The following is a 72,089-nucleotide window of genomic DNA, read 5'->3' as shown; positions in this document are numbered from 1 at the left end:
AATTTGTTGATGATGATGGTGCTCAAACTCTCATATCGTGATTTTTTTCCTCCATAAAATCGGCCAAAAATGGAAATCTATTACTTTATTATGGTTTCCGGTGATTATTTTACTTTGTATTTTATGGTATATGTTTATATATAAATTATTTATGGTAATTATAGAAATAGTTTTACTTAAATATATTTAAATTCTTTAATTTACAATAAGAATACAAATTTTAAAAAAACAAACAATCAAATAAAGTATATATATATATTAATTTTAATTCTTCATAAATAAAAGATATATTTTATATAATAATAAAGGATATGATTATAGTTTTATTCAAAAGAAAAGGCAAAATGTGAATTGTATTATTTTAATGTTTAAAAACTAGTGAAATAGTGTTAGTTTTGAAAATTGTAAAAATATTTTAAAAAATTATAATATTGTGTGGTAAAATAATTCTTTCTTATTTTCAAAAATTATATAATATAATATAATATAATTTTAGTGAGAGATATAAAAAAATTATCAGAGAATTCGATAATGTGTAAAATAACAAATCTATAAATATATAATGAGTATTGTAAAGTTAGTATATGAATAATAAATAGGAATATCAATTATTGTTAATCATTATTATATATATATATATATCTATTAATAATGTATATATGTATTATGGAAATCTATTAGATGTATGTATTGTTCATGTGTATATATAGTAAGAAAGATTCGAATGAAGAAATTGAAATGATTGATTTGATCTTGATGCTATGTAATTGATAATGTGTGTGTGTTTGTAGCTATATGAGAATATAATATATGTGTATATTAAATAGTGACTGGGTGATTGAGGTTAAGAGAGAATTTACCAATATGCAGGCTCTTGATTAATTATAATGCATCAATATTTACATATATAAGATTTTTCAAGGCTAAGAAATCATCCAATACATATAGCCACTAAATGTATCTTTACATTGGTACTACGTCAAACGCTACAAGTTCTAACACTCCCTCTTAGATATTTTTATAAAGAATGTGGTTCATTAAAACTTTATTAGGAAAAAAATCATGTGAAAAAAATCACAATGAACAAAAAAGAGTACACAATTCTTAATCTTACTTGATCTCCATGATTTGGATTTTATTTAAGATCTTTAAGCAGACGTATTTTAATATATATATATTTTTTTATCAATTTGTTGAATGTTGCTATTGATAGAGTCTTCGTTAATAAATTCGTAAAATTATTATATGATCGAATTTGTTGTACATCGATTTCAAAATTCTTTTGAAGGTCATGAGTAAAGAAGAATTTTGGTGATTATGTTCTCCCCCTAATGAGGAAAATTTATTTCGTCAAAATGATAGTCTGAAAATCACACAGTAAACAAATCAACCGTTAATGGATTTAGGTGTATAATTATCGAGGGTGATTTGTACTCGAAATAAATTCCCAAACGACATTGAGAATCTATTTTGTATGTTGAGATAGTGCAATCGGCATGTAAACAGCGTATCCAAAACTCTTCAACCGAGATATGTTGAACTATTGTCCAAATACTAATTGTGTATGGGAGTATTTCTGGTAGCTTATCAGTTTAATTTGCAGAAGTTCTACTGCATGTAATATTCCATCTCCCTAAGCGAAAATGGGAAATTTGATTTCATCAATAATTGTCTGAAAATTAATTGCAGTCTTTTGATAAAGTATTCCGCCATATCATTTTGGGTATGAACATAAGGAATAAGACATCCAACAATTATTCTCAAAATCATGTAATATTCGCCAAATACTTGTGATGAATATTCACTAATATTATCGAATGAGTTTTCTTTATTGAATAATCAAAAAATTGTGCTTATAATTTAATTCTCTATGTAAATAACTTTGCGAACGCTTAATTACGCATAGATAGCAAGCATATGTAGGACCATCTTTTTAATGAATCAATGAATATCATAAAAGATTTAAATAAACAACATGGTGGATCTACAGGTCCAAATATATCACTATGGATCTTTCCAGAAATAATAGAGATTCATCCCAACTTTGGTTCGTGACGACTTAACTATCAATTTTTCTTATAAGCATGCAGCACACGCGAATTCATTTAAATTCTAGATATTTCGATCTTAATGAATGGCTAATTGAGTATTTTATTATTCACTTCATTATAGTATTTCCAAGATGCCTGTTAAAATTGCATACTTCTTTCTATTGATGATTTTGTAATCATCAAATATTTATTATTTGCATCATCCATTGTCTCAATGTGATATTCGTTTCTAAGAATATCTATGAAACTCAGCATATTTCTTCGAATTTTGCTCGAGAACAAGACATTTTATATTCCAAGTCTGATTCCTTCAAGAAAACATATAAGAGCCCTTCCAGAGCCTTCAATCAATTCGCACTTCCACTTATTATGCTGACTTTTTTTTTTCAGTTTCAAGTGGGAGAAATATATTTTGTATTTTTATATCGTGTACAAAGTCATATTGTCAAATAGGCATATTGTCATCTTTATGATGTGTATTTCAACATATGACATCCATATTCTTTTCAAAATTAAACAAATAAAAAGATCATATATTAATATAGCTGATGAAATACAAAATTAATACAAAATGAGGGATTATAAAAAGTAGAGAGAGTACAAAAATTAATAAAATAGTAAAATACATAATCACTTGTCACCTTCAAGGTGCTCAAGGAAACCTATTGCATTAAGATACATAATATCGCTATTTAAGACATCATCATTCTGTTCAGCGAGATTTACATCAAGAGATGTATTTTTCCCTTTGATCGAGGCATGGTACAACTCAACAAGGTGTTTAGGTGTTCTGCAGATGCATGACCAATGTTCTTTTGTGCCACACTTGTGACACTTATCTTCATAATTTTTTTTTTCTGCTCACCATTTTGCCACTCCAGGCTCTTACATGGTTCTTGCCATTATTTTGACGAGGCTAGGGATAGTCACGTCTTTGGCCTCTACCTTATTTATGACCCATGTTGTTTCCACAGCCTGGATTTACAGATTGAACCACATTCGCTTCAGGTAATGGACTAAAACCTATTGGCCTTGATTTATGATTTTTTAACAATAATTCATTATTTTATTCTGCCAACATAAGACAAGCAATAAGATTTGAATATATTTTGAACCCTCTCTCGAAATTGTTGCTATAAAAGTATATTTTAAGTGTGAAATATGGAGAATGTTTTCTCCATCATATCACTGCCATTTATATTCTCGTCATATGGATTCAACTTTGAAGTTATCCTGAACAGATTGATTTAAAGTCTTGCAACCTCAAATTTTGTCATTATTACGGGCTTTTGGCAGTATGATCAACTTCAAGTGATCGTATATTATTTTATTCCACAGGTCAAAAGGATTCTTGACTGTGAGATATTCTATTTTCTGACCTCTATCGATGTGAATGTCGAAGGAATACCACGAACATGTCAGACTCTTTGGTTCATTTTTCAAGACGAGTTGAATTGGGAGCCTGTTAGTCAGCATCGGGAGCGCTCAGTTTCAAACGCACGTCTAAGGGCGCATATTGTCCGCGATGATCGGGGAGGCGCATTCTGCAGGCATGTTGATTGCCCGGACTTCGGTCACCATTTCAATCCACGATGGTCCGCGTCCCGAGTCGATCAGCGTATTGGCTTTTGCCATTCCGCATCCGGTTGGGACACATCGCAGGCCTCAATTACCTTTCTTCCCAATAATTTTTTATTGATGGCATTATTGCCTCTCACAATTGTTTCACCTAGGCCTATTGATTTTAGATGCATTTTAACATCCATGGCCCATGAAAAATGACACAAATTTTTGGTTTGCAATGTTAGTAACCATAATAATACTGAAATATATCTAACTTATAGAAAAAGTCAATCGTATTGATAACGTGTTATAAATTTACTATATAAATATAAATAAAAATACTAATTATCCTTCATGTTGATCGATATTATATATATTAATAAGGTATATATATATGTATTGTCATATGTGTGTATATATATAGTAAGAGAAATTTTGAGTGGAGAAATTGAAATGATTGATTTGGTGTTGATGTTGATGCTATGTAATCGATGGTGTGTGTGTTTGTAGATATATTAGTATGTAATATATATATGTATATGAAAGACTGACAGAGAAATTGAGGTTGAGAGAAAATTTATCGATATGCATCTCTTCATTAATGATAACGCATCAATATTTATAGATACAAGATTCTTCAAGGCTAAGCGTAAAGATAATGGCCTTATATGAAATAGGCCTCAAAAGAATAATGTGTCTAAGTCCACTGGATGTGGTTGATGGATGGATGTAAAATGTTATGCAATGACTTTTCTTGTGTGAACAGAGAGAATAAGAGAGAGAGAAATTTTTTTCCCCAATTGAGAAATTGCACAAACAACAGTGGTCTTTCTCCTCCGGTGACAGTGGCCTTTTCTTCTCCGGCAACAACAACGAACTTCGGTTAGTAGCAGTGTCCAACAGTCCCATAATGACTTCTTTTCCAGTGAGTGCTTGTTTCCTATTTCTCCATGTTGGCTTGTTTCCTTCTATTTGGGTATATGCTGAGGGAGGAGGACAAGAAGAATGAGGAGAGTGGATCAGGGGCAATGGAAATGGAGATGGATTCAAAGAAGAAAAGAAGACGAGAGCGCAGAGAGAGAGGTGCAATGGAGAAATAGAGAAAGAAAGATAGTAGACACTCGATTGTTCCTCGACTGCAAGAGGCACACTCAATTTTCAATAGAAAATTACACCACTATGAATGAGTTTTTTGGATGGGTAATACAAAAGTCGTAGAAAATATGGAGAGGGGGCTTCTCCTGTGTGTGCTCTAAGAAATCCTCCACACTAAGTAAATAAATAAATAAATAACACATTTGTAATAGAAATTAGGGACGAATCACGTTAGCTACATAAAATTTAGAAATAAAATTTAATAAATTCCGTCCTTGATATCAATAGTAACAAAAAAAAACAGTCGATTTAGGGATGAAAAAATTCGTTATAAAAATACTACTTATAGTGTCAATACATGTAGCCAATGTATGTATGATAGCTATAAATCGCATGCGTTAAATATTCATAATATTTGCGATATTTGGTTGATTTTGATTAGATTCTACCTGATTTGGGTATATATTATTGATTTATGATTTGCAAAAAAAAAATAATAAAATTGATAGAATTAGAGGGAAAAGAGAAAAAAAGGCCCAAAGCACAATTATTACAAAATTATGGCAAATACAAAGGAAAGAAAGAAGGGGATACGCCACTTTATGCCACTTGCCGAGGAGAACACCGTGCAGAACAGTCACAGGGAGAAACCGTGCAAGGGCAAGAAGAAGAAAGATTCTTCCAAAAAGATTTCGAGTTCTACCCCTACCAACATCATTCTCAGGCGATGTTTCTCTTTGCTTTATTTTTTCTTACTCCTATGATTAGCGAGTAGTTTACTTTTCTAGTCTAAGAGTGGAAAACAACTTGGTATGGATTTGGGAGATTAGACTTGTTTTGATTTATGATATTTCTTTAGTTCCTAAGTCTTTATGTGGTTTCTGATTTCTTTGAGTTATAATCTTTTATTTGGTTGGATATTGTGGCCAGGTATTTCAATTGGATTAAGGATTAATTGTTAAACTAAATTAGGCGTCCGTAATTGCATTTTAATTTGGTTCAAGTAGCAATTAGTGCCGGACACCATTAGGAAATCACATAATCAATTTTAAACAATTCTGCATAGTTAATTGTTAAATTGAATTAGACTCTTCTAGTTCGCAAGTCGGTTAGGCTAGTAAATTCTTTGTGGCGTCACTAGGGTTCTATTCTAACTAAGGAAGCAGTTGACGGGCATACCTAGACTGTCAAGAAATTAAGGAAGAGTTGGTTATTAGACGTGTGTCGGTAACTATAACTAATTTATTTAGAAACCAATAAAATTAAATATTTATCGATGATCAAATCCGCTACCCAAGTTGTCAATTTTATTCCTAGATTGGAAGCTTGTTTTTATTGAATTTATCTTTTAGTCGTAGAGCTTTTAGTTCGTTATTTTATTTTTATTTCCTACATCCAAAATCCCCCATTTTATTATATTTATGAATCACACAATCGAAAATAAAATCTTTTTAATTCCCTGAGGAGATGACCCTACTTCATCTATACTACGTTATTTTTATTGTAGAAATAGGTTTATTTTATTTTAAATTTTGCAGCGTGTGACGAACACCTGTCAATGTATCTTCACATAGGTACTATGTCGACGCTACGTGCTCTAACAAAGAGTTTTTTTTTATTATTACTTTTCTATCTTCATAATTTTCAATATTTCTTTAATTCAAAACTTTTAATAAAAATACTTTCTTTTTAAATATAAAAAATAATAAAAATTATTTTATTCAAACAACATCACTATTTATGGGTTTGTTTATATAAAAAGGTTTAGAGTAACTGCCTTGAGATGTATTCACTTTGTACTTTTGAATTGACGGAGAATCATATTTTTAATATGAGAAATAATATTTTGTATGAAATTATTGATTTTTTAAAATAATATCACATATATTATATATCTTTTTTAATATTAATTGAAAATCGTTCAAAGAAATTGGATGAATAAACCAGTAGTTTTTAGAAAAATATATAACAAAATATGTAAATTTGTTTAGTTTAAATTGGAAATTAAAATTTTTATTTGAATTTGAATTTAAATATATTTTGAGGTAATTTTATGAAAAAAGTAATATATTTTTATTGATAACAAACGAAAAAAATTGATTTATGTGTAAAACATAAAACATAACCCAAATACACTTTGTAACTTTCAATTGTTTACATAGAAAAAATAACTTATTTACATTATTGAGAATTGTATTACTCAAAAAAATATTGAGTGAATTTTTAAAAAAATATATAATAGTAAAAATTAAAATTTATTTTTTGTATTATTTAATAAAAAAAAATATGTAAAAATAATGTCAATAATTTTAAATTTGTTTTTATGAACAAAAATATGTGAGTTTGTTTAGTTTTTATTTGAAAATGAATTTTTTATTTGAATTTTCATTAATCATATTTTGATGTGAATTATATAACTAGTAGGTTTTTTATTTAACTTTTGTACCTAGATTGAGTTAAATTAATATTTTATAGATATATAATGTAATAAAATAGCATAATGTGTATTTTACTCTTGATATTAAAGTAAAAGTAACATGATAAGTACAATATAGTGATATTTTAAAATTTAATTGAAAGTTACTTTTACTAACTAAAAATAAATAATTTTTTTTTTATTTGGACGTACAAAAATAGTAAAATAAGTTTATTATTGGATGAAGGAAATATAATTTTATTATTGATAAGCATAAGTATTTAATTTCTATGCAAAACATAAACCAAACACACCCTGTAATTAGAGTTAGACAAATAAAGTAGTTTGTGAACTTGACTAAGTTTGGCTCATATTCACAAGCGTAATGAGTCAAGTGGAACAATATAAATAGACTCATTTTATTAAGGAACAGTGTCCAAACTTTCTTCCCGAATGTTCGTAATAATATACCCAGTCCCGATCCTAAGTATTTTTTGAGTTTCTTAGTAGATTAAAATAATACTACCTCCATCCGACTATAAAGTAAACATTTACTTTTGACGCGAAAGAATAGTTAAAAGTAGTGTAATAACATTTTTGTCTTGGTTTTCTAGTGTAAAAATAATGATGTGGTGTAAAGTAAGGACATTTGTGGAAAAAAAAAAAGGGTATTTAATTAAATGGTTAATTTGTAATTGGATAACTCAAAATAGAAATATGTATACTTTTTGCTGGACGGATGGAGTAATATTTTATTGAACAATATAAAATATTTTTGACATTTTTGTCATACTTATTTATAAATTAATTTTACTATAATGATATGTTTCTAATTTTTAGTATAAAAAATAAATATCTTTATTATTAATTTTTGATAACTTTACTATAACATACTCCCTCCATCCCACATAATTTGTTCATATTTTCTATTTTCGTTAGTCCCGTGTAATTTGTCATTTCTTTTTTTGAAATATGCTTATACACTTTAATCACATTTTGAATTTTATAATTTTTTTAATCTTAATTAAACTATTTAGTTATCTTAATTTTTAATCTATAATTATTTTTACTAATACACTTCTTAATTTTTTGTTAATTATATTTTACTTAAATTCTTGTATCTACGGTAATAGACTCAAATTATATGGAAGGGGGGAGTACCAATATATACTTTGGAACGAAATGAAAACATTGATAAAAATATATTTTTAATTGGGACATAATAAGAATATGAAATTATTACTTAAGAAATAAAACAAAATATTATATACTCCCTCCATCCTAATTCAAAATACTTTTTATATTATTTTTGTTCGTCTCATTTCAAAGTATCTTTTTTCTATTTTACAAAATATAATAATACTTTAATACAAAAATATCCAACTTTTACTTAAATTACAAACATACCACTAAGCATACAATTACTTTATAAAAAAAAAATCAAATGACAAATATATCAAAATCTCTTACACATTTTTAGTAATCAATAAAATAATATTATTTCTTAATTTCCTAAAAAAAAAAAAACCCAAAAAACCCTTTTTCGGAAGGGGCGAAGTATATAATAAAAAATAAAATAATGTTATATAATAAATAATATATAAGTATGATATATATATATATATGTAGATGTTGTGTCGTGTATGTATTTATGTATTGTTATGTATCTATATATATAAAGTGCAAGAGAAAATTGCAAAAAAATTTCCACACTTATATCATATTATCACTTTTGTTCTGTATTTATCTTCCTGGTAAAATATATCTCACATATTTACAAATTTCGCTATTTATGTCATTTGTCCGTGTGTGACATTCACACCACGTGCTTTTACATACAATCACGCGCGGCCAAAGGATAGAAATAGCGACTTTTGCAAACATGTGGAATATATTTTACCGGCGAGATTAATATAGGACAAAAGTGATAATGGGGTATACGTGTGAGATATTTTTTGCAATTGTGCAATGTAATAAATGAAAGGATTGTGGCAGAGGGTCTAGTGGATGTTGGGTGGCGCCCAGTGAACACTCAACCCATCCTGCCGACACGTGTCTTATTTATTATTATTATTATTTATTTATTTAAAATAAATTTCCTTTAATTAATTAATTTTTTTTTCTTTTCCCATATTTCAATTTCATTCCTTTTTTTTCTTCTGCAGCATCGTCGTCTCTCCCGTAGAACAGTCTCCACACAACCAAGTAAAACAGTTTTGCGTCGTCCGTCGTCTCCTCCTCTTCTTCCTCCTTGTCGGTCACCATACTCGCAATTTATTTGGGTACTCTTGTTGCTTGTTAGTTTTTCAATTGAGTCACACCATATGCATAGCTTTGTTTCTGTATAAATAAAGATCTTCTTAATAATTTTCAATATTTGTTCAATCATTTGATGTATCTTTCTTGTTGAGTGTTCTTGCAAAAAAAAGTTTTTCAATTTTCGGATAATACAAAAGGATTTTGTTCCGACAGGTGTTTTGTGTATTTTTAGTTTTTGTCTAATCGAATTCTGAACTTCTTTTGCACCTATTATGTGTTTCGCTATGTCTGTCTTGCACTTACGTCGGTGCTTCTATGTTTCAATCCAATTATTATGTTTGTTCTTACTTCAGTGTCTCAATTTTTGGATCAGATTGATTGAATTTGTTAGCTTTTTCTAAGGCTTCTTTATTGGTGGCTTTATTATTCTTTTCTCTCGATGTTCTATTACTTTTATTGCGTTATCATCTTCCAAGTTGGTCTGATTTTGGGGAGTTCATGCTATTGTTCCTTTAGGAATGTATATTATCATAAGTTGGATTTCCATTAATACGAAATGGTGAAACAATTAATTAAAAAATGAATAACTTTGTATCTTGTTGAGAAAAAATGTCGGAAATTGGATATATATGGAACGATCAACGATGCCTCTACCGACTATTAGGAATATTCAAAGATATGATGTGTTTTTTACATATAATCTGCATCAGGGAAAACTCCTTCCAAGAATGTTTATTTTTTATAAGCAGTGTGCAATTTGACCATGACTATTTTAATTTATTTTTTATTTTTTTTCCGTTAAGATTTAAGAAGATTGTGATCAATGGTGTTTGGGATTAAGAATGACCTGTAGTTTGGAGTTCCTCTTGCATCAACTCTTGATTATGTGTTCGTTGTTTATAGTGCGCAAAGTTCCCAAGTTCGTGCAAGAAATGGTAACGGAATTAATTAATCTAATAAGTTCATCTCTCCTTCCAATATTTTGAATGTATTGTCAACACTAGTTAGAATATTGTCTGTTATATTATCTAATATGTCTTGTATATATATAATTAGTGTATATAATATTCACTTTATGATTCTACTATCATATTTTTCAAAGGGTATACCAGATGATGACACTAAGGGTGTAGACTTTCTTCTCTTTGAAGAATTCAATCAGAACCAACTTATTTTACTTGAGCACTTTATATATTTTGTATCTTTTTTTTAAAATTTTATGGAAAGAACATTGGTTGTTTTTGTTATGTTATAACAACTTGATGATGAATTATGATATTACAAATTTTATGTAATGTCCATTTGGTAGTTCAATAGTTATTATTGGCCGTTTGGTAGTTCAAGTACATAGAACTGCCTTGTCTGCCACTATATATATTTGGAGGATTTTGCGCTCGGGAATTTTTCTTGAGATTGATTTAGGCAGCAGTAGACAAGTTCATTGTCGCCTGGAGTGTTTTGGTGATTGGTTTTTGGACATGTTGTGATTGCTTATGTTGCAATAGGCCTGGATTTTGGAGCTATTGTTGGAATCATGTCTTTTTTTGTTGCTCGAAATGCTCTGCCAGTTCGCATCGGAGTTTGATTTATGACAGTCATCTGCTTGATTTTGTTTGTAAGCATATGCTTGGTTAGGACTGTTTTAGATTGGTCATGTGCATAATTTATGTTGTTTTCATCATTATGGCATGTTTGACATTTTCTTAGCAAAGTGCTCTTCCAGTATTAATTGAAATACGCTTTCAGATATGATTGAGTTGAACATTCTCAATGGTGCACTATGTTTATGTTTTTTTTTTCAAATTGTAAATTCAAAATTTTCTCAAATTTTTGTTATTTGGAAATAATGTTTATATTATTTTCGCAGAGTGATGTTTTACAGTAAATGATATGCCTATAGTTTGAGATGTAGCATCAACAATTGTGTTCAAATAGATATTTGAATCATTTTCTAATATAAGTGGAGTTATAAATTTAGATTATTCTAAAGTTCTATTTGTTTTTTATATGCAACATGTTGTAAGGATCTCTGGTGTTAGGAAAAGAGTGACAATGCTAAATACAATTTTGAAGTCCATACAATGTTGAATAGACAATTTTGACCAAATGATGTGAATATTACTGATTTAGTATTATGTAGTCAAACATGATGGCTAATAGTTTGAGGAAATTATATTTATTGTGGTACAAGTGAAATATTCACCATTAATCAGTAACTCCAAAAATAAATATACAACTAGCTAAGATCATATCATATATATATATACATATATATATCTTAAGCCACAATATGCTTTAGACATCATTTATACTAAACACAAATCATTCCCATCCTTCACAATCCAAACTTTCTCTTTTCTAGCCATCACTTTCTCAAATAAAAAAATAAAAAAATATATATATAATGCCAATAATAATAATAATAATATAAAAAAGACCAAACTTATGCAGCGTTCAACAGTCTATATGCAATATTAGTCCTGCCTCTATTGTCATATCCATGACTGTCCGCAGCAGCCAAGGTTGGGAAATCATTTATGCCATTCCCTACCATGGCAACGATACCACCAACTTTCTAAAATGTCTGATAACATCAGCTTTTCCTGGAGGGATTGCTTGTGCTCTAATATCTTCAATTCTAACCTTTACATACAAACAATTGACTAAGGACAAGTACCAAAAAATAAAAAACACACATGCGAAGATTAAACCAGGAGACAACACTTGCACGAGTGATTATGTAATTACTAATGAAGGTAAACTAATTAGTAGAGAAAGTATCAATAACATAAGGACAAAAACATACAAAACAACTCTAAAAAAAAAAAAAAAAAAAAACCATCGCAGTTCCCATAATTAAATGAAACTTAAAGTTATTTATATCAAAACATTTTACCTCTGTTGAAGCTACTAGTGTAAGGAATTCACCAAGATTTGTACCTGAAAAGACTTTGGCAATAGTAATTGTGGTTTTTCCCTGTATCAATGTTCCTATCTTGTCAAATACAATATGCTTGATATATTGTGCTTTTTCCAATACATTACCTTCCATAATAAGCACGCCATTGCTAGCCCCAACCTTAGTTGCAACCATGACAACGGTTACGGTGGCTAATCCAAGAGCACACGGGCATGCATTACAATAATATGATATTGCAAGCATAAAGGGAAATACAAAATAATTGTCATTTACTGGCAGCCGCACCAATGGTAGCCTTAAAAAATTTTAGTTAGGTACCTACAAAATAGTCAAAAATTTGTTAGTAAGAAATGTGAAAGTTACTAAAACAGCTAGTTGTATGTCTTCCATAATCAATTTTACAAATGATATATAATAATATCAACACTTTTGAGGTAGCAATATTAAGCATTCCATTCTATTAATGTCAGATTTCCTAAAGAGCTCATTACAGGAATAGAAAGCTTGCAACCTAAGGTTGAAAACATAAAAAACGAAAACTATTTAACAATAATAACAAACAAAAGACCACTTACATAGCAGCAAACTTTTGAATGAGTACTTTAGACATTTGTGCCATCTTAACTAGAGAAATTATTTGGCTTACTTGATGTGATTTGACAAAAAGTTTGTACTTCAGACAAAATAACTCAACTTGAAAAAAAAAAAAGAAATTAAAACAAATTGTAGATGTAAAGAAACATAAAAAAATTTTTCTGCTTAAGATAACTCGACAAAAGTTCAATAAAAATGTAACACACAGGAAAACTATGATAAGCCAAAAAAATACATACCTAACATTATTAACCAAATTTTCTAAAATAAAACTAAGGATCATTTTCAGGATTAAGTTCAACCATTTCAACATCAGAATTTCTTTGAGACAAATTTGTGTTGCAAGACGACAAGTTTTGACTAGTTTCTGCCCCTTTAACCACCATTCCTACAATAATAAAAATAACATAAAAATTAATATAATGAATCAAAATATTGAATACATATTTGAGTAATAAAACTAACTTGATGTGCCAATTTTTCCTTTCCTTTATTTTACTTTTGTCATCCCAATATCGTTTGTGGATATTAACAGTTGATCCTCGCCCTCTTAAAATTGGCGGATCGCGTACAAGAATTTCAGTTTGACTATTGGCTATATTGTCTGAAAAGTTTGCATCACTCAAATTCACATCTCTAAACCAAACTTGTAGCTTTTCTTCAATGTCTTTCATACCATCAATCATAATTGATCTGGCCTCAACATGAGCTTTGCTTTGCATGGCAACATCATATACCTTCTTTGTTGTAAGATTTTAAAATGCCAATTCAAAAAGTGGACTGCTACTATTATTTGTACTTGAGACACCAAGTGGTTTCACAAATATTTGAGCTTTTGCATTCTTGGTCCAACGCTTAAAAATATATTTATCGGATATGCTTGTTTGACAAGTATAAGCATACACACTCAAAACATGTTTACATAACATACCGGTAGTCTCAAACTTATGACATGTGTATTGAACTTCAGCTATTTGGCTATCAAGCCGAACAATTTGACCATTTGTGTTACCGCTAAGAGGTTTTACTTTCAAAATCCTCAAGGAAGAATTTGAATGTCGAGGTTCTTCAATGCATTCAATTGACAATTGTCCTTGCATCTCGCTATCAAATATTTTGAAACTTTGATGTGTATACACCATAGCAGGTTGTTTCAGCAATGGATTGTGTGGACTGAAAAGTGGAGGCTTCTTATGACGAGATTCAATATCATTTGTCTTCTTTTTTTCCCCTCCAATGCTTTAAATCTGTTTCATAGCTATGAACACAATGTAGTAAGATGAATGTGTTATTTCCAATCTCAATTTTCAATGTTGTGTTAGTGCCTTCGCTTCTAGATGTTTCCATGAGTCCCGCAAAAAATATATCAAGACTAAAAGCCCCAGACCATTTTTGCCTTATTTTATGTATCATAGAAAATCAATCCTTCTTTCCAACACCATAATCATCCACAAGTAATTTCCATGTTGTTTCAAACTCATCTTCACATTTACAGAAATTCATGCATTTTTCCACAAGGATTTGAATTTCATATCATTGTTTAGATTCCCAAAGTGTGAAGGAGCATTATGTCCAATATGCCATTGGCATAATCTATGAAAAGCATCGGAAAACTTACAATATATTGCATTCATCATTGTTTGACTTTGATCAGTGAATATCATCCTAGGTTGTTGATTTCCCATTGACTTCAGAAATGCCTGAAATAGCCATTCAAATGATCTTTGTGTCTCATCTGCCAAAAATGCAAAATCAAATATGATATTCTTATTATGATGATTAATACAAACAAAAGGGGCACACATCAATCCATATTTATTTGTACGGTATGTGGTGTCAAAAGTAATGACATCTCTAAAGCAAGAGTAATCACCCAAACATGATATTCTTATTATGATGATTAATACAAACAAAAGGGGCACACATCAATCCATATTTATTTGTACGGTATGTGGTGTCAAAAGTAATGACATCTCTAAAGCAAGAGTAATCACCCAAACACTGAAAATCTCTAAAAAAAAAACAACAAATTTAACATAGTAATGTCATCATCATCTACGTCCATATTCCAATAAAAATCTGACTCTTGAATTTATTTTTTCCTAAAATATTGAACCACTGAAATTGCATCACCACCATCAATTTTCTATTTTTCCTCTTTTCCAGTGTATATTCATCGATTGCATCTCTTTCAGTAAATCCAATATTGTTTTCTCCATCAGCTATTGCCTTCATTAACTTGTAAGCTTTCATGGGTTGCATACCGGCATTTAATAAAGTACTATACACAATTCTATATTTTTCTGTCAATCCACATTGTAAACGCAACAAATGAACCTCATTAGGATTATATAAAGCATGATTATGCTCTTGATTAAAGATTGCAATTCTCCATACATTTCCCTCAGTTCGAGAAATCTTTAATTTTGCATTACATCCACACCGAGAACTTGTCTTTTCATAATTGCTTACTTTTTTTTGTTGATGCTTTATTGTCCTTTACATCTTCACAAGAACAATAGTACTATTTCCCAATTAATAAATCGGATTGCTTTCTGCTATAAACATTTCTTCACTTTCTCACGCTAAATCCTTTCATACGAGCATATTCTGAATATAATGCATAAGCTGTAGCATCATCTTCTACAATTTCTCCGGGAAAAAGTTTATGCTCTATTTCTTCGATTGAAAAACATTCTGCTTCTATATTCTTTATAATATCAACATCCTCATTATCTAAATTCAACTCAGCATCAACTTCACTTGTAATATTTAAGTTCATATCCATTTATAAAAATAAAAGTGCAAACAATGCAGTAACCTCTAATCAATTCCAGTCGAGAAGCATATATGATCTAATATGTCTGAAAGCTTCCTTAAGCATTGGAAAAAAATTAGCGAAGTGATTAGAATTCTTTGAATTTAATTTTCTGCATTAGCTTGAAAACCATAAAGAAAATTTCAAGAACAAAAAAGAGAAAAAGGAAACTATCAACCTTAAGAATAATAGGGCAGTATAGTCGATTCTTGTTCAACTTCAGCCAGTAGAAACTAATTTCTTCTTTGATAACTTCTTGCGTTGTTTCTATCGATGGAAATGAACACAAATCCACTAAACCCAAGAGCAAATCAAGAACGATAAATTGAATGACGAATTGGGTGAGATTGGAGCAAGAAAGGGCGAAAATAAATTACGCAGAGGAATAAACAAGAAAAAGTGTTTGAGAAATATATGTTAACATTAAATACTACCTCCGTTCTTTAAGAAGAGTGCAATGGCTTTTTGCATATTGATTTTGAATATTAATATTATATTAATACGTAGTATAAATTAAGAAAAAAATACAAAAAAATGCTTATTAATCTCTTATAATACAAATACAATAACATTTGTGGAGTAAATTAGTCTCTTAGAATATTTTTAATGTTAATCACAATAACGCAAAACTCAAACGGTACCCTTTTTATGGGACAGAGGTAGTATAATTTTTATTAATATAAAAAATATAAAATATATATACATATTAAGATTTATATTTGGACCGGACGATGGATCGGTTTAACTCATATCCTATAATTTAAAATATTATTAAATATATTTAATATATATTGCCAGATGTCATAATCGGGGTGTGCGTGTGCAATGGTTGCGCACCCTAGTCCACTAAACCAGCAGAGAGTGAATGAATGGATGTAAGAGAGCAGTGATAAGATTGATAAGAAATTGGTATCATCTCTTAATGAATTAATACACATATATATATCTCCATCCATACAAAAACATCCACAAGACACTTACACAACACATACATAGGCTTGTGTGTATATAATAAATAATATATTATCACAAAAGTTCAGATAATAAAATTGTTTAACAAACTTAGCTCTGTTGCAAAAAGTTGTAATGTTTAGGGCAACTTCCACATATCTTCCTAATTCTATATTCATATTGGTATTTACTCCCTATACATTAATTTTATGTTCTTTACTCCCTATTTTTTCAAATTTATTCTTTTTCACTCCCTATTAATGTAAAAACCCTATAGTACCCTTATTTAATTTTTTTTTATCATTTTTCTTCTATTTTTTCAACTACATTGTAATTTTTATAATTTATTTCTATTTTTTATTAATTTAAATATAAAAAAAAATGACAACAACAAAAATAATAATTGCCAAGAAATAATAATAATAATAATAAAATATATAATATAAAAGTACTCACAACTCTTACATTATAATTATATAAAATATTTATAAGAAAAATATTGATTTCAATTATATATAAGTATGAGTGACATAATAAATAAGCTGAAAATAATGAATTTTTATTTGAAAAAATATTTTTCTATTATAAAAATTAATATATTGTAATAAATCCTCCAAAAATTATTGAGTCATAAGTACATAGATTCTATATACAAAAAATTATTTATATAAAATAAATAGATTTGTTCCATAGATAAACAAATAATATAATTAAATATTATTTACCTAAGGGTTTTGGATTATATTTGGTGGATAAAAATATAAATAAAATGTTATTTAGAGGGTAAAATGAGTAAAAATGTGTAATAATTACAAACATGAAATAATGTGGAATAAATATGGAGCTAAATAAAAAATTATATGAATAGAAATTTATAAAAAAAATAATTTAAAAATTGAGGATTTGAGCAGAATTAACCCTAATGCTAACCAACGAACACAAAACTTATTTGATTCAGCTGGTTAATTACTTGCATGTAATTTTCATTCATTTACATAAATCGCTTTTATTTCTCGTAACACAACCGCCAAAGTAGTTTCCCGAATACCAGAAACATCCATAGGACAGGAATTGCACGAAGCACGCATGCCTGCCTGGGAGTGGGAGTAGCCACAGAATCTGATCACATCTAATCGCCTTCTTTCTCACTCTCCCCACTTCATCGATATCGCTTGCTCTGCTCTGCTCTTCTTCCCACTTTCCCAACCTCGATTGAGATGGGATGCAAGATTTTCTAGAAAACAGGAATCTATTATCAGCTGCACTGCACTTCTTCTCCATCGCCATTTTCTTCCCAAACTAACTTCGTCTTGGTGGTGGGGTGGCCTTCTTCCTCTCCTCTCTGTCTTCGCCTTCTTCTTTCTCGTCCATGGAAATCCTCACTAAAGATACGTAGAAAGGGAAACCACACACTCCAAAGTAGGGGCAAGTTCAACAGCATACTAAATAGGCTAGATTTGGGTGTTCTACAATTCTACCTCAACCAAACCCACCCACCCCGAGATTATCTGCGGCTTCAGAATGCAAGTCCTGGCTTTTCAGAGGCCTCAGGTTTTAGGGACGTCGGAAAAGGGCGCCATGACTAACACTTCCCCAGTTTCTGCTTTGATTTCTTCTCTGCCCTTCTCTCCTCTCTCGCCCAGAAGAGTTTTTGCACCATTTTCGTCTTCGCGTGAGTTCTTTAATTATGCTGTTTGTTGACTCTTCTTTGGAAGCTTATTGCGATGCTGGATGAAATAATTGCATTTTTCTTGTTTTGAAAAGATTTAGGGTTTAATTTCCATCTTGCGATTCTTTCGGAGTTTATTCGATATGTTACTGCACGATATTTGTTCTGTTATTTTGCATTTAGCTTGGCATATTTTTGTAGGAAGCATTTGAATCTTGATGATGAGAAGACTGCAATGCATATTGTTTTATTTGCTTTAACTGCAATTTAGGCTTCTCTGACGAGCTGACAATCAATCAATGGGTTGGGGTATTCTTCTTTGGACTGCATTCAAATGAGAAAAGAAGGAAGTGATGTGGACATGTATTGATAATGTTTTGTGATGTTCCCTTCTCATGGAGTGTTTTCTACACAATATGACCAATATTGAGCGGGTTGAATTTGATTAAAGATCATCTCACATCTTTGTACTTCAAAATACATGTTTGTATTCGCCTATTAATACACTCACTCGAGAGGCAGGTGTAATGGTTTTTCAGCAGTTGGAAGTGAAATTTGCCCTATGTCTAACACTAGGCATTTGGCTTTTTATTTTTGTTTATTGGGTTCATATATAGCTCTTTGGATGGAGGGATTGGAGGGAAGAGAAAGCTTATAGGAAAGTTTCTTGGGTTTGATATTTTTAAATGGGAAGAAGATGATAGGTTTGGTTCTTCCTTGTCTTGTAACAACACTTTCTACCCAGTTTTCCAAAAGAAAGTACTTTCGGTTTCAATGTGAAAGTACCAATGTGAATGTTTTATTTCATTTGCTTGGTGACACTCATGTTACCTATGAATGGAAATATACCTTCCCGGTTTCCTTTGTTTCTATTCCTAGCCTGGCAAGCTGAAATATAAATGACGATACCTTTTGTTTTAGCTATACCACATTTTGTTATAATTGATCTTTTTAGGGCAAAGGTGATGACAATTTGGTTGTACTCATCAGGATGCAAGAAAACATCCATGTTGAGTATGCACAGAAGAAAAATCAAAGCAAATGCGTCTAACATTGGCACAGGATCTGGTGGGTATGATGAAAGACATGAAAATGAGAGTCAGAGTTTCTCTCTCAATGAACAGCACAGTGATGCTTCTTTAAAAAGGTTACATTGAAAGATATGCTTAATACAATGTATGTATAGTTTTTTGAAATACATGCTTTATAAAGCATTGAGCTTTAACAGTTGGATGCATCCTTTGTGTGGTACTTGGCATAAGGATACAAATTGATATGGATTTTCTGTGGTGATTCATCAATTATCAGTACCAAATCTAGGAAAAGACTTTAAAAAAAGCAGTTTAAAGTCTACGTGACTATGGTAGGAAATGTGTGTAAAATTGCAAATGCATAGACACAGTGCCATCTTCAACTTTTTAAAGACAGTATTCTTATCAAATTGATTAGACTACCATTTGATTGCAGGGAATAGTTTCATAATATACTTTTCTCCTATTATTTTAGTAACACATCAGAATCTTCTTTTTACCTATTATTTTAGTTACACATCACAACATTTTCTTGCTATTTTCTCCTCCATATGGAATTCATATTGTAGAGTTTAATCTTTGCTCTTACCTGTTTTGTAGTGTGCAATTAGTCTCAGATTAGTGTATCTTTTCATATAGTGTCTTATCTTTGTCCATCATGCTTGAAAGGTTATAATATATCATCTATGGAGTGAAGCATTTTCTGTACCATACCCACCTCAGCCAACTGACCCCCAAACCCCTCTTCATCCCCCGAGGAAAAAGAAAAGAAAAGAAACAAGTTATTAACTACAAGAGTCCAAACCTAAGATATCGGTTTAAATTTTATTTGGCATTGTTTTAAGGTAATATAAAAAAATTTGAACTGAAATTTAACCATCTGAGATTCTGATAGGTATACCTTTCTTCTTATTTTTGGAATGTGCAGTAGCACCTTATATTTTCTCGCACATGTCTCAGTTTTTCAAAGATGGCAAGATTATGTGTGCTGGGCTCTCCCTGACTCATTATTTCACTTCTCATGGCAGTGACTCTGAGCGATCTCCTAATCGAATTCCTTATCCTTTCTCTATAGTTCTTGTGCTGGGTGCATGTGCTTTGACATGTTTATTGGTAATCATCATCAAAGGGCCTTCATCACTCTTGCCTGCACTTGCAAAATCGGGGTTCACTGCTGCATTCTCTTTGATATTTGTTTCTGAAATCGGAGACAAGGTAAGATATCTTGGAAAATGGCTTGTAAAATGTTTATTAGCATTTGCATACTTGCACCCAAGTTGATGGATATTTTTTTGATCTTTAATTTAAGAGTCCAACAATTATCTTCTTCGAACCATATTCTTAGTTGCTTTGGAACTGGATTTAAGTTACACAATCCTTGCAGTCACAATCTGAAACTTTCCATAAAGATTTCTTTGATTATCAATTTATTCTGTTTAACCAAGCCATTATGGAGCTATCTGGAAAATATAAATGGCAAGGAAATCATAGTATATTCTTCTTATTAACTAGTTATCATTGTGCAAACCAATGAAATCTTGCAGCTGTTTTGAGTCTAGGACCCTGTCTACATGGGTCTATAACAAGACAGAAAAGTTACTCACATTTTCTCATCTGTAAAGAACCTTAACTGCATTGTAACCTGAATGCTGTGTCTCAAACTAATCATGTTTCTCGAAGTTGATTCACTGGATCATCACTATCCAAGAGCCTTTCAGAATATGCACACGAATGCTTATGCTCTTCTAAATAAAGTATGCAAGTGTGATATTATATTCATGCATTTTAGTTTCTAGCTTGTGATTTAAGTTTTTCCCAACTTTAAAATTAGCTAAAGTATTCTGTTAATTTAACAGACTTTCTTCATTGCTGCGCTCTTGGCAATGCAATACGATAAACTGCTGGTATGATCTCTCTCCACTGGCTTGATGTGTGTGTTTTGTTGCATGGATTATAAGTTTATTCTTCTCTTGGTTAATCTTCAAGTTTTTGCTTCTGCCACTTTGGTAGATAATTTATATATCAATGAAGGGCCATGCGTAGTTTGATCTGGAGAATGATCTTTTTGCACTCTACTATGATCAGTAATAAGAATGAATGCATATGCTGTGAATTGAAGAGATGATGATTTGCTAATGAGTGGGAAATTTGACTAATATAAAGAAGTGACAAGAATGACTTAGAAATATGCTTGATAGTTGCTGTATCAACCAAATTCAAATATCAAATGAAGATCCTTGGATCCATCTTTGGATAAGTTTCTTGAAAACTCTGATCAACTAGTTCAGTAAGAATTTAAGATGCACGATATGATGTAAACTTGATGTAGGGATGTGAACTATGAAAAGAATCGAATGTGAATAATCACCTACTCATGATCACTGTCAAGAGAATTTGATTTTCTCAGTCAACTGTTACTCACCTCTAAAAAATAAGTGAACCAGAAATATTAGCAGCTCACATTTTAATTTCTAGTGTATCGCATTTATCAAAGTCTACCAGTGATGATGTGAGCTGGATTATGATGTCGATCCTATCTTTTTTATTTTAATGGTTAGTGAATTATAATACCAAATTGTTAAAAAGTGCATTAGCACTTATAAATGAGCTGGATTGCATCAATAAAAATTGGGCAAAAGTGAACAAATAGAGGAATTAATATATTAAAAATATATAATGATCTCATACCCACTAAACATTTTAGGTTTAATTCAACTTGGTATTGAAGGAGGTATCTCGTGTTCAAATATCGACTGTTGCTCATTTGTGAAAAACTGTTTCACGCAAAGTTATGAGGTTCATCACAGGATGGTGGCAAATGGAAAGAATTGATCTGTAAATAAATTGAAAACAGTACACACACACACACCCCTCAACAAATTTAAACTTTTGCATTAAGAAATCATTCAACAATGATGGCTGAAGATAAATCAAGTATGATAAGATAATCTTAAATTTTGTACATTCAACTGACAAGTTATACATGAAGTATCACTTGTTAAGGTTGCAGTAACTTATCCTTGTCTTTCTCAACCTTCGTAATTTTTATTTTTTAGTAGTTTGCAACTTATCGGATCAGTTTGGTTATGTTATATGTCACAAGATTCACTCTTATTTCCATGATGCCCCTTTTCTTTATGTCACTGGTTTTACGCCAATATCAGAAGTTATTTTGATGTCAACAAATGGGAAATGCTCTTACTTTTGCTTCTCATGGACAGGTACTTTTGGGATCAATGGCTGCCCTATCTCTCATGACAGTCCTTTCTGTTGTAATTGGTCTAATATTTCATTCTGTCCCTTCTCAATTTCAAACAAGTAATCGACAATTCATTTAACGATTTTCATATGCTTGATTTATTTATTTATTTATTTTGAACAGTCTTAAATTCTACACTACAAAACTCTCTTTTTAGCTAAACTAGTTCTCTATCCTCTTTATTTGTAAATTCTGTGGCAGCTTTGCCTATTGGAGAATATGCAGCTGTTACCCTTCTCATGTTCTTTGGTCTTAAATCAATAAAAGATGCATGGGACCTTCCATCAACAGCTGCTAAAGGCGGCTCTATGACCAACCGTGAATCTGATGAATTTGCTGAAGCTGAGGAACTTGTAAAGGAAAAGGTCATCATTTTCAAAAGCGTTATGCTAACGTTTTGTTATCAATGAGCTTTTCCCTTTAATTTGCTGAAGCTGAGGAACTTGTAAAGGAAAAGGTCATCATTTTCAAAAGCGTTATGCTAACGTTTTGTTATCAATGAGCTTTTCCCTTTAATTTTCATTTTTCTATCCACATTTGTATTTTTACCTGTTATCATCTTTTATTGGGTGTAAACATTGGATTTTAATTATCAATGCTCTCACAGGTGTCTAAACGGCTTTCAAATCCGCTCGAAGTTATTTGGAAGTCATTCAGCCTCGTATTTTTTGCTGTAAGTTTTTCTTATGTTGGTATTTATGTTACAACTTATTTATAGAGTAAATTATAAATTACTCATGAAATGTGAAATATGAAATATTTAGAGAAACCTTCCTTTGAGAAAAAGCCCCGCTGAGAAGCCTCATTGGGGAGATAGATGTACTCCCTGTCTGGGCTTTTTATGCCACATTGCTTGGACATAAATATTAGGAAATAATAGTATTTTAATGTAAAAGTGGGGTACGTAAAAAGTAAAGTGGGGTATTACAGGAAATTTATTAATAAATTAATAAAGAGAAGTGTGGGATAAGTAGTAAAAGTAGTGATAAATTGGTTATTATTTGTTAAGTAGGGCTAATGAAATTGTGGATGTATAAAGTTTAAAGGAATTATACATAAGTTTGGACAACTAAAAAGACGAAATATGGCTTAATTATCCTGGACGAAGAGAGTATTATTTTATGAAAAACAATGGCGTGTTCTATAGAGCTTGGAGGCTCTTTTTAAGAGCAAGAGGAGAAAAGGAGAAAAAGGGGGGAAAATCACAGCTATGCGTACGATTCTCATTTTCTCATCAATTTGAAAAGTGTTGTGTGAAGGTAAAGATTACACATCGACTATGCAAGAATATTTGCACAAAGATTAGACAAGATGAAAAGGCACAAAGATCAAGAGGCATTCTGTACACTCCAAAAAATTAACCGGGCCGGCCCAAGATGGCGCAGCCCAAAGTCCCGAGAGGGCCCAGCCTAGAGAAAAGCCCAGATCAATAGACAAGCCCGCGGTCAATAAGTAAACGGATAAGGCATATTTTGAAAATAAGATGAGGTTAGAGAGGTTGGAGAAAAATAAGGGATAAGAATCTTATCCAAACAAGATTAGGGAAATAAAAGCGGAAGGAGCTAAAGGACGCTAGGGATCATCAATCATCGTCTTCTGCATTAATTTTTCCTCTTTTTAATTCCTGCATTCTTTTTGAGATTGTTACAGTTTTCTCCTGCTAATTCTAATTCAATTTCCAATGTTCATCCTTCTCTTACCTTCTTTCTTCGTCAATTTTTTTCGGTTATCGCGAGATAGCCTGGATCATTTCTTAAGGAGGCTGGGGAACCTTACGATTAAATCAATTCCGACAGGCTTTTTCGATTAAGCCGTTGGTGATGATTTTTTTATGACAACAGATTGGCACGCCTGGTGGGACACCAACGTCTCGCAACTTTTGCATGCAACTTCGAAAGAGAAAACTGACGCCGCCGACGACCATAGAGATGTCAGAAAAAAAAAGAAACCGTCGGCGATTCGTCATCGCATCCAGCGCAAGAGGCTGCTCCACGAGATGAAGCCTCTGTAGCAGCTGGGAGGTCCGATCCCATCATCAGCCTCCCGACCAATGTTCTCCGTGAACAAATTCGCAAAGAAATTCAATCTTCTCTCCACGAATCCGCTCTGGAACTGTTCAAATATATTACTGACGTACTCAAGCCAGCCATACGAATGGAATTCGCACTGCTCAGGAAGAAGGAAACTCGAAAAGGCAAGGCTCCCGTGATTGGCCTCAATCTGCCCGAAATCTGGCTGAATCCCATCATACTCGGCTAACTCTGGGGCAGCTTCTCAGGCGCTCAGCTATGGTCACGTCACGATCCTTGGCAAGAACGGATCTAGAGAGCCTCCAGCCACCGTCCGGAATCTCGGAGAATTCAGCGCAACGACGGCAGACCTTTGCCGGGCCGTCCCAAGCAGGAGGGTTTGGCATGACTTTCGGGTCGGTACCATCTGCCCCGTCTAGGCACCCGTGTTCTTCGTCGACTGGATTTTTGTTGAACGCTTCGCCTCCCGCTCCGACACTCCAGGGATATCCAGCGGCTAGACAGGGAACCGGTAACCTCGGGGGGGGGGGGGGGGCAGGGCTGCCAGCGATCCCAGCGCCTTCGTTTGCTCCAGCCTTTTCGAGGACAGCCTGAGGGTTAGGGGAGATTGCCCCGGCCGCATCCCATTGCGCTGGGAGGCAGGTTCGCACCGTAGAAAGTCCGTTTGTCGCTGGTTCCGGGACGCAGCGAAATTTCGAATTCGCTGCCCAGGCAGCCCCCGGTAATCTCCCGGCACAGCAGACTCCGGCGGTAAGAGAAGCCGTGGAAGCCCCTAGATTTCGCCTCCCGCCACGGGAACCGATCTTCCAGGCTCCTCCGCAGCCGACGATCTGGAATCCGCCACCCATCCAAGCACCTCCAGAGTAGCTTGGGGGGCAGGCAGAAGTAATGCCGCCGCCGCTCCTGAACCCTCAGACGATCGAGGATGTAATACGGAGGATTTACGGTGGTCCTATCCGGTTACTGCCCAGGCCTCATTACCAACGGCTTTTTCCAGGATATATCTCTTTGGATCACCCGTTACCTCGCAACGCTTGAATCCCCGAGTTTGCATTGTCTTTAGAGGAGGATTTCCGCTCCACGATCGAGCACATTAGCCGATTTACGACTCAATGCGGAGCAGAGTACGGGAATAACGACCGGTACAAACTTTTCAATTTTTCTCTGTCCCTTACAGGCCCTGCATTTTCCTGGTATACCTCATTACCCCCGAATTCTATCCGCACTTGGGCGGATATGGAAAGAGCCTTTCACGAGCAATTTTTCAGTCCGTTTCCAGAAGTGACCGTCTCGGACTTGACCAACTTACGTCAGCGGAGTCAAACAAAGGCTCATCCAGAGCCCTCGTTCGATCGTACATCTCCATTCTCCGAGCAGTCCTGGAATCAAGACTCGTAGCCACCCTTGCCAACTCCGGTGGGATCTCTCTCAGTCGCTCCTCAATTCTGCTCAATTCGGCCCGTAGAGCTTCTTCTTCGGCGCAAAGGCCCTCTATATACGTTGTCTCATCTTCGGCGCGCTGCTTCTCATATAGAAAGTTTTGAGCGCAGACCGGCTCTTCTGCTTCCAAGGCCGCCTTTTCTGCTTCCAAGACCGCCAATTCTTTGAGTTTGCTGTCATTCGTATTGCGGACACCCTGCAACATCTTTAGGCGCCCAGAAGTTTCACCCAAGTGGTCCGCAAGATCCTCTAACTGTTTACGACAAGGTAGGCCAAACGAAAAGGAGGCAGCCACGGTCAGAAAAGACGCCTGCAGGTTGTCCAAGACATTTGAATTCTCTGGCAAGGCGGACTGATAGGCTGGAAGGGACAGAGGCATCACTAACAAGGCCTTAGGCGAAATATGCCTCCACGTCGGCAGGGACTACCTTTGGGACCGAATGAGCGATTGGAGAGGTGGACGTCTAGACATTCTCGGGCCTGATCGAGACAGGGGAGTGAATCCGGGCCGAGTGAACCGCCTCTTCCGGAGTCGTAGGTCCGTGCGAAACCTACATGCTTACACCAGATTAGAACAGTTCACAGAAGCAAACCTGTGTCTACCTTTAAGTGCTTACCTGGAAGGACGATGGAGAGGAGACAGATCGCTCCGCCGACTTGACGGCGGCTTTAGAGCCTATTCCCACGTGGAAAACCTACCAAGCGAAACCTATCAGGACGCTTCCCATACATAAGCACAAAACAAAAAAAAAAAAAAGGAGAGATGAAGCATACCAGAGCAGGAGACGCCCAGGAAGGTGATTCTGCCGTCGGGGCGATAGAAGATACGGGTGTGGCCCTCTTGGGAGGAACCTGTAAAATTTTAGCGATGATAAGAACCTCTTTTCGTAAGGAAAACTTGTTTTCAAAATACCTGAGAGGAAGGTGGCGACGGAGCTGGCCGTTTGGCAGGACGCTTCGGCTGCGAGTTAGGCACGGCCGGTTTTGAGATTAGCCTTCGAGAACATCGAATGACAGATAGTGGTGCGGATCGGACGCTTATCATCGGAGGTGTGCGTGTGATAGAAAAAAAAAGGGATCGGTCATTCATGTCTCCGGATTATGCATTCCGCAATAGAAATTGAATAGAATACCTATGGCCGAGGACACAAACACTTCCTCTACCTCATCGGAGATAGCGGAAGACGATCCCTCGCCACTCGAACATCCATCAACCGGTTTAACTAGAGATAATCGAAGTGCCGCCACGTTCGAGTAAACCAAAAACTTAGCCCACCAGTCGTTGAAAGAAGGCAACGCACTCGGAGCAGCAGCATAAGGCGAGTGCAACAATTCTTCAATGTCACGGATATTAGAACGCCAATCGTCGACAAGAGCCGACCCTAAATTTTGACCCGAACCTATGGGGGGCGGTAGGAGAAAACCAAACAAGAGGATCCCTTGAACTAGGCCAAATTGGCGCGCACAGTACCGAGGTTGATAAACCTCTCCAAGCAATGGATTGTATCGGGAGCCCACGGACAACCCCCAGAGCAAAATTCGAGCGGTCAGGCACTTGTTCCAGCACATGGAATCAGGGGGGTCGGTAGTTATGGAGACAGAAGCATCAAGAGGTGCAAAGAAACCGGACAAAGGGCATAATTCGGCCAAGGATCGATTAGTCTCGTGTATGAGGGAATAGGTGATCGAATGGAGATCGCTTTGAACAGAAGGATACGACGCCAGATGAGGACCCAAAACTGTGAGCGGACTGATGGGGAGTTCGGGGCGCGGGCTAATTAGATTCGGAAAATATAGCTGCGCCCATAACTCAAGAAACCATAGAGGACCCGCTGCCACTGGTTCGCTGGAGGAGGACACAGAAAGCTTCCCTAGAAATTCGTTTATACCATGATATAGCAAACCCAGGAAGTACGAGGCTAAGTCTATCTCTGCCCCTGACATAAGAACATGTACAATCGGCTCCACCTCCCGGACGAACCCTTTCGAACCGCAACAAACGAAATACTTACTAAACCAATACATAAGGGAAACATTGTGTTCCAAAGGATCAACGGAACCAGAAAGCATATTGGATGCAAGGAACTGACTTACAGTGGTGTTGCTGTCATAGGGGACGAGAATCGGTAATCGATCGGGCTTATACAATGGGGACAGAGGAGGCTCTACCCCTTTCGAAGGGAGATCTTAAATCGCTACCACATCCAACACAGTCGGGGCCAAGATCTCGAAGGGGAATACAAATGCGTTTATACTAGGGCTCCAGAAACACAGAAGGGACTTGACCATAAGATTATCGTGAGGGTTAAAATCAGTACATACAGACAGCATGTCCCAAATGTCCCAAGTTCGCCATTGCACCCCGAATACAGGATCTAATCTAGCCTTCCAAGATTTAAATTCCGAAATACCACTAGGGAGACGAAATATACGGGAAGGGAACACGTTGAGATCGAACCAAGATTGGGCTAGCAAGAGCTTACCCCCACTGAGGGCATCGAAGGAACCCTCAGGCAACTCGTTTCGGTCTTTTGCGAAGGGCGCGAGCCCAAATCGAGTTCCGTCGGACGGCGAGGTCGGTCTCCCGGAGCGCGTCAGGGGAGGATGACCAGCCTGGGGCCCGATTTTGGCCTAGACATCGGAGATTCCCTCGTGGTGAGAAAACCACCGATGACCCTTGAAGTTGCTCTCCGCCGCTGGTCGCCGAGAATGTCGCCGGATCGCCTCGCTGGAGTACGCCCGGAAACCACAGTGTTTCGTCTTAGGAATGGAAGAAGCGAACTCGCCGACGACGAAGTGGAGCCAAAGTGAAGAAGGAAAAAGGCGAGGGTTTTTCTTTTCGTGACTGGGAGAGGCGAAAGTAAGGTTATTACATATCAGGAGGCACAAATGAAGATTCCAGGAGACCGAAAGACGAGATAGGCGCTGACACGATCAAGCGTGCGAATCCAGATTTGTAAAGTGAAGATTTTACAAAATTATCAGGGTACCAAATTAATTTTACCCATATAATTTTGTGGGAGACATTTGTACACTACAAAAAATCAACCGGGCTGGCCCAAGACGGCGCAGCCAAAGTCCCGAGAGGGCCCGGCCTAGAGAAAGGCCCAGATCAATAGACAAGCCCGACGTTAACAAGTAAACGGATAAGGCATATTTTGAAAATAAGAAGAAGTTGGAGAGATTGAAGAAAAATAAGGGATAAGAATTTTATCCGAACAAGATTAAGGAAATAAAAGCAGAAGGAGCTAAAGGACGCCAGGGATCATCAATCAACGTGTTCTTTTTTATTCTTGCATTCTTTTTCAGACTGTTAATGTTTTTTCCTTCTAATTCTAATTCAATTTCCAGTGTTCATCCTTGCCTTATCTTCTTTCTTTGTCAATTTTTTTCGGTTATCGCGAGATAGCCCAGATCCTTTCTTGAGGAGGTCGGGGAATCCTACGATTAAATCAATTCCGACAGGCTTTTCCAATTAAGCCATTGATGGTGATTTTTTGACGACAACACATTCCTATTTTATTTTAGCTTTCCTAAGGTTCCTTAACTGCAGTCTGAAGGTAAGCCTCCTCTCGAGGATAAATTGATCTGACATTTTGGTATTTTGGGGGCTGAGAAGAACAGGTGCTAAGAAGAACAATCTACATGTCATTTCTAGCTATATTTTCAAGACAGCTTGGAAGGGTGCTGTAATCCAACCACAATTCTTTGGAGATGATTTTGTTTGCATCTGTAGATATATATATTTTGTTATTAGTGTCCTGGGTGTTTAGCTATAATCAGTCGAAAAGTTTAGAAAAATCTTGGATCTGCGGGATTTTTGAAAATAGCTCATTGATGATTTCGGAAGGACGAAGAGGGACCTGACATGTTTTCATACTTTGAGAAGATTCTCTGCTGCAATCACTTAATCTTGTCCTTCCAAGTGAAATTACTTGAGCTGTCCTGCCAGAATTGTTTATCCTCATTGAAAGTCCAATAATGTTTCATCTGGCATATTTGTGTTGGAAGTAACTTAGTAATAGTTGACTGTGTGTTGTATAGTTGTCTTTCTAAAGTTGGGGAGAAATATTTAAGATTATTGCTAAGAAATAAGCAAAGAGTGGAGTGAATGATTCCCAAATGCATTTCTAAAATTTTGATAGGTATATATACTAGTAAACCTTGAGTGTCTCCCTTTGGAAAGGGGTATTTCAATAGTTTCTTATGGGTTTGTGTATAAGGTTTTATTTTTTTCCTCCCAATTTTTAATATTCAAGGTGGCAATTTTCCTTTAGGTCCAACAATCACTATTCATTAAGTCTCACTGCCAATTACTATTTCACTTCAAAACATAATGAAAAATGAAAAAGAATAATCCGTGTTAAATGGAAATAACCTCTTATTTCCTATTTTGGCATATGGGACCGCGAACAAGTGCAGGAGAAAAACTCACACACAACAAATCCAATCGCAATAAACAAAAGCGATCAAATTCATCAATTTGGTTACAGGCTATAAAAAAATCAAAGGCTACATGTGGCCATAGATTAACAATCATCTCTTCTAACCAAAATCAAGGTAAAAACAACAAATATACAACAATCATCAAACATCAGCATAATAACACCTTTTTCTCATCTTCTCCTTTCTTTTGCGCCATATTTCTCCCCCTTCCTAGCACAAGATGCAAACAGATCAGTCAAAAGCTTCGTCCTTAGACTCTACAAAGGCCGGGCCCTTTAGAATGAGATTTATAGCATAGGCGAGCTTCCAACGATGTTCGGCCAATGTCGTCTTAATGTTAGGTTGTTCGTTCATCACTTTCCGAAAGCGCCTGCGTGCCTCAAGTAGTTGATTGGCCAAATTCATGGGGTCGGTTTTGTTAGTCGAAAATATTATTTAAAATCGAGATGCTCAATTCGAAATCAGATAACAGTTTTGATTAAGAACAAATTCGAGTTTCGTGTTGCACACGATCTCCTTGAAGCAAATTCGGCCTGCCACCGATTGTTTCCCAGGATAAATCAATTACGGATTGACGATCCTACCACGAACCGAACAAAGAAAATTTTAGGAAGTTTTTGGAGAAAACTGAAAAGAAAAAGCCGAAAAACCAGAGAGTAAGGGTGTAGGAATTGATTCAAGATATGTGGATTGTTGGCTAAGTTCTTTAATTTAAGAAGAGGAGGATTGAAAATATCACGTGGGGCCACTAAGACCGTAAGTGCCTCCATACATTGCAATGTTTGTTGCAACAATTTTGCTTCATCCAATTAAATTTGAAACTGTCAAAATAAATTAATCAGATAAAGTAAAATTTTAAATGAATTTGATTTTTTTCTGCGATTAGACCCGGCCCACGAGCCCCACGGCCCCAAGGCCCAAGGCTCAAACTTGACTATATATATATATATATATGCCCAATCTTAAGCCCAAACCCAAGCCAATATCATATCCAATTCAATCCCAATTGAACAATAAATGGGACTAAGTAGAGGAGGTAGTTTGTTTTTTCTTCCTATGTGGGACAAGACCAATATTGTACTTTTCTTCTCTTTCACACACCAATAATCCCCCACATGAAAGAGGAAATGACATTTACTCGATGAAAGATGAGCGAATTCTGCGCAGGATAAGTAGGTTTTCTGTTGAACTTTCCTTGAGCAGTAAGTAGGTTTACCAATTGTCCAGTGGATACGTTGTCCTTGAACTGTTTAATTTCTTAGTAAATAAACTACATACCGGCACATAATCCACATTCCTAGTTCAGTTCTCATTGTTTGGTCCATTTTGGCTATTGAATCCGTCCTGGTTCTGCAAGAGTTTCTAAAAAACTGAGCCTGTACAGTTGGCACATAGGTGATTTCTGTAAGTTTTCCAAGTGACACGACACTTCACTTAGTGATCATCAAAGCAGTTATCTGCTATCCTACTTACTCTATCACTGTCGGGTTGAGGCTTTTAGCCACCAAAGTAACACACATAAGTCTTATAAGCAGGTTGTCCTATTGAACTTAGTTTTTAAGATCTCTAATATTTTTAGGTTGGGTTTTCCTTTATAAGACTTATATTTCAACAGGCTTAACCCCCATTCCTCTAGTCCATTTGTACACTGCATCACGATTTAACCATTTGGTTAGCGGATCTGCTAGGTTATCTTTTGACGCAACATGGTCTATCGAAATAACCTAGTTGTGATTAGTTGCCTTATGGAATTATGTCGACGGCGAATGTGTCGACTCTTTCTATTGTACATTGTACTCTCTCCTCTGCCAATAGCATATTTACTATCGCACTAAAGGATTATGGAAAAGACAGGTTTGTCCCACTCTGAAATGTCCTCGAGAAAGTGGCGAATCCATTCCGCCTCTTCTCCAGCTTTATCCAATGCAATGAGCTCAGATTCCATTGTGAATTTGACAATAATTGAATGTTTTGAGGATTTCCAAGAGATTGCTGCACCCGCTAGTTTAAACACAAATTCATTAGTTGATCTCGAATTGAGAGTATCAGATACAGCTGGATGTCTGCTATAGTGCAGCCGTAATCTCGAGTGTAAAGTAAGTACCTAAGTACACGAACTATGGCTTTCCAATGCTCGCGACTAGGATTACTCGTAAACTTACTCAGCTTGCTTATAGCATAAGCTATGTCAGGTCTAGTGCAACTCATCAGGTACATCAAGCTTCCAATTATCCGAGTGTATTTGATATGGGTTACACCCTCTCCACGATTCTTGGATAAATGGATACATGTGTCCAATGAAGTTCTCGCTATTCCTGTATCATCCTTATTGAATATGTCGAGGATTTTGTCTACATAATGAGTTTGATTCAAAATTAGACCATTTCCGGTTCTGTTGATCTTAATTCCTAAGATCACATCAATGAAACCCATGTCCTTCATGTCAAATTTAGAATTTAACATGTCTTTGGTAGACTTAACGATATATTCGTTGCTACAAATGATAAGCATATCGTCTACGTAAAGGCATATTATCACATAACTTGACTCAGTCCAGTGAAGTTCTTGCTATTCCTGTATCATCGTTATTGAATATTTCGAGGATTTTGTCTACATAATGAGTTTGACTCAAAATTAGACTATTTCCGGTTCTGTTGATCTTAATTCCTAAGATCACATCAATGAGACCCATGTCCTTCATGTCAAATCTAGAATTCAACATGTCTTTGGTAGACTTAAAGATATATTCGTTGCTACAAATGATAAGTATATCGTCTACGTAAAGGCATATTATCACATAACTTGACTCAGTCCAGTGAAGTTCTCGCTATTCCTGTATCATCCTTATAGAATATTTCGAGGATTTTGTCTACATAATGAGTTTGACTCAAAATTAGACCATTTCCGGTTCTGGTGATCTTAATTCCTAAGATCACATCAATGAGACCCATGTCCTTCATGTCAAATCTAGAATTTAACATGTCTTTGGTAGACTTAACGATATATTCGTTGCTACAAATGAGAAGTATATCGTCTACGTAAAGGTATATTATCACATAACTTGACTCAGTGGTTTTTATGTATATACATTTATCACATTCATTGATTCTTAAACCACTATTCATAATGGTATGATCATATTTTTCATGCCATTTCTTTGGAGCTTGTTTAACTTCTGGTTGTTCCCTGGAGATCTCTTCATGGAGATCTTCATTTAAGTGAAACTGTGAAAATAAATTAATCAAATAAAGTAGAATTTTGAATTAATTGGATTTTTTTCTGCAATTAGGCCCGGCCCACGAGCCCCAAGGCCTGCTCTTACTATATATATATATATATATGTCCAATCTCAAGCCCAAGTCATAGCCCAAACCCAAGCCAATATCATATCCAATCCAATCTAAATTGAACAATAAATGGGACTAAGTACATATAAGGAAATGGTGGTTTGTTTATTCTTCTCATGTGGGACAAGACCAATATTTTAGTCTTCTCCTCTTTCACACACCAACAGGTTCCTTATATCATAATGCAATTTTTCTAGGTTGGTTTTCGTAACAAATTTGGTGGTGTGACATTCTTCCTCGTCAAGCTTGGGAAGAATTCCATGATGATTGGGCAGGATGTTGTGATGATAAAAAGCACAACTAGTTGATGCTTTTACCTTAGTGACAATGTTGTAAGTTGGAGTTCTAAAAAATAGAGTTAAATTGCCTTATAAACAGTTTGAGGACCAATCATAGCAAATAATTTGAGAACCTGAAGTTTAATGGGTTTTGTAATAGATTAGCAATTAAATATGAGTATTCGGCACCTAAAATACTATAACAAAATAGTGTAGTGGAAAGGAAGAACAGAACCTTCCAAGAGATACAAGATCGATGATATATACAAAAAGAATTGCAAAGTTCTTGTGGGCTGAGGTTGTTAACACAGTGTTGTTTCTTATTTTCACACATTTGGGTGCAAATGCCTACATTTTGAAGGATCTGGATCAATTGCACAAGTTTGATACACGTATGGATTATGGTATTTTTCTTGATTATTCTCATAATTCAAGGGCTTATAGAGGTTACAACAGTCGAACCAAGACGGTGATGGAGTCAGTTAATGTGGTATTTGATGATGCCAATTCGGAGAAGAAATCAATACATCCAAATGATGATAATGATGTTTCCCCTACTCCAATGATTCAGAACCCTTCACAAGCTCAGAATGCTTGTGAAGATCTTAATGACCAACCTCTGAATGTTACAGACCATACAACTGAAAGTTCGATCAGAACCAGAGTGCTCCACTGATGTTACTGCAACAAACTAACAACCTGCTGAAACAAAATCTGATGTAGAAGTAAGAAAGTATAGTTCCAAGATCCCACAAAATCATCCAATAGATGTAGTTTTTGGTGATCCAAACGTTGGACGTGTTACTAGAGGTAAACAAATTGATTTCAAAGACTTATCTGGAATGAATTGTTTGGTTTCTACCTTTGGACCAAAGACAGTAGACGAGGTGCTAAAGGATGAATACTGGATCAATGATATGCAAGATGAATTGAATAAGTTTGAAAGGAATAGTGTATGGACACTGGTGTGGAGACCTGATGATTGCAATGTGATTGGCAATATTACTCAAAACAATGCCAAATTAGTAGCTTAAGGGTACACTTAGAGCAAAGGAATTGGTTACGATGAAACGTTCACACCTGTTGCTCGGATTGAAACTGTAAGGCTGCTGTTGTCCATTCCATAGTGTCTTGGTTTTACTTTTCACCCAATGGATGTGAAAACATCATTTCTCAATGGATGGATCAAGGAAGAAATCTATGTTGAGCAACCTAAAGAATTTCAAGACCCGTTCCATCCGGATCATGTGTATCGATTGAAGAAGGCCAAGTGCCAAGGGCTTGGTATGAAAGGTTTTCTAACTTCTTGCTGGAAAAGGAATATGTTCAAACATTTTTATCAAGCACAAAGGGAAGAAGCTGATGATTGCCCAAGCGTATATTGAGGACATTGTATTCGGATCCACTACTGAATCAATGAGGAAGGAATTTGGAAATTCATGAATTCAGAATTCGAGATGAGCATGATTGGCATGAGGATGAAGAAATTATCACACTCACCCATAACTCTCTTATAAGTTGTGATTATCTCAAAATTGTCTCTTTGCATGCATCATTGGTCTTGCAATCTTTCATAAGGCTCTATTGTTCCTTTCCACTACACCATTTTCTTGTGGTGTTTTAGGGGTCGGAACTCATGCTTGATTCCCAATCCATTACAGATGCCATTAAGTTCCTGGTTTTCAAATTCTTTGTCATGATCGGTCCTCAGATTATTGATAAGGCAATCGGATTCTTCTTTTTATAACTTTAACTTATCAGATTGTCACTCTGGTAGAAGAATCGATCGGTTGTACTTTTCCTCTCATCACAACATCTTGCGTAAACATCATAGGATTCTTTCTAAACTTGAGGAGGAAGTGTGTCACACAGTCAAGTTTGTTCCGAAGACTAACCTAGAAAAACTGCCTAATGATCTTAAAGAATCGACTCCATGAATTTGGCCAGTCACATAGGCTCTTTCGGAAAGTAATGAATGAAGATCTTGACATCAAGATGACGTTCCAAGCATCGTCGGAAGCTCGCCCGTGCTATGAATTTCATTTCCAAGGGCCCAACCTCTGTAGAGTCCAATCGTTTTGGAATCCTATGCCACGAAAGGGGAGAAATATGACGCATGACAAGAGGGAGATAAGAAAGGGGTGTTGTTGTTCTGCTGCTGTTTGATAATTGTTGTTTGCTCTTTTTGCCTTCAATTCGGTTAATAGAGTTAGTTGTTAATCTGTCGTAGTTACAACCATCCCATTTTGTAAAGCTGCATGTTGCCTTTGCTTTTTTATGTTCTGTAACCAAATTGATGAATTTTTCCGCTTTGGTTTATCGCGGTTTGATTGGTTGTTTGAGAGTTTTTCTTTTATATTTGTTCGTGGTTCCATATGCCAAAAAGTGGGAGAATGTTAAATGGAAATAACCCCTTATTTTCTATTTTGTCGTATGGACAAACCTACTTCACCCTTGCTTGCCAGTTTAGCACAAAAACAACTATTGCCTTTTTATTGTTGCAGACTTGTCTAGATGGTTCATGGGTAGTCCACTTGTCTCATTTCATTTGATACATACAAGAGACAAAATGAATTGTTTGAGTTAGTCAAAATGTTGCCAAATGTGCTGAGAAATACCCTATACCGCTTTGGTGCAAAGGTAATTAATGGGATCATTCCCTAAGGTCAACAATGGGGCTGTTTAATCAGCTTGGGACATTGTTGATGAGAGTGCATGTTGAAACTCTAATTTTCTAGAGAGAGAAATTACTTTCGAGTTGTTAACCTTTTCCTTCACATTCTCCATGTTCTAAAGAAGTTTTTATATTTAAACTCGCTGGAGGAGTTACTGGAGGAAGGAGTTTATGGAAATCCAATCGGAGTTGGCAACTAGTTCTTGAGCTGCATTATTCTTAGTTAGTTGAAAGCTGCTGGTGTTATTAGGGTCTAGTAATGACCAATTACCTGTGCAACTTTTGCAACGTAAGCTATGAGAGAGGAAATAAGTTGAATGAGTGATTGGTTGTTAAGTGTTGTAATCAATATAGATTATAGTGAATTTACTCCTGAATTGGTATCTCTCATATGTAGGTTTGTTATAACTTAATTATGTAGGTTGGTTATAACTTAATTGGGTCAACAAACTCTTGTGTCATTTATTGTTTTGGTGTATTTGTATTTATTTTTCTAACACTGAGTTGCAATTACTATGAGTTTAACACGCTGTAACTTTCTTGTTTCTTCAAATTTCACTGCTATGCATTTACTCCGGGAGTTAGCCCTTATTTGCAAGTTCGTGAGTAGTCCGAACCCTTCATCCAACAATCCCGACTAAACAAAACCCTATCTAATTGTATTTATCCATTTATAATTCATTTATTAGTTTTATAATGAGTAAGTTGCCCCTCTCTTAACCTTGCATAATGTAAGATACTCTTTTAGTGTTTGAAGTTTTTTTACTATATTTGTGATAATTTTTATCTAAAGCATTTTGTTTTCTTGAAATTTCACATGCAACCGATTGTATTAATTTATTTGCTTGTTGGTTGGTTTGTTTCATTTTTGTCTTGTTTTGCCTTTTTTAAAAAATAATTTATATTGAAAATTATTGTTAGACTATAATATTTGAAACTATAGCCATTTGAAGTGATTTCATTCCATTCATCTTTTTCCATTTATTTAAGATTCACGTAGGTGTTTGTTTGGGGGTTTTGATTTGAATTGTAAAATTTTGAATTTGAATAATTGTTCAATGTGATAATTACGAATTGATGCAATATGTATAAAAAAGATATTTGATTTGTTGTTTTTGGAGAAAAAATTGAAATTGTATAAATTAAATAAAATTAGCCGAGCAAACACACCTATATATCCCATTGTTCTTTGCATTTATCGGTTCTATACCTTTATCACTTTATTTTCTTATTCGTATATTCATTCTTTTACTAGTTTATTCCGTTCATTTACACCAACAATGGTATTGTAGAATTAATATAATGAGAATCACGTTTGCAAGTATTTGTTGGCACAGAGCTTCACTTTCCCAATTATTTAATGAACTTTCTTTATATTTATTGTGTTTGAGTCCTTGTTAAAGTTACTGATATAATGGTGAAATCATTATCCAACGACAGTCCTGATGACTGTGAAATGATATTCTTAAGGGAGAAAAATGCTGAATTATAATTGAGCCCCTACCAATCAAGCTACTAGGATTGTGCTCTCATTACTGTCAACTATGATAGGTCTAAGTTGAATACTCTTACATAAGTTGCTTTTGAACCTTTGACTTACTGACACTTGCGAGTGAGATAATAGTCAGAAAATCTTCGAGCTACCACAGAACCATGTTTGTTGAATTTTCATGTTCCAAAAATGGAACCTCTTATTTACCATTTTCAATTTCTTTTAGGAATGGGGAGACCGATCAATGCTGGCAACAATAGCTCTTGGAGCCGCACAGGTATCATTTTGGGAAGCCAACAAATGCCTTGAATGACTATGTTTGAAGCTCCCATCGAACATTTTTTGTTAATTCTTTTTAATGTACAGTCGGCATGGGGAGTGGCGAGTGGAGCCATTGTGGGTCACCTGCTTGCTACATCCATTGCAATACTAGGGGGCGCATTGCTCGCCAACTACATATCTGAAAAACTGGTATGAAATGTCCCCGAAACATTAACTACCCCTTCCCTCTTTTTCATCCTCCTATCTTAATCTTTGTTCTTGATTCAGGTTGGATACATTGGTGGAGGTTTATTCCTAGTTTTTGCCATCGCCACATTTTTCGGAGTGTTCTAGCCAGCTGTAGCATTCGGCCATATAATTTTTCGGTGAAACCAAACTTTGGAGTGGAGGAGCTATTGAATATGATAAAGTGATAGAATTCTTGTTGTAACCTGAATTTCTCGATTCTTTATTTTTAGACCTAAATTTATTTATGCGGATGAATTAAATGGTGCGTTTAGGGTGACCTGAGCTGATATGATCCTGATGTATTTATTGCTCAAAAAGCATTGATTTTATTTGTAAAGACACTTCTGTAAGATACTTTAATTGGTGTTGCACTCCATCCAATCCAATCGTGTAAGTTATGTTAATTTCCACATTTTCTATCAGGCGGCCGCTGCGTGCGGACTTTGATCGGGCATGGCCGGTATTATCCAATCAGCGTTGTAATCGCAGACAACGTAGCACAGCACCATACGAGTACTCACTTTTACCTATCCAAGAGCATCCACATAAGAGAAATTTATTAGGGTGTGTTTGTTTCGGGGTTTGGATTTTGAATTGAGATTTGAATAGTAAAAATTTTGAATTTAAATAGTTGTACGATGTGATATAAATAAGTGTTGAAGTGATGTTTTGAATGTAAAATTGATTTTTAGTATAATATAAATTTTAGGTGGGAAATAAGATGAACAGTGAAAATTAAATCTAATCTCCCAGACAAACACACTCTGAGAGTTTATCTCTATTTTCACGTATTGTCTCACTTTCCACCTCAACAAAAAATTTTATATATATATATATATATATATTTATATTTATGTCAACATAATTTATTTTAAAATTAAATTTAAACAGAAATATATTAATATATACTCCCTCCGTTCTAAATAATATTTAGGTAAAGTATAATTAGTAAGTTACTAAGAAGTGTATTAGTAAAAATAATTATTATATACTAAAAATGATTATAGATTAAAATTAAGATAACTAAATAGTTTAATTAAAATTAAAAAAAATTAAAAAAAAAATAGAGACAAAATTAGATGGGACTAGGGAATATCATTTTGTAGAAAATAAAATTTTATATGATACAATAATATAAAAAATAAATCAAATTATTATCAATAAATAAAAACAAAATTTGAGAGTGTTTTTGAGCTGCTCTCGCAGCAACCGCAAAAGTTATTTTATTTTATTTTTTTAACTCTCTGAAATGCCACAATGTAAAAGTCATGCAGGAGACAGGGGGTTTATCCTAATAGGAGAAACTAGCGATGTGAACGCCGGCTTCAGGGTTTTTCTCAAGAGAAATCCTCATTCTCTTATGCGGCTTACATTGTGGCATTTTTAAGAATTAAAAATAAAATAAAATAACTTTTGGGGTTGCTGCACGGAGCAACACAAAAACACTCTCAAATTTTTTGTTTTTATTTATTTTTTATATTATTATATTATAAAAAATTTATTTTTTACAAAATGATATATATTCATATATTTTTATTTAAATTTATTTTTACAATAAATTTTATTGATATAAATATGTATATGTAATTTTTTATTAAGTTAAAAAGTGAGATAATGTGGAAGTCGAGGAAAATTCTTGATGAATTTCTCTAACGTGGATGCTCTAAGAACCTTAACATGGTGATGCGGCAAACCACCTCATTTATTTTAATTAAAAAAAATGGAATATAACAATTTTAATTTCTCTCTTTCATCTGAGGAAAAAAAAAATATGTATTTTTTTATGTTTTTATTTTAGTATACATATTGTATTTAATAATGTTTGATGTATTTTTTTCAATAAACAAAAAGTAAAATTCAAAGATATGTATCCTTAAATTTGATTAATTAGTACCTGAGATTAGGAATCTCTAAACATTATACTGTACATAAGAAAATTAACTGGAAATTAAAATGCTGAAAATTTAAAGTGGTGATCCCCGAATCTGACTTTGCTTTCGTTGAAGTTGATTAAAGATGCCTTCTCCAGAAAAATCCAAATCCTTCAATATTTCTCGAAAAAAACGCTTGGAACCGACGCCTGGTTGGTTACAGCAACCGCCGTCAACCGCCCAAAAGAAACATTTTGAAACGTCGCCTGGTCAGTTACAACAACCGCCTCGCCAACTGCATAACTCAACCGACTAATCCAGCGACTAACTGGTCGCTAGACCAAAAGACTCCTTGGCCGCCCCCACCAAGCGACCAAACTACTGTTCACTTAAGTGGACAATCAATTACCAGACCTTACTTCGCCCGACCTCCATAGCAGCCAACTTTACTTGGTCCGACCACGGACCAACCGACTGCGAACCAACCGACTACAAACCATCCGACTTATTGATCCGACCTGCTGACTATCCGATATGCGGACCTTCCGACCTGCGGACCGTCCGACCTGTAGACCAAACGACCTGACTATCCAACCGCAGACCTTTCGACCTGCCTCTCCGACCGAGGACCAACCGACCTGTCTATCCGACCGAGGACCAACCGACCTGCCTATCCGATTGCGGACCAACCAACCGGACCAACCGACCGAGGACCAACCGACCGGACCAACCGACCGAGGACTAACCGACCTGCCTATCCGACCGAGGACCAACCGACCTGCTATCCTTATTTTTATTATTATTATTTTTTTTGTGTGTAACAAATATAAATTATTATATTTTTTCCGTTCATCTTTTTCGACTATTATTTCTATTTTTGTATGTCTCACTTTATTTATTTCTTCCTATATAATTATACTTATATTTTAATCATCTTTTAAATTTTATAATTTATAATATTGTAATCTTAGTTATACTTCTCATGTCTCATATACCATGTCTGTTACAATATAGACATAGTATTTTAGGAGAAAATATAATAAGTAATATAGATGTATAGTTAATACATATATTAATAAAAATAAAAATAAAAGTACAATATAGTACAATATTTTTGTTCATTCACTGTACAACAACACAATAGCTGTTGGCAACTTTATACTAGTTTATATCAATATAAAATAAATCTCATTACAGACAAATACCCAATATTACATCCAATAGTACAACAACTAAAAATTTCGTTGATTCCCTCTAAATTACACATTTTTTCCACCTAATAGAGAAAGGTAAATTACACAATTTTTCCCCTCATTTTTCACTTCTATCCAAACCGTGTGACATCACCAAATAAAAGTGGGAATTCTATTTCAATTCCCTCCTAATCTCACTCTAAAATCAACAATAAATATCCTACTACTTTGACAAAATTTCTCATTCCAACATTAACTACAACATCACACTAATTTCCACATTAACTACAAAACAACAAGTTTAGAATATTCCAACACAAGTCCAAATAACTACATCAATTAATACAGGCATGTCAAAGAAAGTTCTTACATATTCAGAATTAAATCGGATAGTTCAATTTATACTCATTTCGTGCGATGACAGTGGGGAGCCACCGAAGGGGAAAATGACAGAGGCTGCCATGCTATTTGGTTGCTCGGTCCGGACCGTTTTCCAACATTGGAATGCTGCAACGTAACAATTACAAAAAGATGAAACAATTAGCATTAGTAGAGAAAGAAAATATGTAAGAAAAGACAAGATAAAATGCCCTATATGAATGCAATACAAGTCTTATCATTGATGCAAAGGTCTTTGATGAGAACTTTAGCAAATGGGCTGGATTGTTCAAAAACAACCATACACCGTTGGATTAAACTGAAATAGCTCAGGCCTCACACGAGTGTTGTTCGGCCAGAGCTGATGGAGAGTAACAAGCTCCAAAGATTATGTTTTTCATTAGAAGCCCTTAATGTTTATAGGTGTATCGAATCGGCATTTATTTCGAAGCATGCATAATGTGGTACACATTAATGAAAAATAGTTTTATATGACAAAGAGACACATCGATTTTACTTGACCCCTATGGAAAATGATCCACACAGAACGTGTTAAAGCAAAAAGTTTGCAACAAAAATTATGTTCATGTGTGTTGTATCCCGACCAATATGGGATCACGATGAGGTTTGTTTTCTTTTCTAAAATAAATTAAGTATAAATGTAAACTAAAATTTTTGTAGTAATTATAACTTAATAAAATATATATATTATATATGTCATTTTGTAGAGAATAATATTTTTTATAATACAAATAAATAAAACTTTAGAAATATATATGTAGTAGATATAATATCAATTTATAATCAAATTATAAAAATTAATAAAAATTTATATTATTATATTTATTACCATCAAATCAATAAACATCAAACCTCTTCAAACCCAACCAAAACCTAAACACATCAATTCAAACCTACCTCAAAATTAAAATAAAAACCAAACCCAAATCCAAATTTCTTCAAACCCTCGTAAAGAAACACACCCTTAGTAACAGGTTTATAGTGTAAACATTTTGATGAAATGTATTTTGCCGTACGAAATGTTTGTTTTCAAATTGTTAACTCAAATTCATAGATTACAACTTGAGTTGTCGAGTGAAAACAATTTAATATGAGTATATGTAATCCTGGATGCCATGTTGAAGCCAACAATTACAGATTGAAAATTTTTAGGCGAGACAAAATGGTATAGCACCTAAAGTTCGATGAAAATAGATTATGGCGCACAATAAACTATTTTCAACCAACTAAATCAATAACATCCACCAAAGCGTGATATAAATGCATTTTCAGGTCACAATTACTAAAGATGGCATGAATTGCAATATAGTCATTAGGCATCCGACATCACAATGAATGGAATGCAAGTAAAAGTTTGTTTAGATCTCACAAATGTCCACGGTAGGGACGTATTTGCCGAGACATCTGGAATAGGGACGATGTATGCTCGAAATCACGATCGTCGTCAGAGTCTGAGCAATACCCAAGTTTGAACCAGATAACGCTAATTTTTGGGACCGATCCAACGCTGTCATCAAACAATGCTGGACAGATATTGCATGTGCCTTCTCTCGCCCTAGAGGTGCGACATCGATATCCAACTCTAGATCGAACGGAAATTCATTGTCTGGTACCCAAAATGAAAAACCCTCACTTGCACCGACCTCCTTTATAGTAAATCGACGAAATTACCATTGCTAAAAACTGGTTCGACGGGGAAGAGCTCATCGGATGATTTAGGGATTTCATAAGGAAAATGACCATAGATTGGGCAACAGGGAGAGGATCTCAACTTAGGGCAGGGGTTCTGTGAGCTTGGGGGAGGAAGAACCGGTGATCGGTGGACCGATGACATCGGTTTAAGGTCACCGGAGCACAGATCGGGAGAGAATGTGAGCGGGAATTATAGTTTCTCAAATCGGGGAGAGAGAAAGTGAATTGGGAAGACAAAATGGGGGTTGGTGGTAGGGATTTATATGGATGTATATTTAGATTAAATAATTTTAGATTAAGAAATTTTAATTATGTTTAAAGTGTATAATAATTTGCCAAATATGTTAAGTGATATGGCATGTGGGACATACCGAAACGACAGTATAGACATAATATATGGGACTGAGGGAGTATTACTTAGTTATTTTTATCATAATTTATAATTAATTTTATTAAACATAATTATTTTTACTAATGTACTATTAGTTAGTTACTAATTATAATTTACTAAGTTTTCGTATCAACATTAAATCAGACACAAAAAATGGAACGGAAGAAGTAATAAATATAATTATAGTTTATTTTTTATTTTTAAAGTTAATAATAATATTAAAAATATTAATTTAATATTAATTATTTATTAGTTGTATTTTTAAAATAAAATTATATATTTCATTAAAAATAATAATAATATATACGTAAAAAATGTATATTAATTTAAAAAGTTAAAATATTACATTTTATAAAAATAAATATAAAAATATTATGTTTTTTCATTAAATATAAAGTATTATAATATATTAAAGATATATTTAAAAGATTATATGTTATATAAAATTTGTATTAAATAAAATAATAAATTTGTTGATATGAAAGAGAGAAATTTTATAAATATTATTTTAGGTTTTATGTGAAAAAAAGAATTTAATGAATTTTTAAGAATTCTTAAGTTAATACCGTAGAAAGAAAAATATAAGAACTTGTATCATTTATATTGTATTGTAAATGGTCTAAGCAGACAGAAATATGATGCTCAGTGTGTTGAAAATATCATTGTATTATATGTGTTGTTATTATGTACTTGAAATAATTTAATAAATTATCTTTGATTAAATGTATAATTTTATATTTATCAAATTCAGGTTTTATTTTTTTGAGGTTTGATTTATTATTATTATTATTATTATTATTATTATTATTATTATTATTGTTGTTGTTGTTGTTGTTATATTTATTTATAAAAATATATTATACTCTTTTGAGGTTTGATTTATTATTATTATTATTATTATTATTATTATTATTATTATTGTTGTTGTTGTTGTTGTATTTATTTATAAAAATATATTATACTCTTTGTATGTGTTTTCAAGGGTCATATTTATTATATTTAATATTAAAAATATTCTTTGTATAATTTTTAATACAAATGTTATTATATTAGTATTATAAGACACTAATTGAATTATTTTTGTAAAGATATTAAGTTCGGCTGGGGGTTTACCTAATGCGTATTTTCAGGCAGCGGCCGCAGATTCTCATATCATAAAAAAAAAAAAAAAAGATAAATACAAAAAAACTAAAAAAACACACCTTTGAATGTCTGTTTCATGGTGGTCACATTGAGCCACTTAGATCATAAATAATGCAAAAATCATATTGGTCGTTTTTTCTCAGTCAGGTTATGACACGTCGTTTTAAGAACTTATTCATATTTTTTTTTTTTAGAATTCAATCACAGGTTTTTCGGGTTTTCTCTTTCTTTTACACCAACAAATTTATTATTTTATTTAATACAAATTTTATATTTTAATATAAATAATTTTATTATAAATTATTTAATAGTATTAAATTTAAATAATTTAGTAAATCAAAATTGTGTATTACATTTAAAACATGAATTTTATAAAGTTATTTTATAATGATTTCATTAATTACACTACTTAAAATTATATTCATTCCGTCCCATATATATATATATCTATTTTCTTTTTAAAAATATTAATATTATATTGAGATGCAGTAGACTTTCACTTGGGTTGGCTTTCAATATATATAGGAAACCATATATTAAGATTATATTAAATTACACAAAATTCACATGTGGTTTCACGAAATTGCACCAAATCCTCGTACTTTTAAAATTGCGTCAAATTCCTTTATGATTTCATAAACTTTGCGTCTAACCCCTTGGCGGTCCTTATTTAACAGTATTTGACCTAAATGCGTCCAAATTGTGAATAAATTTTAGAATTTTAATTTTTAAACCTCTAAAATTACAAATATATATATTTTATATTTAGCCTAAAAAAAAAATAAAAAAAACTCTTAAAACCAGGTAAAAATAACTATTTTTTAAATATATTTATTATTTTTTAGACTAAATACAAGAAAAATAAATATATTTATAATTTTAGGGGTTTATAAATTGAGATTTTAAAATTAATTTGCAGTTTGGGCGCATTTAGGTCAAATACCGTTAAATAAAGATCGCCGAAGGGGTTAAACGCAGAGTTTATAAAACCACGAAAGAATTTGACGCAATTTTAGAAGTATAGGGAATTTAGCGCAATTTTATGAAACCACAAGTAATTTTTATGCAATTTAGCCTTAATATTACAACATCAACAACCCTTGTGAAGTACGTTTAAAATAATATGTATAGTAGTGGTTCTAGATATGACAAATATAGTCCTTAACCAAGATGATCGGACACATTTTTGTATAGTAATTAAATTTATTTTCCGAATACAATATTTCATTAGAAATGAATACCTAAGTCTTTCTTCCTATACATCATGTCCTATTACAATTTCATATTAAATTTACATAGTCAATTATTTTTACACATACAAAACACTTCATCAATAATAAACAAAATCTCCAACATATCCGTTCTCTCCACAAGGTAGCCACTTCCTTTCATGTCAGTTTCTTCCATGGTTCGACACTACAAAAAAAAAAAAAAAAATATCTAATTACCTACAATATTTTTAATTACGAAATATTTTTGTAGTTAAAACATATCGTTTAACTACAAAAATTAATTTAATCACTAACAATAAATTATGTACTATAAAATTAATTTCGTCCATAATATATTTTTGTTAGAAAGTTCTATCTTTATAGCAAAAAAAGTTTTAGATAAAAAATTATTTTTCAAATCGTTTGGTTAAAAAAATCATACATATTTTGTTGCTAAAACTATTTTGTTACAAAAAATATAATTTTTTGTTACGAAAGTCATATTTATCGCCAAAGACTTTTACTAACTCGGTATAGGCAGCAAAAATATTTTGCTATGAATTATTACCTTTTTGCTACTAAATTTTTTTGTAGCTAAATTTCAATTTTTTTTGTAGTGCGATCTTCTGCCAGCAGACAACCAATTTTTATGTGCAGATTTAAATGCAAAAGAAATTGAACAACAAAATTAGCACAAACTTAAGGAAAGAAATTAAATGTCTTAAGAAATATACCTTAACTAACTTGTGGATGGATCACTGGTAGCAGAATCCTCTTCCCTTTTCTCTTTAGAAGCTGAAAGTCTATCCTTGATGCTGCCTATGATTACTGTCACACTTTCCACATGCTGGGAGAAAGATGAGAGGTCTTCTCCATTTATGTCGCCGAGAGAATGTCGCCACAGATGCTTCAAATTCATACGCTCTGCTGCAAACATCGCATGGCTTATTATCCCCGACAAACTCTCCATTTCTTTAATTCTACTATGGGGATGAATTTCAACAATATCACGCATGAAATGGATGTAATCATCAACAGTTTCCATTTTCTTTGCGTTTAAATGATGGCGGCCGAGTTCAGAAGCATTATGGAGGACCTCCAAGATGCATGCTAAATCGGACCAGATTAAACTAGCTGCCTCTGTCATTGTTGCTGTGACAGAACCAATTTGATATTCTCTTAAAACTTTATCGGCAAAAGACATTTCGTCAAGCCAGAAAGTGTTGATGAATCTGTGTGAGTCGATCTTAAGGTTCTCGAATCTTTCTTGGTCATCTTTGTTCACTTCATTTTTATCCGATGGCATCAGCCTTTTAATGATGTCTATGCTTTCAGACAGTCTTTCAACATCTTCGCGGACATTCTTGCCAAGTATAGGCATCAAAGTTTCCGAGCGCAGCCTGTGGATCACAACCCCGGCTTTGTGGACAGCATGGCCTATTACATCTCTTAATCGACCGACAATTTCTTGGCTTTTTATTTGGTGAAAAGTTTTAACAGAGTCATTCAAGAAATGTATGTCCTCCTCCACAGCTTCCATTTGTTTCGAGGTTAGACAGTTGCGGCCACGGTCAGCAACCTCATCCAGTCTTTTCAGAAGACATTTCAAGTAAACAAAAGATTCACAAGAAATCGTCGTCAGTCTTGCATTAAAAATACCAATTTGATACGAGACACCGCGTGCATGAGTGACATCAATTTGAATCTCATTCCCAACCTCGTATTGCTCCTCCCATATTTGCTTTGCAGAATCAATGGCAGAATCACTGCATCTGTGCAGCAAAATTGATTGTAATGTAGGGATATCTCCAATGCCGAAAGGGATCTCTTCCAATAAGTTCAATCCATTAAGTCGAAGCTGCTCAAGGATCGGAAAGTGCACAGTATCTGCTTTCCAACATGCTAAATGAGTATGTCTGATGTCCAGTTCTTTCAGTCGAAGAAATTCCCCTTCAACAGGATACCACTCCGACCCTTGTATGCCACCACATATCTCAAGTGTTTCGAGACAAGGCAACGAACCAACCATTGACATATCTTCCCATGTCAATCTACAATCTGTCAGTGACAACTGTTTGAGTGTATTAGGGAAGGTTATATTTTCCAAATAATTGCTTATCGACAAGGACTCAAGTTTTCGCAGCTGCTCAAGATTACATAGAGAAAAGTTCGACTGTTGGATGGCCTCCTCAGATTCAGACCTATAATGAACATTCAATTTCTTCAAATTCGGAATTCGCTCAATAATTTCCTTGGTACAATTGAGATTATATATTCGAGATATGGTGTGAAGGTCATTCAGCACAAGGAAGCCTTTCCCTTCAGTATTAGTAGCTATAGGATCAGGTAAAAGCACTCCATTTTCAAATTGAAAATCAGTGAGCTGTGGCATCTCCCAAATCTCTTGTGGTAAAACTATAAGTGAAGAACTTGAATAAATTCTTACACTTTGAACATTCCAAAGTAACTGTAATGTCGAAAGAGACAACAACTTATCCACGAAAAGCTCAATATGTCGCAATTCTATTGGCTGAAAAAGTACATTGCTACGACCACCATTGTAACATTCAATATCCACAAATGTAGGTCTTGTATGGTGTGAGAAAGAAATTCTACAAGCATCACAAACCAAAGGTTTAACTTTTGGTGAAAATCCAAAAGTATAACATGGTTTCAGAACATTTATTAGTTTGCTGCTGCTAACATCTTTACAGCAAAGGTTGCAGATAAATATTCTTCCAAAAGTTCTTTCAACACTTTGCTGTCTTGGAAACTGAAGAAAACATTCGTCTTGAGACTCTCTTAAACAAAGATCCCGTAAAAGATCATGTATACCACATTGAGTTGTATTCCTATAAAATAATAGGTTTCTTTCAATGAGGTTTCTTACATTTTCCCTTCCAGCATCTTCCATACTTTTGCCCCTTACTGGTTTAATGAATCCCTCAGCAATCCATGAGTCAATCAGCTGTTTGATACTAATCCATTCATCTTCACGAAAAACTCGCATATACAAAAAACACGATTTGAGATGAATTGGCAAGCTCTTATAACTTAATGATAGTATCTTCATACAATGATCACTGTCTTCCTCATTAGCAAGTGAACTAAGATTCTTTTGAACATGCTCCCAATATTTTGTACTCATTTCAGAGTTTGCAAGCAAACGGCCGACAACAACAATTTCTAGAGGAAGACCTCTGCAACTCTGTGCAATATCCTTTGCACATTTCTCTAAATAGCTAAATGGACAACCTTTTTGCGCAAAGGCATTTTGACAAAATAAATCCCAGCTTTCATTTTCACCTAAAAAGTTGAGGAAATATGGATCACCAAAGCCCAAAGAAGCCGCGATGCTTGAGAGTCTAGTTGTCAAAACAACACGACTTCCATTCTCATTGTCGGGAAAATACCTCCGTAACTCATCCCAAGCTCCAGTTGTCCACATGTCATCCATAACTATCAGATACCTTCTTCCAAATAAGTTTTTGTAGAATCTATTACCCAACTCATCTAAACTACTATATGTTCCAGCCTTTTCTCGAAGACCAATTTTAAAGATTTGTTCAGCACTATATTTTTGCGATATTGAAAACCACAAGCGTAAATCAAAGTGGTCAACTACAAATGAATCATCAAAAACACTTTTAGCAAGAGTAGTCTTACCAATTCCACCCATGCCAACAATTGTGATGATTTGGAGATTCGATCTACCTCTGAAAAGCTTCTCCCTGATCCTCATCACGTGCTCATCCATTCCCACAACAACATTGCTGACATATGAAGAAACTACAGGTGAACCGCCATTGGGGACGTAAGCACTTGGTTTCGTTCGAGCTTGAGCATCGTCCCCCTCTTCTTCAATCACCGGCAACTCCTTTTTGATTAAGCAAAGCTTTTCGATTATTGTCTCCATTTCTTCGCAGAAAGCTGAGAAGGCTGCAGTATCATTTGTTTCTCCTTGGGATCTCTCATGGAGTAGATTGACTACATGGAAATTGATGGCACCTTCTGCTTCAGCAGAAACCTCAGCCATTCGCCTCCACAAACCTCGGAGCTCGTGGATCTCATTTTCTGAATGAAGCTCAACATATTCCAGCAGGAACTCGACATTTTTCTGTAGTGTTTCAACTTGTTTGATGTCTGAATGAGGGAGATTAAAGCTGGCGCGATAGCGGAGATTTTTTAGGACACGAGTAAGAGAAACCAAGGATGCATAGGCAGCAATAGCCATATCTATGAAGTCTCGCTATTGATCGTCAAACAAAATTGACACGGGGTTTCGTCAGTCTGGTTAAGTAAAGTGGTGTTAATGATGATCATCAATGTATATCTATATCTTAAGTCAAGTGGATGCAATATAATAATCTTAATGACTACCATTAGCAACCTGCTTTGTTTCGAAACTATATTATTGTCAAAGATGGCATGCAATGATGCTTTAATCATTCGCCAACTTGTCATTTCTTATTTATGTATTTGCTTATAAAATATTCTCTTTGATCAAGAGCTTAATTATTAAGTTTATAATTGTGTTCTTGAGCCACATCAATAAATTTTTGAACTATTTATATTATATGTTTTTATATTGAACAATAGAATGTGAAGCGTGCAAGAGTTTTAATTGCTACTCCCTCCATCCACTAAAAATAGTAAATGAAAGTAAACAAAGAGATAATGTAATAAAGTTAGTGGTATTTATTGTACGTGGATTACACGGTGAATTAAGGAATTCAATCATATTGAAATTGATCTACACCATTCATTAATTAAATTATTTAATTAATTAAAATAATAAATTAACATGAAGGATGTAGATCAATTTCAACTTATGCTGAATTTTTTATTACTTCAGCATTTGATTCAAAGCCTTTCTTGTAAATAAATGTTGAATAAAGGTTACTAATTAAACGTTAAATTTGTTGACTTTGTCAAAATTAGTAATGTGATAAATTTAACAGACAGATTAAAAATAAAAATAAGAATAAATTTGGAAGTATATGATATTATAAAATAAGGTTTAAATTATAATTACCACGGTTGCTGTCAAGTGCACACTGCGTAAACCCATGGATCGAGTGCATTGAGTGCAACAAAAAACACACTAGGTATTAAACAATGTGGAAGAACCACTACAAAAAAAATAATATATTTGTAACGGAATTCCGTCCCTAAAGATCACGTAGCTAACGTAATTCCATCATTAATTCCGTCTTTAATATCATTAGTTCGGAAAAAGTGAATTTAAAGACGAAAAAATCTCGCTACAAAAATGATATTTTTTTGTAGTGAACACTAAGAACAAATTGTTAACACAATCACTGAGTGGTAAGGAAAACAAGCTAGAATGAAACACACTTTTATTGACTTAGTTCAAAATGGCTTGCAAATTACACTTATTTATAGACCTAAATATTCTACCTATCAATATAGATAATAAATAATAATAATAATAACTAACATAATTCACCAATCATATTTGAGAAATTCTTCAACGCATAGACACTAAGTCGAAAGAAGACCACCAACATTTGAATTTTATATCGATGGAGGAAATAACGATTTCTCTTTCCTATTGACTAACTTATCAGCTCATTGGGAACAAAAAGTAAGTGTCCATACATAAAAATTATATTTTCAACACTCCCCTCAAAATTTTTACTCCAAAGAATTTTGCATCTTCCAAAAGTCTTCAAACTTTTTTAGTGGCTTTACAAATATGTCTACAATGTGAGGTGTTAACTCCATATATTGAAGTTCCATTTCTTTCTTCTCAATGATTCTTGAATGAAATGAGTGAGTATCAATATCCTTACTTCCATCATGATATACTTGATTCTTGGAAAAAACAATAGCTGATTTGTTGTCAACCATAGTCTTCATGGCTTCCATTTGCTCGTACCGGAGTTCTTCCAACAATCTTAAAAAACAAATAGCATGACAAGTGCTAGATGTTGTGGCAACATATATAACTCAAATGTGACACTACAATAAAAAATTTCGTAGCGAAAGGTAATGAATTCGTAACGAAAAGGTTTTTGCGACGAAATGAGTTTCGTCGCCTGTACCGCGTTAGTAAAAGTCTTTGGTTACAAATTTGACTTTCATAACGAAAGATAGATTTTTTGCAATAAAAGTTCAGAAAAAAGATATTGCTACATGTTGATATGCCTTGAAGCTAGTTTGCCACTTGTTCGTCTGACATCGTAATGAGGCATCTGGAAGTCGGATTCAAGTCATGGTGGAGATGCCTTGAAGCTAGTTTTCCACTTGTTCGTCTGACATTGTAATGATGCATCTGGAAGTGAGATTCAAGTCAAGGTGGAGATGCCTTGAAGCTAGTTTGCCACTTGTTCGTCTGACATCGTAATAATGCATCTGGAAGCGGGATTCAAGTCAAGGTGGAGATGCCTTGAAGCTAGTTGCCACTTGTTCGTCTGACATCATAATGATGCATCTGGAAGTCGGATTCAAGTCATGGTGGAGATGCCTTGAAGCTAGTTTTCCACTTGTTCGTCTGACATTGTAATGATGCATCTGGAAGTGAGATTCAAGTCAAGGTAGAGATGCCTTGAAGCTAGTTTTCCACTTGTTCGTCTAACATTGTAATGATGCATCTGGAAGTGAGATTCAAGTCAAGGTGGAGATGCCTTGAAGCTAGTTTGCCACTTGTTCGTCTGACATCGTAATAATGCATCTGGAAGCGGGATTCAAGTCAAGGTGGAGATGCCTTGAAGCTAGTTACCACTTGTTCGTCTGACATCGTAATGATGCATCTGGAAGTTGGATTCAAGTCATGGTGGAGATGCCTTGAAGCTAGTTTCCCACTTGTTCGTCTGACATTGTAATGATGCATCTGGAAGTGAGATTCAAGTCAAAGTGGAGATGCCTTGAAGCTAGTTTGCCACTTCTTCGTCTGACATCGTAATAATGCATCTGGAAGCGGGATTCAAGTCAAGGTGGAGATGCCTTGAAGCTAGTTTGCCACTTGTTCGTCTGACATGCCTTGAAGCTAGTTTGCCACTTGTTCGTCTGACATGCCTTGAAGCTAGTTTGCCACTTGTTCGTCTGACATGCCTTGAAGCTAGTTTGCCACTTGTTCGTCTGACATTGTAATGATGCATCTGGAAGTGGGATTCAAGTTAAGGTGGAGATGCCTTGAAGCTAATTTGCCACTTGTTCATTTGGCATCGTAATGATGCATCCTGGTAGTTGTCCAAGGGGAAGCAAATTTGAGGCAGAATGGAGGAGTCTGTTCATCTGACATTGGAATGATGCATCTGAAAGTAAGATTCAAGTCAAGGTGGAGATTCGTTGATATGCCTGGAATCTAGGGATATAATTTGGATATTAGGTATTATATCACATATATATATATATATGATTTGGAATTAGATATTATATCCTAAATTTAGATATATGATTTTGATATTATTGTCATAAACTTATGTTATAAATATGCATGTATCCCATTCTAACGTGCTGCCATTAGGCGAAGTCATACGGCCAAGCGACTCAAATCCTGCAATAAAATTTGTTCTTCGTTTATGTACGTGGAGGTAGCCAACTTGTTTTTGGTGAACCACGTAAATTTGTGTCTTCTTTACATTTTCTGTTTGTTATTCGATCATCAACCCTAATCCATCACAATACTACATAATATGATTTCGTAGCTAAAACTTTTTTGCTATAAAATAAAATTCATAACAAAAAAATTTCAGCAACAAAATATGCACGATTCGTTTAGCCAAATGATTTTAGCTATGAAAGATGAATTTATAGCTAAAACCGTTTTTCTAGGAAAATAGAATTTTTTTGCAAAAGAATTTTAGTGACAGATTAAATTTGTAATTCATAATTTATTTTTAGCAACAAAATTAATTTTTGTTGCTGAATAATACATTTTAACTATTAAATATTTTTATTATAGTAATGGAGAGCAAAATAATAGATTATTTCTTTAAGCACCAAGAAATTGCATTATCCTCACTCAAAAACAAATTCCAAAATGCTTTTTCTATTATCAATATCTTCACCATAACCACTGTTACAATATCCAATAAATTTGTTTTTTGAAAATATTAGAAGGTGAATAGAACAAGCCAAAACCGATGGTATTTTTTATAGGAACTTCATGTAATGAATCATAATTTCCACTGAAAACAAAAAATATAAAAAAAAAATATGTGGCCTAATGCAAGTTATGTACTATGGACTTCCAACAAGACCTTTGAACATTTTGGAATTACATATTCTTCATCCGTTTAAGTTCTGGACAACTTTGCTCAACACTTGGTGGGTTTGGTTTCAATTATATTGAAATTTTTTAATAATCTTTTGCATAACTTTCTTAGGAGATGAATATCCTTGCTTCTATTTGATTTATTTGAATTTGCAAGTAATATAACAGTAATCCCATATCACTTATTTCAAATTCTTGAACTATGAACCTTTTGAATTCTTCAACCATCATAGATTGCTTTCGATAAATGAGATAATCCCTCTAGACATAAATAAATAGCACATGCTCATCTGCATAATTATTTTGACATCTTAAGAATCCATCATCTTGCAAATACTTCTCCACACGACTATTTCATGCTCTTGGAACTTGCTTGAGCCCATAGAATGTCCTCTTCGATTTTAAGGCTGTATCTTTAGAGCCTTGAACAACGTAGCCAAGCAGTTGCCTAACAAACAAACCTTTCTTAAGACATCCATTGAAAAATGAGGATTTGACATCCAATTAGTATATCTTCCATTGATTTTGCACTGAAAGAGATATTAATAATCAAATTGTCTCCACACCTCTTCATAATCGATTCCATGCATTCGCTTGTAACCTTTTGGTTGGTCGTTCAGTCAAGGAAATATTTTTCTTTTTTACGATCACAAAATATTGTAAGATAGTCTTCTCTACAAGGATTTGTGTGAGATATTTACTTCTGTGTTAAGTGAAATCAATATTAAAGAAAGAATTTTGGATTGAAGAATATCTCGGTGGCAAAATCAATGATCTTTGTATCTGTATACACAAAATTATAGAAAAAAATATGTATTCCAAATTGTGTATACAAAATTATAGAAAAAAATATGTATTCCAAATTGTAATAATGATTGCTATATTTTTATATTTTTCTAATAGTTCTTAACACTTTCCAATTCTCAATCATTTGAAAGGGTTTTCAAATCTTAGTGTAATATTGCAATCATATTACCAAAATCACATATTGACTGATCCAATGGTAAAAAGTAAAAACCAAAATATCATTTATTCATAAATATATATTGTATAACAAATCTTATATATGCTAACTAAAAAGCAACCCCCACTCTCCACCCCCAAAAAAGAAAAAAAAAAAAAGGAAAATATAGATAAAATAGTAAATAAAATCCATTAAAAAAATTGTATGTATACTGGGCGGGGCCACGGGGGAATTGGAAGGATGAACATTAGAATCATAGAATCACAAGGAGTATTGGGTTTACAAAAACCCTAATTTCTAAAAATTGTCAAATAGTGTGTAAATTATATGGTCTTACTAATTGTGTAAATATTTATCAAGATTGTATGGTAGAAATAATCATAAACAAGTTTTGAAAGTGAAAATGAGTTTTAATTCAGTAAATCATTAGATATTAAAAATTAGGTGCTATCAAAATAGTTGATGCCTTTGAAATAAAGAACAAGTTTGAGTAAAGTAAGATGAAAAACCATCTTCAGATAATGATCACTACTAGAAAAAAAAAAAAAAGAAGTTGATAACTGCATAAATTTATCGCAAATTTCAATTAGCGATAATTAAAAGTTAGGAAACGTAATTTCGTGACAAATTTATGTCACAATTTTTTTGCTTTTGACTGTCTTATAGGTAATATTTGCAGAAAAGTTACAAGTAGCTTTTCATGACCATTTAAAGTAATGCTTATGAATGAAAATGTCCAAAATATTTTTATTCTATGTCTTTTAACTATTTTGTTACAAAAATTGTCACAAAATTTTTTCGTGACTATTTTAAATTACGGAAAAATAACCAAAATACTTGCAATATTTTCAATTATTATAGATATTATCGTAATATAATTTTTGTGATTTTTAAAAGTAAAAAATCATGACATAAGTAACTAAAACACCCATAACTTGTTTTTTACTTCAAAATAACAAAATAATATTTTTACTTGTATTGTAATTAAATAATATTTTTTTAATTATTCATGACTATTTAAAATCATGACATAAGTATTGAAATATTAGCAAAATTTTAATTGTATATTCATTTTTATAAGAAAATTATAAATATTTATGGTTGCATAATAAATAATTTTATTTTATTTTATTAGTATATATAATTTAATTTATTGCATATATTAATGTAATCAAATATTTAACTATTTATGGTTACCCTATCGATATTATATTTAAATGTATTGTTAACTTTGGAGTTTTATATGGTATTTGTTTATTTTAAAAAAATGATTCAGTTTGAAAAATAAAAAAAAAAATAATGGATTGACAATAGATGGTATTCAATACTAAATAACAATTTTTATATTAAATAGAGAAGGTCAAATTTTTGTTACAAAATTATGATAATATATTAAATAAATATGTATATATTGTTAAAAAGTAAATTTATAATCAATAATATTCATATAGTTAAAATATATTCCCTCTATCATCCAAATTTATGAACATTTTAGATTTAAATGAGATTCTTGATGTATCTTTTCAACTAACAATAAAAAGTAAAATCCGAAAATAGGAAAATATCTTCGAATTTGATATAATTAGTGCCTGAGATTAGGAATCTCTAAACACCGCATGATACATAAATAAAATAGGAAAATATAAAATAAAGACTGAAAAATAAAATGGTGATCCCTAAAATCAATTCTCGTGAATTTGACGTCGATTGAAGATAGTTTCTTAGGTCAGGAACAGACCTATTTAAAACCTTTTAAAGAAACGGTTTGAACCACCTTCTGGTCGGTTACAACAACCGTTGTCAACCGCCCAGAAAGTCCTCTTATGTCGACACGTGTGTTAACCGACTCACCAACCGCTCGTGCCGGTTACAGCGCTCAACTGTCTCGGCCGACCGCTTCTGAAAACCTCACTGCTTTAAATGGGCGGCTGGTCCCGACCGACTACTCAACCGCCCAGCAATAACCTCTGGCTTCTTAGACTGGTCGCTAGACCAAACAATTCATCGGTCGCCCCATCAAGCGACCACCATTTGGTCTCTTGTCCGACCTCGTATCGCCTGTCTCATTCTTCCTCGTCCGACCTCACTTGGTCCGACCTGCGTAATAACCGTCCTTCTTCGCTCGACTTCCTCTTTCGACCGACCGCCGTATCAGCCGTCCTCCGTCCGACCTCATTTGGTCCGACCGCGAGACAACCGACTACGGACTATCCGACCAGACCAACCGACTACGAACCATCCGACAGCGAACCAACCGACTGGTTCTGTTTGTCTTATCTCCTTAGATGGACAACTGGTTCAACAGACTATCTTCTTGACACTTCTCTGCCCGACCTTCGTCTTGACAGACCTCCGCGTCTGCCGATACTTTTTCTCTGCCCGACCTTCGTTTTGACAGACCTCCGCGTCTGCCGATACTTCTTCTTTTCCCGACCTTTTCACGTCCGATCTCCGCGCCCGACTTTGTCTTGTCCGACCTCCGTATCGGCCGATCATCCTTCCTTGTCCGACTTCTTTTTGCCCGACTTTTGAGCCGTTTGGCTTATATCCAGACCCATCTACAATCCTACTGCCATTATTTATTATTATTATTATTTTTTGTGCTCAACAGAGATATTCCCTCGGCTATTTCAATGAGAGACTTTTCAAAATCTTTCAGGATAGTTAAAATTTTAATCCCGGTCAACAATAAACAAAACATGCTGGAAAAAAACAAACCAAACATGCCAAAAACATTATTTGAAATGACAAGTGTTTTGGTTTGGATTCCCTTTTGTTTTTGTTTTAATTTTACGACACAAAATAAAGAGTTTTCAACATTTAACATTTAGAGTTTTCAAAATAATATTCATTTCGGATTTTATTGGACATTTTTGGATTTAAAAAAACTGTGAATTTATTTGGATTTAAAAATTTGACAGCGCGTGAATTTATGTAAATTTAGAAAATTGACAGAGTCAATGTGAGTTTGATAAATTTTATTAATAAATTTAAATAGATTTTTACTGATTTTATTGGATTATTTATGAATTTATATAAATTTTTTTAAATTGTAAAATAATTTTTTATTAATTTATATAATTATATAAACTTATGTGAATACAATTTTAAATATAATATATAATTATTAATAATGTAGAAATATATAATACTACTAAGTTGGATATTAATATTTTTAATTTTATAGTTTTTATTATATTATTATTCAATTTATTAATTTATTTTTATATATTTTCATTAGTTATTAGTTATTATTATTATTATTTATATAATATTTTACATAAAACATAAATATATAAGTAAAATAGAAAATATAATTTATGATTTTTGAAAAAAATTAAAATAAAAAATTAAAATAAAAAATTAAATTAATACTTATAAACTAACCGTTTAACAAAATATATATAGTCTATTTTTACTGAAATAATAATATAACATGCTATAATTGAAATGTGAGGACCACAATAATATATATTTATTATAATAATAATATTTTTTAAATATTATATTTATAATATGAAATTACATATTTTATAAAAAAAATTGATAATCTTTCGCTAGTATATTTTAATTTTAATTTTAAATTATTATTTTCATTAAAAAAATTATAATAGTATTAATAAACATTATGATATTATTTATTATCACCTATATAACAACAACAATAAAAATAACAATAATAAAAATAATAATATTCATAATTCATCAAAATCTCAGTTAAATTTTTATAATCTTTATAATATAATTTTAAAGGTATAACAAAATCCCATAAAGTTGTGATTAAATACACCTTCCTTAACAAGCTTTCCAAGTATTCATTATTTTTTAAATTAATTGACATTTTTTTTATATGAAAGAAAAAAAGAATAACAAACTCACCATATATATTTGCTTAAAAAATTACAAAACAAAAAACCTAGCAAAGAGTTGTCATTCATGTCACTAATCCATGAGTTAGAAACCCTTGGGCCTCCGGGTCTTCCTGCCATACATAAGGATGATATACCGTATCGTACCAAAATATCGATCAATACCGATATTGTACTAAACTTTTCGGTATGACAAAAATACATATCATTACCGTATCGAAAGTTTCGGCATACCGAAATTCGGTATATTGAAACTTTCAGTAATTTCGGTATGCTGAAACTTTCGATACGGTAGTGATATATACCGCTTATAGCGAAAATTTTGATTTCAGTACGATACCGGTATATACAGTTTATACCGAAAATTTTGATTTCGTTACCATACGGGTATATACCTAATATATTGAAAATATAATTTTAAATTTCAAAATAATTAAATGAAAATTGATAAATATCATCATTCTACACCAAAATATTATGAAAGAAAATAAAATTTCAGTATTCTGCATATTTTTCTGTTATGATTTAGAAAAATTAATAATTATTATTTTTATTAATAATTAAATTATTTAACAAAAATAATATTGGTACGGTATCATACCGAAATATCGAACTTTCCAAAAATTCATACCGATACCAATACCGAAAACTTCGGTACGATATTCATACCGTACCGAAATTTTCGGTATACCAAAATGTTTGATATTTTCGACACATACGATACGATAAGTCAGTATTTCAATATGTTCTGTAAATTTCTTCATCCCTAGCTACACATGGTTCGCCTAATGTGACTTGACTTGTCGGGTCTAGTTTTCAGAGTATTAAGTTAGACTGAGGGTTTACCCGAAGCGCACTCATCGAATAACCGTTGTAGGTTCTCACATTATAAAAAACAATATATATGAGTGAATAGTGAATGACATGAATTCTTCCAAATATAGAAGGTGCAACCATCCTTCAACTCTTTTATAATACATCTGCGCAATTCCGTATCAATATTGTGTTCCATTGGAGAAATCTCCGTATCAAATATTAATATAAAATAGTCATCAGCATGCTGCAGAGCTCTACAACCAAATGGAGATTAAGTGTCATAATGTTTTGCAAAGTGAAGATTTATATTCATTACCTAAACACTCTGTCAATATATATAAGTGCAGTGTATGTACACATGTGCTCTAGCTTATTTTGTACATGTAACCGTACATATTGTAATTTTATGCAAGTTGCAAAATTTTGTATTCACATTTCAATAGAGTATAGATATCTCCGATGACATGAAATGGGGTGTAATATAGCAACTTTAATGCATATATATGTGTTATGTTTTCGATTATCATGGCGCAATCTATATTAGGCAAAAACTAATTACAATGTTAGAAATTTTTTGGGGGAAAAATAATAAAATTGTATTATTGATCATCAAAATAAGAGGTCGGTAATACAAAACAGACTTGATGGAGTCAAATCTAAGTAATATAATCTATGGATAAGATCAAACTTAAATATAAATCTACTAAATTTAAAACAGAATATCTAAAATATCTCAACATCCCCTCAAATTCAAGTGGTACAACAGAAACCAACTTGATTTTAATAAGAAAGTTGAATATAGATGTAAAAAAATGCAAATAAAAATAACAATTGACTCTCCACCGGAGTCGAAAACAACCTTACTGTCCACCAGAGCTGAAAACAACATGACTCTCTACCGGAGCCAAAACCGATATGACTCACCACCAGAGTCGAAAACGACATGACTCTCTACCGGAGTCGAAAACGACATAACTCTGCACCGGAGCCTAAAACGACATAACTCTCCACCGGAGCCGAAAACGAGATAACTCTCTACCGGAGGCCAAAACGACATGACTCTCCATCGGAGCTGAAAATGACATGATTTTCCACTGGAGCCGAAAATAGTTGACTCTCCACCGGAGCCGAAAATGACATGACTTTCTATTGGAGTAAAAAACGACATGACTCTCCACCGGAGCCGAAAACAGTTGAAGGTATCGGACAAATCACAAACAACAAACATATCGTAGACATCGGAAAAATTAAAAAAAGATTGCAGAAATCGGACATATTGCAAAACATATCGCAAACATCATACATGTTAGAAATTTTGGGGGAAAATAATGAGATGGTCATCTTGATTATCAAAATAAGAAGCCTATATATAGGCAATACAAAATAAACTCAAATCTAAGTAATCTAATATATGGATACGATCAAATCTAGATATAAATCTACTAAATCTAAAATTGAATATCTAAAATATCTCAACATCCCCCCTCAAACTCAAGATAGGGCAGTAGAGATCAACTTGAGTTTGTCTAAGAGTAATCGGAAACGGCCTGGAAGAAGAGATTTGGTAAAGATATATGTTGTCTGATCTTCAGAAGATACTGGAATGAGATGAACTACTCCATTGACAACATGTTGTCGAATAAAGTGACAGTCAAGCTCAATATGCTTAGTGCGCTCGTGGAAGGTATTATTAGAGGCCATCTTCATAGCACTCTGACTATCACAGTGAAGAGCCGTAGAAGATGGCTGAGGGGCACCAAGGTCAGTGAGTAGCCGTTGAAGCCATTAAAGTTCTGAAGTAGAGTCAGCAAGAGCACGATACTCTGACTCGGCACTCGAGCGAGAAACTAAAGTTTGCTTCTTGCTGCGCCAAGAAATGAGAGAATCACCCAGGAAGAAGTAGAAACCAATGGTCGAGCGTCGATCGGTGGGATCACCAGCCCAATCAGCATCAGAGTAATCGCTGAGAGTCAAAAGACGAGTTAGAGGAGAACTGTAAGCCATGCAGAAGAGTACCTTGCACATAACGAAGAATATGTAAGACGGCAGACTGGTGAGAGGTCCTCGGAGCTGCCATCAACTGACTCACAATATGGACTGCATGAGCGATATCTGGTCGAGTGACAGTCAAATAGATCAAACTCCCAACAAGTTGACGGTAAATAGTAGGATCATCAAGAAGAGAGCCAACATGAGGGGTAAGTTGAATGTCGTACGCAAGTGGTGTAGATGCTACCTGACAGTCTGTGAGACCGGTTCGAGCAAGAAGATCGGAGGCATACTTAGCCTGGGACAGAAAGAAACCATCGGGAGAATCAGAGACTTCAAGCCCCAAAAAGTAATGAAGGGGACCCAAGCTCTTCATCTCAAACTGCTGGTTAAGATATGCTTGTAGATCAGAAATACCAGATGCATCATCTCCCGTGATGATCATATCGTCAACATAAACCAAGAGTATAACTATCCCTGATGAAGAATGACGACGAAATAAACCAAAGTCGTAAGCACATGTGGTAAAACCAAACTCCAATAGTGCAGCGCTGAATGTGGCATACCAAGCCCGAGGGGCCTGCTTCAACCCGTATAAAGCACGGCGTAAGCGACAAACTTTTCCAGAAAACAAGAAACCTGGAGGACGGGTCATATAAACTTCTTCAGAAAGTGTGCCATGGAGGAATGCATTCTTGACATCTAACTGAAGAAGGGACCATTGACGAACAGCCACAACGGCAGGAAGACAACGAACAGTAGTGAGACGAGCAACATGAGCAAAGGTCTCCTCATAGTCAATTCCATACTCTTGGGAATAACCTTTGGCCACCAGATGAGCCTTGTAGCGTTCAAAGGAACCATCAGAGTGTGTCTTAATTTTAAAAATCCACTTTCACCCAATAGGGGTTTTTCCTGAGGGTAAATCCACTAAATCCCAAGTGTGAGTATTTTCCAGAGCCTGCAATTCCTCAGTCATAGTTTGCTGCCATAATGGATCAGCATTCGCCTCATGAAAGGACCTAGGTTTATGTTGAGATAAATGACAGAGTAACAATGGTAATCATTAAGGTGTGAAGGAGGTTTACTTACACGAGTGGAGCGATGACAAGTAGGGAGAGGTGTAGGAGTAGACGTCGGCTCAAGAGGCGTTGGCTTAGGAGGCGCAGGCGGATTAACTCCAGGAGACGGTGACAAGACAGATTGATCAATGAGTTGTGGTGAAGAAGAGGAAGACGTGTCTGGGAAGATATCAGAGAGAGAAGACGAAAAGAATGGAGAAGATGAGTGAAACGGTGTGCTAAACTTGGATAAGGTGGAGAAATATGTGCGGTCCCAAAAGGTGACATGACGAGATATGCGCAACCGATTAGAAATAGGATCCCAACATCTATAACCCTTGTGTTCGTTGCCATAACAAAAAAAAACATAAACGAGCTTGAGGTGAAGCTTTGTCCGCTCATGGGGAGGGAGGAGGACAAAACACACACAACCAAATGGATGGAATAAACTATAATCAGAAGACTGACCAAATAGACGCTCGAAGGGACTGACATCATGGAGGACTGACGAGGGTAACCGATTAATGCTGTAAACAACAGTTAAGGCTGCTTCCCCCCAAAAACGATCAGGACACTTAGCAGAAAGAAGGAGGGCACGAACAATATCGAGAATGTGACGATGTTTGCATTCTGCCCGCCCATTCTGTTGGAACGTATAAGGACAGGAGCGCTGTACCAAGGTACCCTGACTAGATAAAAACTGCAAAAATGATGACATATTGTACTCACAAGCATTATCAGTACGAAGGACTTTAATAGGACGGGAGAATTGAGTGTGAATCATCTAAGCAAACTGAGCATATATAGAAAGTAATTCAGAATGATTTTTCAAAGAATAAATCCAAGTAAATCGTAAAGAATCATCAATAAATATAACATAATATTGAAAACCACTGACGGACGCAACATGAGAAGGACCCCAAATGTCAGAATGGACTAAAGAAAAATGTTTAGTATCAATAGATGAACTTTCTGAAAAACTAAGAGTAGGTTGTTTGCTAAGTTGGCAATCGACACAATTAAAAGACTCAAAACGACCTGGACCTAAAAGACCTTTAGTATGGAGTGACTGGAGCTTACTGGAAGACGGATGACCTAGGCGAAGATGCCAATGAAGACTAAAGGAATCAGAGGTAAGATCTGCAGAGCGGGGATATGTGCAGGAGGTATGGAGAGACTCAAGCTCAAATAACCGACCCGTTTTACGTCTCGTCCCGAGAAGCTGACCCGTCTGAGAATCCTGAACCTGCACACCACCAGAAGAGAATGTAACGGTAAGACCTTGTTCAACTAATTGACCAATAGAGATAAGATTTAAGGCTAAGTCAGGGATGCAATATGTATCAGGAAGATATAGGGAAGGGGAGGACGCAAGACCGGTGTGGGTAATATGCATGGTAGTACCATTGGCAGTATGTATAGGTGGTAAATGGGAGGCATGGGACATATAGGTCAAGTTACGAGGGTTAGAGGTCATGTGGTGAAAACAACCAGAATCAAAATACCAAGTAGATGTACCTGGAGTGGTAGACATAGCAGAATTGGTTTGCATAACCTGTTTGATGATGACTTCTATGTCGTGAGGATTGTAAAGCGCATGCTAAGTCTCATCAGTAGTAGCAACCGTAATCGTAGAAAATGTAGTCGAAGAAGACCCACTAGGTTCTCGAGGTTTGGGAGCAAAGCTACCGGAATGTCTAGGAGCAGAACTACCTGAACGTTGACATCTTGTAGGACAGACCGGAGCAATATAGCCATGCAGACGACATGAGTGGCACTCAATCTTCGGACAGGTAGAACAAGTGTGATCAGGAGACTTGCAAACTCGACATCTAGTACGAGCAGATCGGGACTGGCGAGACACAACTAAAGCAGAATCAGAACTCGGTGTCTTAGCCAATTGGAGACGGGTCTCCTCAAAAGTAATCTCCTGAATGGCAGCATCAAGAGTAGGCAATGGATGCCGATGTAAGAGTGAGGCACGAACAGCCTCATATTCAGGTCGAAGGGCCATCAAGATCTGAATAAGGTCAAGATGATCCTGACTAATTTGTGACTGCCAGAGACGTTAACGAATAGGCTGAACCTGAGCAAGAAATTCATTAACAGACTGACCAGGTTGCTGTCGGGCGGAGCTCATTGCGGTCCAAAACTGATAATAATAAGCAAGACCTGTAGTCTGAAAACAAGCAGCGAGGAAATCCCATGCCTCCTTTGCAGTATAAAAAATGAGTCAATTGTACCTGAATCGCAGGTACAGAAGTAGTGCGCAACCAAGTAAGAATCTGATGATTCTTACTATCCCAATCTTCCAATTTGGCAACATAATCTTCATGTTCCTGAGAGGGGGGATCAACATGCACAAAAGGAGATGGAGAGACAGGTGGCCGGATATCGCTAGTGACAATTCGCCATAACTTCCTACCAATCAAGAAACTTTTCATAGACTGCATCCAAAGATCATAATTATCGCCGGACAAGATAGTAGTAATAGGTAAATGAACGTCCATACGCTCCATAACAAAAAAACGTATAAAAATATGTGAATCACGAAATCAAAGCCCAAATCAAGAAAGTAGATCGAACAATCCAATAGGTAGCAGTCGCAAAACGAGATCAACTCCGATGACAAAGACAACCACACCACGACGTAGGGAACAAAGCAGGAGGCGGTGACCGAAAAAAAAATGACGACCGGAGAAGGGCGGACGATGGACGGCGAACAGCGGCGGCGACGACTAGGGTTTTGGTTTTGGAAAACCATGCTCTGATACCATGTTAGAAATTTTGGGAGAAAATAATGAGATGGTCATCTTGATTATCAAAATAAGAAGCCTATATATAGGCAATACAAAATAAACTCAAATCTAAGTAATCTAATCTATGGATACGATCAAATCTAGATATAAATCTACTAAATCTAAAATCGAATATCTAAAATATCTCAACAATACATATCACAGAACAGATCGTAGACAACAGAAATATCACATCGCAAAAATTGGAAAAATCACAGAACATATCATAGACATCAGAAAGATTATAGAACAGATCGCAGACAGGTAAGATCGCACGCAGACAACAGACAAGCAGCGGAAAGATGGCAGACCGCACACATATTTCAAGCAACAGACAAGCAACGGATAGGTGGCAGATCGCATAAAGATTTCAGGTCGTATGCAGACAACAGACAGACAACGGACATATGAGAGATAACAGATAGATTTCAGATCGCATGCAGACAACGGACAACGGACAGATAGCAGACCGATTTCAAAGACAGATTTGCAAAAAAACAACTTGCAAAGGCATGATCTCAAAATTACAAGACCTCCAAGTAACATCCAAGTTGAATGTACTCGAAGAAATAACGGTTGGTAGGCTATATCTACGGCATGAGAAAAATAGACTCCGATATCATGTTAGAATTTTTTGGTAAAAATAATTATATTGTCTTATTGATCGTCAGAATGAAAGACCTATATATAGACAATATAAAACAGACTCGATAGACTCAAATCTAAGTAATATAATCTATGTGTAATACCAAATCTAAATATAAATATAGTAAATGTAAAATTGAATATTTAAAATATCTCAACATACAATATTACCACAAAGTTTATGGCTCAAGATTATTCACTCAAATATACCAATGCAATGGTGAATCATACAAAAGTTTATATATAAAAAGTGCATGTAACAACATTAGAATTAGTTTGCGGACTGCAATATCTATTTTTTAGGATATTGTTACATCGATAATTAATATTGTCTTAATGAGATTTGAGTTTGTAGTCAAACATTTTGAGTTTGACAAAAATTTGTATACTCAAAATATGCACATTTCTATTTACTAAAAATAAATAATATACTATTCCTATTAGGTCCAATATTTTAACTGATTGAAGAACAATATTACCAAAAACTTGACCATTCAATTATAATGGACACTTCATCTATACTTGCAAGAAAAATTAACATCTTTAATAGAGGATTTCTTTTATTAGATGCCAGATAAACACTACTTAAATAAATCAAGAAGGTCTATAGATCTTCAATGTGCCAAAAAAAATTCCAATAACGTGAGCTCAAGCTTTTAAATTAGGATCAGGATCTCAGTTATCCTAAAATGGCGTTCCACCGAGGATACTCCAGAAGCTCATTCAAACACAGATTATGGTACACATACACGACGCTATTGCAAGACTTCCAAACTAAATTCAGCATTCGTTGTTTACAGTAGAGCTCGACTGCGCAGAGTTTGTATGATTAGCATATTAAGCAGCTATCTCTGAAGCAAGAAAGTCAGCTGCAGTTCCCCGCATTGAAGATATAATATTATCCTTGCTGCCTTCCATGGTTGCCCTTTTGCCTACTCTAAAACTGCAATTATAGTTAACTAGTGCTTATACGAGGACAATTAAAAAGGATACAGAAATAAAAACTTAATAAACTAAAACATATAATAACTGCAAAATTGAACTATGAGAATCCATATATCCTTAACAAATATTGCAATTAAGAATTTACTCTATTGACAGGTAACAACTCAATTTTGAATATTCGATGCATAGGAGGGAAGTTACAAAGGAAATGTAACAACTTAGTAAGATAATGTATGTTGATGTAATTCATTGGGGGAAAATAAGCATTCAATGCTGATTCAACTACATATCTTATACGACCTTGGCTGTCCAAGATAAAGTCACTATTTATATTTTTCCTATAGGTGGATTCATTTACAAAATCTTTTATGTCACCCTCAAAGTATAAGGATAAGTCAAACTAGTGCAAACAACAAATAGCAGAGCACATACTACCCGAATTTTTCATTGAAATATATGTGGAATCACTAATTTATCTTTCTTTATACACAAAATTATATGAAAGCACGTATTCAACATTATAAATCTAGTGATTAAATTATGGTTCTGAACTGTTCAATGAGTTTTCAGATCTCCAAGTCTGATGCAATCTAAAACATACACCCAAAAGGACAAGGAAAGTTAAAATAAAATAAAATAAAATATAAACCAAAAAAATATATTTAAATAAAAAAGCGTAACATGAAGGATAAAATTCGAGCGGAAGAATCACTAGGGGCATTGAAGTTAACGAAACGCTAACTTCTCCAGATGATCAAATAGCTTGCAAGTCATATGATAATACAAGTAGTGATGATCCATTACAAAGATTGCATAGCGAAACAATCATCAATCAAGTTATGACTGAATAAGAGTCTAGATTCAGGAAATTTCCTTCTTTCAATGCAATGTTCATGACTACTCATGTACTAGGTCAAGATTTAGTTGCACTCAAAATATCAAACTACAACAGATTTGAGTACTTAAATGAAGCCAAAAATTGAGCTGAGATGATAATTTGAGGGAATAGAAGAAACTATTTTAAAAAAAAATGTAGATGAAACAATTGCTGTGGAGTTTTATTTTGAGTCATTAAACATTCTAGTCTTTTGATTTGGATTAAGTTGCTTTTGAATTTTTACATCACATAATAAATAGTTTAAGATATTAAACGTTTAATGAACATCCTATTGGAAGTAATTCTAATTTAGTTTCTTAATATTTATACAAATTTATTAGGATAAAAAAAAAAAGAAGAAGTGGTGTGCAATTGCACACAGTTCTTTCCTGCAGTTTATTTGTGTCCGTTCAATTTTTTTCTTTTTTAATATTGCATCGATCATTTTGGAGTGTTCTTGGATAAATCTTGATAAGATTTCCAACACTTGGTATCAGAGCAAGGTTGATGCCCAAGTATCTCAAATTTGAAGCCATGTCGTTTGCAACGCAACAAGGAAGAGAGGGCAGTGGTATCCCGTTTCAATGTCCCATGTTAACCCCAACAAACTATACTACATGGCAATCAAAATGGAAGCGATTATGGATGCTCAAGGGATCTGGGAGTCCATCGAACCGCCGGCCGGAGTGGCTGTAGATGATAAGAAGAACAAAGCCGCACAAGCGTTTATCTTCCAGGCTGATAGCCACAAATCGCATGAATTAAATATTTATATTATTTGCGATATTTGGTTGATTTTGATTAGATTCTACCTGATTTGGATATATATAATTTATTTATGATTTTCAAGACAAAAATAATAAAATTGATAGAATTGGAGGGAAAAGAGAAAAAAAAAGGCCCAAAGCCTAATTGTTACAAAATTAGAGCAAATATAAAGGAAAGAAAGAAAGAAAGAGGAGGTGCCACTTTATGCCACTTGCCAAGGAGAACACCGTGCAGAGGAGTCCTAGAGAGAAACCGTGCAAGGGCAAGAAAGAAAAAGATTCTTACAAGAAGATTTCGAGTTTTACCTGTACGAACATCATTCTCAGGCGATGTTTCTCTGCTTCCTTTTCCTTTGTTCTTCCTCTTATGATTAGCGAGTAGTTTACTTTTCTAGTCTAGGAGTGGAAAATAACTTGGTATGAATTTGGGAGATTAGACTTGTTTTGATTTATAATATTTCTTTGGTTCCTAAGTATTTATGTGGTTTATGATTTTTTTGAGTTATAATCTTTTATTTGGTTGGGTATTGTGGGTAGGTATTTCTATTGGATTAAGGATTAGTTGCTAAACTAAATTAGGCATCCGTAATTGCGTCTTAATTTGGTTCAAGTAGAAACTAGTGGCAGACACCATTAGGAAATCATAGAATCAATTTTAAACAATTTTGCATAGTTAATTGCTAATTTGAATTAGGCTCTTCTAGTTCGCAAGGTGGTTAGGCTAGTAAATTATTTGTGGCATCACTAGGGTTCTAGTCTAACTAGGGAAGTAGTTGACGGGCGTACCTAGACTGTCGAGAAATTAAGGAAAAGTTGGTTATTAGACGCGTATCGGTAACTATAACTAATTTATTTAGAAACCAATAAAATTAAATATTATTGATGATCAAATCACTATCGAAGTAGTCAATTTCATTCCTAGACTGTAAACTTATTTTTATTGAATTTATCTTTTAGTCATAGAGTTTTTAGTTTATTATTTTATTTTTATTTCCTATTTCCAAAATCCCTCCTTTTATTATATTTATAAACCAAACAATAGAAAATAAAACGTTTTTTAATTCCCTGAGGAGATGACCCTACTTCATCTATACTATGTTATTTTTATTGCAGAAGTAGGTTTATTTTATTTTAAACTTTGCAGCGTGTGACAAACGCCTGTCAAATTTTGGCTCTGTTGCCGGGGAATTCTAATTGGTTCAATTTATCTTTTGTTGTTTTATATTATTTTTAAAAATATGACTTTTTCTGGTTTATGTCGATATCTGATCGCATAGGAAACTTGATTTTTGACCCCGAAATTGAGAAGACTGCGCATCGATTGAGAAAATAAACTAGGGAGCGTTTCCAAAAAGATTTAGCTTCAGAATTATCTAGCGATTTTAGTTTTGATGAGATCGAGGTAGAAGAAGAGATGGATCAAAGGACATTAAAGGAGCTAGCAGCCCCTAACTTGACCCAACAACATCTCTGCATCACATACCCGACGGTAGACGGTAACAATGGCTTTGAATTAAAATCAGGACTAATACACTTGTTGCCTTCTTATCGTGGGTTGCCAGAAGAAGAGCCACATAAGCATCTTCAAGAATTTGATGTCGTCTGCACAAGCATGAAGCAACAAGGATAACAGAAGATCAAATCAAGCTTCGTGCTTTTCCCTTCTCACTGAAAGATGCTGCAAAAGATTGCCTATTCAATCTATCTGCTGGAAATGTCAACACATGGACTGACATAAAGAGAAAGTTTCTTGAGAAGTACTTTCATGCCTCACGAGCTGCGAACATAAGGAAAGAAATATGTAGGATCAAACAACAAATATGAGAGTCTTTATTTGAGTATTGGGACCGATTTAATGTTTTAATTATGCAATGTCCTCAACATCAAATCCCTAAACAGTTACTAATTCAATATTTCAACGAAGGTTTGACTTCCATTGATAGCAGGATCATAGATGCAGCAAGTGGAGGAGCTTTGATGAATAAGACCTCTAGAGATGTGTGGGATCTACTGAATGACATAGCTATGAACTCACAGTAGTTCGGCCTAAGAGACGTAGTGACAGTGAAAGAGGCAAGTGAGGTAAGTACTCTACAACAACAATTAAGCGAACTAACTTCAATTGTTCGACAGATGGCTATAGGGAATGCACAAATTAAGGCATGTGAAATATGCACTAGCACGGAACACCCTTCTGATGCCTATCCCACGATGACTCTAGGAGTGGATGTCAATGTTGTGGGATTCGCCCCTAGAGCATACAACCCCGTCTCAAACACCTATAATCTAGGATGGAGGGATCACCCCAATTTGAAGTATGAGAATCAACAAGGTAACTTTGGAGATTATTCGAGAGGATTCCCAACACCTAAC

The 72,089-nt window shown here is 34.1% G+C and overlaps 2 protein-coding genes and 1 non-coding gene across 3 annotated transcripts; 1 reads left to right on the top strand and 2 right to left on the bottom strand.

Moving 5' to 3' along the window:
• Positions 1 to 17,714: 17,714 nt before the first annotated feature.
• On the top strand, positions 17,715 to 39,247 carry LOC127254542 (protein PAM71-homolog, chloroplastic). Its single transcript, XM_051279697.1, has 10 exons — positions 17,715 to 18,339; positions 19,327 to 19,483; positions 20,396 to 20,582; positions 21,224 to 21,271; positions 22,589 to 22,685; positions 22,828 to 22,991; positions 23,234 to 23,299; positions 38,560 to 38,610; positions 38,700 to 38,804; positions 38,883 to 39,247. Exons 1-10 carry the CDS (start codon positions 18,189 to 18,191, stop codon positions 38,946 to 38,948), a joined length of 1,092 nt encoding a protein of 363 aa, XP_051135654.1. The 5' UTR covers positions 17,715 to 18,188; the 3' UTR covers positions 38,949 to 39,247.
• Positions 39,248 to 46,747: 7,500 nt separating this feature from the next.
• Positions 46,748 to 51,022, bottom strand: LOC127254761 (putative late blight resistance protein homolog R1B-8). Its single transcript, XM_051280031.1, has 2 exons — positions 47,478 to 51,022; positions 46,748 to 46,948 (listed from the first exon to the last, which is right to left on the bottom strand). Exon 1 carries the CDS (start codon positions 50,975 to 50,977, stop codon positions 47,483 to 47,485), a length of 3,495 nt encoding a protein of 1,164 aa, XP_051135988.1. The 5' UTR covers positions 50,978 to 51,022; the 3' UTR covers positions 46,748 to 46,948; positions 47,478 to 47,482.
• Positions 51,023 to 71,498: 20,476 nt separating this feature from the next.
• On the bottom strand, positions 71,499 to 71,605 carry LOC127255045 (small nucleolar RNA R71). The gene has a single exon (XR_007839547.1). It is a non-coding gene; the product is annotated as a small nucleolar RNA R71 (small nucleolar RNA).
• Between the last annotated feature and the right edge of the window lie 484 nt (positions 71,606 to 72,089).

The sequence above is a fragment of the Andrographis paniculata genome, unplaced genomic scaffold (genome assembly GCF_009805555.1).
Source record: "Andrographis paniculata isolate CXL003 unplaced genomic scaffold, ASM980555v1 Contig52END, whole genome shotgun sequence".
Taxonomy (NCBI): Eukaryota; Viridiplantae; Streptophyta; class Magnoliopsida; order Lamiales; family Acanthaceae; genus Andrographis; species Andrographis paniculata.
This window is presented reverse-complemented; position numbering and strand designations above follow the sequence as displayed.

What these genes read in the sequence shown, in the direction of transcription:
- LOC127254761 (XM_051280031.1), bottom strand. Translation starts at nt 50,977, where the DNA reads ATGGCTATTGCTGCCTATGCATCCTTGGTTTCTCTTACTCGTGTCCTA.
- LOC127254542 (XM_051279697.1), top strand. Translation starts at nt 18,189, where the DNA reads ATGCAAGTCCTGGCTTTTCAGAGGCCTCAGGTTTTAGGGACGTCGGAA. An exon ending in TTTCTGAAATCGGAGACAAG is followed by an intron (nt 20,583 to 21,223) that starts GTAAGATATCTT and finishes TTAATTTAACAG; the next exon opens with ACTTTCTTCATTGCTGCGCT. An exon ending in ACTACATATCTGAAAAACTG is followed by an intron (nt 38,805 to 38,882) that starts GTATGAAATGTC and finishes TTCTTGATTCAG; the next exon opens with GTTGGATACATTGGTGGAGG.